Genomic DNA, 60,948 nt, shown 5'->3' on the forward strand with positions numbered 1-60,948 from the left:
TCATTTAGCAGACGCTCTTATCCAGAGCGACTTCCAATTAGTGAGTGCATACATTTTTCATACTGGCCTCCCGTGGATAGACAGAGAGAGAGAGAGAATATACAAGGTCTGAGGTCATCAAAGCCAAAGGAACTGCACAACATTAAGAAATGCTATAGATGGAAGGAAAGTAGTGTAGAAACCTACTAAAAAACCATTAGGCAACAACAAATTCAATCCTTATTAGAGAACTTCCTGGACAAACAATTTCACTGTAATAGTAAAGGTGTAAACTAGGCAGTAGAAACCCTAAACAGTATATTTGACCTCTCAGCTTCCCTATCAAATCTAAAAATGTCAAGCAGACAACCTAATAAAATTAACAACAGTGACAAATGGTTTGATGAAGAATGCAAAAACCTAAGAAAGAAATTGAGAAACCTATCCAACCAAAAACATGGAGACCCAGAAAACCTGAGTCTACGCCTTCACTATGGTGAATCACTACAACAATACAGAAATACACTACGGAAAAAGAAGGAACAGGCACGTCAGAAATCAGCTCAGTGGCTTGCGAAAGCATTCACCCACCTTGGCATTTTTCCTATTTTGTTGCCTTACAACCTGGAATTAAAAAAGATTTGGGGGTTTGTATCATTTGATTTACACAACATGCCACAACTCGCCCTAAACATCAGAGCCACAGGTATACAGTGGGGAAAAAAAGTATTTAGTCAGCCACCAATTGTGCAAGTTCTCCCACTTAAAAAGATGAGAGAGGCCTGTAATTTTCATCATAGGTACACGTCAACTATGACAGACAAAATGAGGAAAAAAATTCCAGAAAATCACATTGTAGGATTTTTAATGAATTTATTAGCAAATTATTGTGGAAAATAAGTATTTGGTCAATAACAAAAGTTTCTCAATACTTTGTTATATACCCTTTGTTGGCAATGAAACAGGTCAAACATTTTCTGTAAGTCTTCACAAGGTTTTCACACACTGTTGCTGGTATTTTGGCCCATTCCTCCATGCAGATCTCCTCTAGAGCAGTGATGTTTTGGGGCTGTTGCTGGGCAACACGGACTTTCAACTCCCTCCAAAGATTTTCTATGGGGTTGAGATCTGGAGACTGACTAGGCCACTCCAGGACCTTGAAATGCTTCTTACGAAGCCACTCCTTCGTTGCCCGGGCGGTGTGTTTGGGATCATTGTCATGCTGAAAGACCGAGCCACGTTTCATCTTCAATGCCCTTGCTGATGGAAGGAGGTTTTCACTAAAAATCTCACGATACATGGCCCCATTCATTCTTTCCTTTACACGGATCAGTCGTCCTGGTCCCTTTGCAGAAAAACAGCCCCAAAGCATGATGTTTCCACCCCCATGCTTCACAGTAGGTATGGTGTTCTCAGCATTCTTTGTCCTCCAAACACGACGAGTTGAGTTTTTACCAAAAAGTTCTATTTTGGTTTCATCTGACCATATGACATTCTCCCAATTCTCTTCTAGATCATCCAAATGCACTCTAGCAAACTTCAGACGGGCCTGGACATGTACTGGCTTAAGCAGGGGGACACGTCTTGCACTGCAGGATTTGAGTCCCTGGCGGCGTAGTGTGTTACTGATGGTAGGCTTTGTTACTTTGGTCCCAGCTCTCTGCAGGTCATTCACTAGGTCCCCCCCGTGTGGTTTTGGGATTTTGCTCACCGTTCTTGTGATCATTTTGACCCCACGGGGTGAGATCTTGCGTGGAGCCCCAGGTCGAGGGAGATTATCAGTGGTCTTGTATGTCTTCCATTTCCTAATAATTGCTCCCACAGTTGATTTCTTCAAACCAAGCTGCTTACCTATTGCAGATGCAGTCTTCCCAGCCTGGTGCAGGTCTATAATTTTGTTTCTGGTGTCCTTTGACAGCTCTTTGGTCTTGGCCATAGTGGAGTTTGGAGTGTGACTGTTTGAGGTTGTGGACAGGTGTCTTTTATACTGATAACAAGTTCAAACAGGTGCCATTAATACAGGTAACGAGTGGAGGACAGAGGAGCCTCTTAAATAAGAAGTTATAGGTCTGTGAGAGCCAGAAATCTTGCTTGTTTGTAGGTGACCAAATACTTATTTTCCACCATAATTTGCAAATAAATTCCTAAAAAATCCTACAATGTGTTTTCTGGATTTTTTTCCCTCAATTTGTCTGTCATAGTTGACGTGTACCTATGATGAAAATTACAGGCCTCTCTCATCTTTTTAAGTGGGAGAACTTGCACAATTGGTGGCTGACTAAATACTTTTTTTCCCCACTGTATGTGTATGTGTGTGTGTGCTTGCATGCGTGCGAGAGAGAGAGAGACTTCCACAAAGCTGTGAACGATCTGAGAGACAAGGCAAGAAGTGCCTTCTATGCCATCAAAAGGAACATAAAATTTGATATACCAATTAGGATCTGGCTAAAAATACTTGAATCAGTTATAGAACCCATTGCCCTTTATAATTGTGAGGTCTGGGGTCCACTCACCAACCAAGCATTCATAAAATGGGACGAACACCAAATTGAGACTCTGCATGCAGAATACCTGACCACTGTGACTGACCCAAAATTAAGGAACGCTTTGTCTATGTACAGACTCAGTGAGCATAGCCTTGCTATTGAGAAAGGCCGCCGTAGGCAGACCTGGCTCTCAAGAGAAGACAGGCTATGTGCACACTGCCCACAAAATGAGGTGGAAACTGCTTGCGAAAGTAATCACCCCCTTGGCATTTTTCCTATTTTGTTGCCTTACAACCTGGAATTAAAATTGATTTTGGGGGGGTTTGTATCATTTGATTTACACAACATACCTACCACTTTGAAGATGCAAAATATGTTTTGTGTGTGAAACAAACAAGAAATATCACAAAAAAACATAAAACTTGAGCGTGCATAACTATTCACCCCCCCCCCCAACATCAATACTTTGTAGAGCCACCTTTTGCAGCAATTACAGCTGCAAGTCTCTTGGGGTATGTCTCTATAAGCTTGGCACATCTAGCCACTGGGATTTTTGCCCATTCTTCAAGGCAAAACTGCTCCAGCTCCTTCAAGTTGGATGGGTTCCGCTGGTGTACAGCAATCTTTAAGTCATACCACAGATTCTCAATTTGATTGAGGTCTGAGCTTTGACTAGGCCATTCCAAGACATTTAAATGTTTCCTGTTAAACCACTCGAGTGTTGCTTTAGCAGTATGCTTAGGGTCATTGTCCTGCTGGAAGGTGAACCTCGGTCCCAGTCTCAAATCTCTGGAAGACTGAAACAGGTTTCCCTCAAGAATGTCCCTGTATTTAGCGCCATCCATCATTCCTTCAATTCTGACCAGTTTCCAAGTCCCTGCCGATGAATAACATCATCCCAACAGCATGATGCTGCCACCACCATGCTTCACTGTGCGGATGGTGTTCTCGGGGTGATGAGAGGTGTTGGGTTTGCGCCAGACATAGCGTTTTCCTTGATGGCCAAAAGCTCAATTTTAGTCTCATACTTTCTTCCATATGTTTGGGGAGTCTCCCACATGCCTTTTGGCGAACACCAAACGTGTTTGCTTATTTTTTTCTTTAAGCAATGGCTTTTTTCTGGCCGCTCTTCCGTAAAGCCCAACTCTGTGGAGTGTACGGCTTAAAGTGGTCCTACGGACAGATACTCCAATCTCCGCTGTGGAGCTTTGCAGCTCCTTCAGGGTTATCTTTGGTCTCTTTGTTACCTCTCTGATTAATGCCCTCCTTACCTGGTCCATGAGTTTTGGTGGGTGGCCCTCTCTTGGCAGGTTTGCCATATTCTTTAAATTTTTTAATAATGGATTTAATGGTGCTCCATGGGATGTTCAAAGTTTCTGATATTTTTTTATAACCCAACACAACTTTGTCCCTGACCTGTTTGGAGAGCTCCTTGGTCTTCATGGTGCCGCTTGCTTGGTGGTGCCCCTTGCTTAGTGGTGTTGCAGACTCTGGGGCCTTTCAGAGCAGGTGTATATATACTGAGATCATGTGACAGATCATGTGACACTTAGATTGCACACAGGTGGACTTTATTTAACTAATTATGTGACTTCTGAAGGTAATTGGTTGCACCAGATTAACACCAAATTGAGACTCTGCATGCAGAATACCTGACATTTAAATTTGTCATTTAGCAGACGCTCTTATCCAGAGCGACATTTTAATTTTAATTTTTTATACTAGGCAAGTCAGTTAAGAACAAATTCTTATTTACAATGACGGCCTACACCGGCCAAACCCGGACGACACTGGGCCAATTGTGCGCCGCCCTATGGGACTCCCAATCACGGCCGGTTGTGATACAGCCTGGAATCGAACCAGGGGGTCTGTAGTGATGCCTCAAGCACTGAGATGCAGTGCCTTAGACCGCTGCACCACTCGGGAGCCCCTGACCACTGTGACTGACCCAAAATTAAGGAACGCTTTGACTATGTACAGACTCAGTGAACATAGCCTTGCTATTGAGAAAGGCCGCTGTAGGCAGACCTGGCTCTCAAGAGAAGACAGGCTATGTGCACACTGCCCACAAAATGAGGTGGAAACTGATCTTCACTTCCGAACCTCCTGCAAAATGTATGACCATATTAAAGACACATATTTCCCTCAGATTACACAGACCCACAAACAATTCAAAAACAAACCCAATTTTGATACACTCCCATATCTATTGGGTGAAATACCACAGTGTGCAATCACAGCAGCAAGATGTGTGACCTGTTGCCACAAGAAAACGGCAACCAGTGAAGAACAAACACCATTATAAATACAACCCATATTTATGTTTTTTTATTTTCCCTTTTGTACTTTAACTACTTGCACATCATTACAACACTGTATATAGACAAATAGCTGTATTCTTTTGGACCTTTGTGAGTGTAATGTTTGCTGTTTATTTCCCTTTTGTTTATTATCTATTTCACTAAACGTGTTTCCCATGCCAATAAAGCCCTTTGAATTGAATTGAATTGAGAGAGAGAGAGAGAGAGAGAGAGAGAGAGAGAGAGAGAGAGAGAGAGAGAGAGAGAGAGAGAGAGAGAGAGAGAGAGAGAGAGAGAGAGAGAGAGAGAGAGAGAGAGAGAGAGAGAGAGAGAGAGAGAGAGAGAGAGAGAGAGAGAGAGAGAGAGAGAGAGAGAGAGAGAGAGAGAGAACCAAGGGAGGCGGAGAGGTAAGCGAGCTGAGGATAAATAAAGGAGGAGACACAGGAGAGAGGGAGAGGTGAAGAGAGAGGGATGAGGTGAGTTGGAGAGATGGTGAAAGGTTAAAAGGTTAAAGGTTGATAAAGGAGAGAGTAAATGGAATCCAGCCGCAGGTGTCACACGCATACAGAGAGCCGGTGATACCCTATATTCCAAGCAGACAGCCAGGTGTCACGTCTCAGTAGTGTCACATTCTGACCTGACGAGACAGAGGGATCCCTGGAACAAACATTCACTTGCATGCAATCACACACACACACACACTTTAGATAACATTTACATGATATTCAAAACTGAGCCCTCTCTTCCTGAAGGCTTTACGTAACATACAGGAGTATATCAGAGAGCTCTGTGTGAGGGGAGTGTGTGAGGGGAGGGTGTGTGGGGAGGGTGTGAGGGTAGTCTCAGTACAAAAATGAACATAAGTCTCAGTACGAATAATAAGGGTTCTGTTGGGACAGCCCACTAGTCTCAGTCAGTCTCCCAACAGACAGGAGACAACCAGCATGCTAGTCTGACTCAGTCTCCCAGCAGCCAAGAAGAAGAAGAAGAAGAAGAAGAAGAAGAAGAAGAAGAAGAAGAAGAAGAAGAAGAAGAAGATCCTCTGTGTTACTGACTCATTCCCATAATGCTGCTGCCTCTCTGGCCCACTTCCTGTTACATAACTGTCAATCAATTTATCATAGATTTTAAAAAGATTTTAAAGATTTTAAAGTTCTTTGTTTAGCAGTTCAAACACCATGGTAATTGTTTCTTACGCTTGCTGAGTTCTTTCAGGTCAACAATGGGGCACCAAGACGTTTTTTGGGCATTGGGATTTTACTGAGAAAACCCTGTGTATGTCCAGTAGATTGAATATCATGGTTGACAAGGCAACACTATATTAAGAAAGCAGTAGCGTCAGTGGGTATCTCCCTCTGTTGGTCTGAAGCATAGACTGGACAAAGGGTGCACCTACTGACAATTTGACAGAACTCAACACAAGCCTACACACACACACACACACACACACACTAGCAGAATGAGGGCTAGCTCATTAGAGTTTAATTCCTTGCGTAAGTCCTTCTGAAGGAGACAGAAAAAGTCAGAAAATCAGACAGACACACAATCAAACACTTGCACACACACTCACACACACTAAAACAGACACACACCTGCAACAATGATTAATCACAAGGACGGAGCAATCAATCCCATCTTGATGATTACCGAGGCACCACTCTGCATCGCTTCAGAGTGTCTGTCTCTACCGATTAAATGGTTATCTATTTTCTCCTTTGTTCATAAGGGAGATGTCAGCAACTCTCTGTAAACAAGGCTTTGTTTTAAAACCATCACAGGTGACTCCCTGAAACAAACAATGACATTAGCCCCAAAACTCATTTCTAATTGGATCATCCTGAGATCAGACTAAAGAGACACCTCCTAACTCTGGACAGGGACGTTTACATGTCTCTGATTTGAGCCGTTCACCTTCTTGCATAAATGTAGTGTTATACTGTCTTGACTGAGCCCAAAGTTTAATGTTACTCTGAGTGGACAATAAAGCTGTTTTAAAACATTGAAACAGAAACTGGAATAGGAGAGGATAGGGACAGGCCACAGAAAGGCACAGTGCAACGGGAAGCATGGTAGAGACAGAAAGGCACAGTGCACGGGAAGCATGGTAGAGACAGAAAGTCACAGTGCACCCGAAGCATGGTAGAGACAGAAAGTCACAGTGCACAGGAAGCATGGTAGAGACAGGAAGTCACAGTACACAGGAAGCATGGTAGAGACAGGAACTCACACTGCACAGGAAGCATGGTAGAGACAGAAAGTCACAGTGCACCCGAAGCATGGTAGAGACAGGAAGTCAGTGCACAGGAAGCATGGTAGAGACAAAAAGTCACAGTGCACAGGAAGCTTGGCAGACACAGAAAGTCACAGTGCACAGGAAGCATGGTAGAGACAGAAAGTCACAGTACACAGGAAGCATGGTAGAGACAGAAAGTCACAGTACACAGGAAGCATGGTAGAGACAAAAAGTCACAGTGCACAGGAAGCATGGTAGAGACAGGAAGTCACAGTACACAGGAAGCATGGTAGAGACAGAAACTCACAGTATACAGGAAGCATGGTAGAGACAGAAAGTCACAGTACACAGGAAGCATGGTAGAGACAGGAAGTCACAGTATACAGGAAGCATGGTAGAGACAGAAAGTCACAGTACACAGGAAGCATGGTAGAGACAGGAAGTCACAGTGCACAGGAAGCATGGCAGACACAGAAAGTCATAGTGCACAGGAAACATGGTAGAGACAGAAAGTCACAGTACACAGGAAACATGGTAGAGACAGAGAGTCACAGTACACAGGAAGCATGGTAGAGACAGCGATATGTTGTTGCATTACTTGCTTACTTAGTTCCTTAATCCTCTTTGTTGCTGGAGGAACATAGGCAGCCTGGTCTCATAGACCAGACGTAACATAGTAAATGTAAATCCGGGACACTGAAATTAATATGATATGTTACGTTTGTTATGGTTACATAAGACAGAAGGTTACTTAAGGCAAAAGCTAAAGTAGGGTGGTTGGTCGGGGTGGATGGGTGGGCATATAACGTTAACGTCCAGTAACCCAAAGGTTTCACGTTCAAATCTCATCACGGATATTTTAGCTAATTAGCAACTCTGCAACAACTAACTACTTTGTAGCTACTTTGAGACTACTTAGCATGTTAGCTAACCCTTTCCCTAATCCTTTAACCTAACTCTTAACCTAACCCTAACCTAACCCTAGCCCCTAGCCTAACTAACGTTAGCCACCTAGCTAACGTTAGCGTTAGCCACCTAGCTAAAGTTAGCGACAACAAATTGGAATTTGTAACATATCATACGTTTTATGGATGTCCATCATCCATTTCGTATATATTACTCATTACAATTCATATGATATGTTGCGAATTGCAATTCATACAATATGTTACGAATACCAATTCGTAACATATTGTATGACTTGCAATCCGTAACATATCATACAAATTGTAATTCGTATACATATACGAAATGGATGATGGACATCCACAAATGAATACATTCTATGCGAAATGTAACATATCATACTAACTGGAGTGTCCCGGAATTTATATTTACTGTGTTACGTCGAGCTTGACATAAAGACTGTACTAAAGATGTCCAATGCTGCCGGGCTACTTCTTTTGTTTCTGGCAGTGACAAAGTGGATGGTTTTGAGTTCTGCTGTCAGACATCTGCAGGAGACAAAACAGGACGTAAAACAAGACACATTAAGTCGCATGGTATTCTTTTACCCTGCAATCAATGGTCACTTTAATAATGGAACACTGGTCACTTTAATAATGGAACACTGGTCACTTTAATAATGGAACACTGGTCACTTTAATAATGGAACACTGGTCACTTTAATAATGGAACACTGGTCACTTTAATAATGGAACACTGGTCACTTTAATAATGGAACACTGGTCACTTTAATAATGGAACACTGGTCACTTTAATAATGGAACACTGGTCACTTTAATAATGGAACACGGGTCACTTTAATAATGGAACACTGGTCACTTTAATAATGGAACACTGGTCACTTTAATAATGGAACACGGGTCACTTTAATAATGGAACACTGGTCACTTTAATAATGGAACACTGGTCACTTTAATAATGGAACACTGGTCACTTTAATAATGGAACATTGGTCACTTTAATAATGGAACACTGGTCACTTGAATAATGGAACACTGGTCACTTTAATAATGGAACACTGGTCACTTTGATAATGGAACACTGGTCACTAATAATGGAACACTGGTCACTTTAATAATGGAACACTGGTCACTAATAATGGAACACTGGTCCCTTTAATAATGGAACACTGGTCACTTTAATAATGGAACACGGGTCACTTTAATAATGGAACACTGGTCACTTTAATAATGGAACACTGGTCACTTTAATAATGGAACACTGGTCACTTTGATAATGGAACACTGGTCACTTTAATAATGGAACACTGGTCACTTTAATAATGGAACACTGGTCACTTTAATAATGGAACACTGGTCACTTTAATAATGGAACACTGGTCACTTTGATAATGGAACACTGGTCACTTTAATAATGGAACACTGGTCACTTTAATAATGGAACACTGGTCACTTTAATAATGGAACACTGGTCACTTTGATAATGGAACACTGGTCACTTTAATAATGGAACACTGGTCACTTTGATAATGGAACACTGGTCACTTTAATAATGGAACACTGGTCACTTTAATAATGGAACACGGGTCACTTTAATAATGGAACACTGGCCACTTTAATAATGGAACACTGGTCACTTTATTAATGGAACATGGGTCACTTTAATAATGGAACACTGGTCACTTTAATAATGGAACACTGGTCACTTTAATAATGGAACACTGGTCACTTTAATAATGGAACACTGGTCACTTTGATAATGGAACACTGGTCACTTTGATAATGGAACACTGGTCACTTTGATAATGGAACACTGGTCACTTTAATAATGGAACACTGGTCACTTTAATAATGGAACACTGGTCACTTTAATAATGTTTACATACGGCTTTACTCATTTCATATGTATATACTGTATTTTACTGTATTTTAGTCAATGCCACTCAGACATTGCTCGTCCTAATAATTATATGTGTATACAATACGACCAATACAATTTTATTTGATGTGTGCAACTGGAACTGTGACACACAAACACACACAAAGCAAACCTTCGAGGTGTGATCTCACTGATGTGTGAGAGCGTGACTGCCAGCTTCACGCTCATTTTGAAAGCAGATACACACACACACACACACACACACACACACACACACACACACACACACACCTAAAAACACACACTCTAGCCTCTCAGCAGACCACAATGTCCCAGTCAGTGTCTGAGGAAGAATATTTATAACCCGTCAGTATTTATAACCCGTCAGTATTTATAACCCGTCAGCATGGGGAGCACTAAACATAGGACGATATTGCTAAGCTCAGATCAGCAATATCTTGGTCCAACAGACCAGAGAGATATGTTGGACAACCAGGTGTTAAATAAATAGTTCAACCCAAATTCAGAGTTTGTCTAAACTTTTTTATATGTCAAGACTAATCCTGAGTATGATGACCCTAAAAAACTGACTTAAGATCAGCTTTGCTTTTTAGCTATCTGTTTATAATAATTATTTGAGCACACACGCACACACACACGCACACACACACACACACACAATTGTATAACTAACCCTGTGGGGACACACAATTCACTCCCATTCAAAATCCTATTTTCCCTAACCCCAAACCTAACCCTGACCTTAACCCCGAAACCCAACCATAACCCTAACCCTAGCTCCTAACCCTAAACCCAGCTCCTAACCCTAAACCTAACACTAATTCTAACCTAAACCCCCTAGAAATAGCATTTGACCTTGTGGGGACCAACAAAATGTCCCCCCAGTCACACATACAGCCACACACACACGCACAGTTGTTGACTGTCAGAGGCAGGGCAGCGCGCAGGCTGACAACTTTCCACACGGAGTTCCTGAGAGTTGTGTGAAAGTTGTGACAGGTGCTGGGAGAGGAAGAGCGAGAGAGAGAGCGAGAAGAGGAGAGGAGAGAGGAATGAGAGGACAAGGATAGGGAGAGGAGCGACGAGGGGGAGAGAGGGAGGGGAGAGAGGGAGGCGAGAGAGGGAGAAGAGAGAGAGTGTAGGATGAAGAGCTGGGATCAGGAAGAGCTGTTTGTATCAGGAGACCTATTTTGCAGGTTGACAAAGTGTAGTCAACTTTGTTCTAAGAGCAGCAATAATCTGATTGGTTTAGGGCAGAACAAATCCGATTGGTTTCTAAAAGTTCAGAGCAAGCTAGATAGCTAAGCATTTAGCAATCTCTTAGCTACTCATGTTGAATTAAGAAATTGAGATAGCTAGCTAGCCAGCTAGGTTTCAAATATACAAGTACAGTGCCTTTGGAAAGTATCAGACCCCTTGACTTTTTCCACATTTTGTTATGTTACAGCCTTATTCTAAAATGGATTAAATAAATATAATTCCTCAGCAATCTACACACAATACCCCATAATGACAAAGCGAAAACAGGTTTTGAGAAATGTTTGTAAATGTATTAAATATAAAAAAACAGAAATACCTTATTTACATAAGTATTCAGACACTTTGCTATGAGACTCGAAATTGAGCTCAGGTCTCAGGCATCCTGTTTCCATTGATCATCCTTGAGATGTTTCTACAAGTTGATTGGAGTCCACCTGTGGTAAATTCATTTGATTCGACATGTCTCTATAAGGTCCCACAGTTGACAGTGAATTTCAGAGCAAAAACTAAGCATTGAGGTCGAAGGAATTGTTTGTAGAACTCAGAGACAGGATTGTTTCGAGGCACAGATCTGGAGAAGGGTACCAAAACATTTCTGCAGCATTGAAGGTCCCCAAGAACGCAGTGGCCTCCATCATTGTTAAATGGAAGAAGTTTGGAACCACCAAGACTCTTCCTGAGCAATCAGGATGAAAACCTGCTCCAGAGCACTCAGGACCTCAGACTGGGGCGAAGGTTCACCTTCCAACAGGACAATGACCTTAAGCAAACAGCCAAGACAACTCAGAAGTGGCTTCGGGACAAGTCTCTGAATGTCCTTGAGTGGCCCAGCCAGAGCCCGGACTTGAACCCCATCGAACATCTCTGGAGAGACCTAAAAATAGCTGTGCAGCAACGCTCCCCATCCAATCTGACAGAGCTTGAGAAGATCTGCAGAGAAGAATGAGAGAAACTCCCCAAATACAGGTGTGCCAAGCTTGTAGCGTCATACCCAAGAAGACTCAAGGCTGTAATCACTGCCAAAGGTGCTTCAACAAAGTACTGAGTAAACGGTCTGAATACTTATGTAAATGTGATATTTTCTTTTTTGGCAAAGATTTCTAAAAACCTGTTTTTGCTTTGTCATTCATGAGGTATTGTGTGTAGATTGATGAGGTGAAAAAACGATTTAATCAATTTTAGAATAACGCTGTAACGTAACAAAATGTGAAAAAAGTCAAGGGGTCTGAATACTTTCCAAATGCACTGTAAGTCAGCTAACGTTTGCTTTATTGAAATATGAACAAACAAAAAAATCAAGGATTAACAGTTATGCTGCCCCAATGTAAAATGCTAAGCTAAACAGAGCTAGTTGACTAGCAGATCTCTTACTAATGTTGAGTCATAGAATAGAGCTGGATAGCTAGCTAGGTCTAAAATATATCAGTAAATCAGCTCACACTTACTTTATCAAAATATTTTGTTGAATAAGCTATTTAAACTTACAAATTGGAATGGACTATGTTTCCCTTGGGGGCAGAAACTTAAAATGTAGCTTAGCTGAGCTACCTCCTATTAATGTTGAATTATAAAATAGAAATAGCTAGAAGTTAGGTCTCAAATCTGCCAGTAGGTCAGTTAACATTTGATTTATTAAAAGTTTAGTTGAATAAGCAATATAAACAAAACACATTGAACAGACTATATATGCTGCCCTGGGGTCAGAAATGTTAGTTTGGGTCAAGATCACTTGAGGCCATAAGGAAAGACTTCAAGCACAAAAGGTAATTTTAAAAAGTCAACTGCCCTCAGAGCAGGCATTTTTCCTCCATAGCCGTTGCTAAGTAATAATTGACATTTCCGCGTTATGCGGTTTAATAAAGCGGAGCCAGTTCAGAAGGGAAACCCAAGTGTGATCGCATCAGCGGATATTGCACCAATCATATTCACACTACTTACAAGTGGTCTATTTAAGATGACCAGTTCTACGTTTTCTCAATGCCGGATGTCACGCGCAGGCATGAGCTGGTGTCTCATGCTGCCATTTTATTTCTGCTGTAACTAGCTGTTACTCGCTATGCTTCCGGTTTTCTGATATCTAGGGCCCTATAAAATCTGTTTTATTTTTTGCTTGATTCCGTTTTTTCCCAAATTCTGTTTATCTGTTATTTCAGGTTTTTGCTCTCAAAATCACACTTTTTTAATAGAAAAACAACTAAATTGGATGTTCTAAGTCCACAACAATACTTAAACCAAAGGAGACCACATCACCAACATACTATCACAGTCCAAACACACCAAGACAGTCGTGAAGAGGGCACAACAAAGCCTATTCCCCCTCAGAAGACTGAAAAGATTTGGCATGGGTCCCCAGATCCTCAAAAGGTTATACAGCTGCACCATCGAGAGCATCCTGACTGGTATGGCAACAGCTCGGCCTCCGACCGCAAGGCACTACAGAGGGTAGTGCGTACGGCCCAGTACATCACTGGGGCCAAGCTTCTATACCAGTCGGTGTCAGAGGAAGGCCCTAAAAATTGTCAAAGACTCCAGCCACCCTAGACATAGACAGTTCTCTCTGCTACCGCACGGCAAGCGGTACCGGAGCGCCAAGTCTAGGTCCAAAAGGCTTCTTAACAGCTTCTACCCCCAAGCCATAAGACTCCTGAACAGCTAATCAAATAGCTACCCGGACTATTTGCATTGTACCCCCCTCTTTTACACTGCTGCTACTCTCTGTTTATTATTTATGCATAGTCACTAACTCTACCTACATGTACATATTACCTCAATTACCTCGACTAACCTGTGCCCCCGTACATTGACTCTGTACCGGTACCCCCCCTGTATATAGCCTCGCTACTGTTATTTTACTGCTGCTCTTTAATTATTATTATTATTATTATTATTATTATTATTTTAGGGTATTCTTTTTTTAAACTGCATTGTTGGTTAAGGGCTTGTAAGTAAGCATTTCACTGTATAACACCTGTTGTATATGGCACATGTGACAAATAACATTTTCTTTTATTTGACTTTTGAGGTTAAGGAAACATTTCAGAAATGTAGATTTTTGGGTGTAGTTATCCTTTAATTCAAGTGCAGAAACTGTTCTTTAGAGGTGGGGGGTTTTGCACACGTGATGGTAGAGTTTGCTAAACAAATACCCACTGGATTTATGCATATAATCATGACATCATTCTGCCAGGTAAGCATAGTAGACTTTGTAGTTAACATTTAATTGAGAAGGTTTTTGGGAAAGTTTTTCCATCTACCAAAATACTTTTCATCAGCATCATCACCAAGGGATGTGGTATCTGCGCGCAACGTACATACACACACAGACAGGGGGAATTATCGTTGCCTCTTCCCGAAAGTTGCAGGAAATACAAATCACTCATTCTGTTCAAGTCATGATAAACTTGGGCAATTTTTGTTTTTATACTGTTAAATTCCGTTTTCATGTCCGGATTCCTTGTTTCAAATCAAATCAAATGTTATTCGTCACATGCTTCGTAAACAACAGGTGTATACTTAACAGTGAAATGCTTCCTTACAGGCCCTTTCCAACAATACAGAGAGAAAGAAAATAGAGAAATAATAGCAAAATTATAATATGAGGAATAAATCCACAATGAGTAACGATAACATGGCTTTATGGGTCTTCCTATAAACTAGGCTACCAGCAGAGGTGTAGTCCAGGGTATACGCTGGTATACGGCGTATACCTACTTATTTTTCAGTCAGCATTGCGTATACCCACTTCTAAATCCCCCCTGATGCGCATCATTCAGTAATATCTGTGAGTCAGATTGCCTATTTTCTTCCTCGGGGATAGTGAAGCCATGACCCACCCTCCTCTGCCTCTAATTGGCTGGTACTCGCTGCTTTCACTGATTAGATTGGTTAACTTTAGGCATGAGGACTGATGAGCCAATCAGAGGCAGAGTAGGGCGGGTCATGCCGAGGAAAATATCGCTAATACCTCAGGTGCCAGTGAAAAAAAAAAAAACTCAGGTGCCGGTGCCACTTGACTACGATAACGGCAGCAGACCAAACAACGGATGAAGAAAGGACACAAGCGGCGGTGTGCCACCCCAGTTGATGGAAGACATCATTCTGAGGTAAGTTTTAAGGTGGTTTCCAAATGAATCATTATTTTAAACTACTGGCAAATTGCCAGTGACTGCACATTTAGAGGAGAAGAGATGTTGCCGCCAATAGTTAGTGCGAGTCGGCTAACGTTATGAAGCTAGCTACGGATTGGGATAATGTGGGGAAACCGGGGCATTGTTGGTTTTCAGTAAGTGTTTAATCAACCCAGTTCATAAGAATTTCATACCAGACTGATGAAACTGATTATCTCAATGTTTATGAAGCTTGTTTATTATTGTAAAGGTCTAAATTATAACGTTAGCCAAGTTACTAAGCCCTAAATTATAACATTAGCCAAGTTACTTAGCCCTAACTAACCTATATGATCTAGTTTAATTGCATAGTAGCTAAGCTGGTAGTTGATTTTTAAGTAAGTTAAAACACAAGAATGGGGACAAATAGTTTAAGATTCAGCCTAAAACAATATTGAGGTCTAATCAGGCTGTCTTATTTTGTATAGGGACAGGTAACCATGAAAAGGAAGGGAGATATTGCAGACTTTTTTGTAAAGAGGCACAAATCAGGCCCAGATCAGGCCCAGGCAGACCCCACCCCTAAAACCAGCAGCCCTGGCAGCTCTCAACCGGGGAGCTAGCCAGGCAAGTCAGTGTGAGCATAGAGAAGGATCCAGTTCTACCACCACCAGGTCAGAACACACAGGCAGTAAATTGCATCTCCAGTTTATTGAAAAGTGAAGCCTCACACTGTAACAAAAGGTGATTTTGACAGATTAAGCCTCATTTTGAATTTCTGTGTGATGTTATTTATTTTATTGCCCTTCTATTTATTTTGTCTGTATCCATGTTTGTTTTTTACAATGCTACTGTTATATAACATTTTGTGTTAAATTTGTTGTTTTTTTGTTAAATAAACTCTCCCAAGTATTTCACTCACTAATCTCCTGTATGCTTCAGCTTCACTTGCTGAAAATATTTCCACTTGGTTATGCAGATTGTTAATGTAAAGAGGGGGACCCATGTCTTGCTGATGACTATTGTGATCACAGTAGTGTGTGTGTGTGTGTGTGTGTGTGTGTGTAAGTGTGTGAGAGAGAGAGAGACAGGGAGATGCATAATTAGTTTTGTTGTTGTCTGTAGACATCAATAATGACTGGCCAGACCTGTGGAGTGCTAAACAAACAGAAGACTTCAAATCCAAGAACCCCTGGTTGGGATCCAAAAACAAAAAATTGGGTAAGTTTAGGTAGATTGCTAGTTTGGGTAACTTCTGAAACAGTGGGCACAGATAACTTTGTGTGTGTGTGTGTGTGTGTGTGTGTGAAAGGACCATGCACACGTACAGCTGTGGATACAGGAGTAGTTACATTGTTTGTTTATGCTTCGCAGGATGTCTGGTCTGTAGCAGTGTGAACTCCATTGGGATCGACAAGGAGCAAGGACAAGGTGTATCGCTCTCAAGAGAATGGATGAACTTTGAAATTCAAGTGTCTGGCCAGGGAAGTAGAACAACAAGTTTGTCAATCTTGAGAAATAAGGTGAGGAAACATGCGTTGTCCAAGGCCCACACTCAGGCTGTGAAGGTGGCAGAGCAACAGAAAGAAGCTGCCATTGAGAATGCAGTGGAGACTATGACTGAGTCCTACATGAAGGAAACTGAAGCTGTGTTTCGAACAGCCTACCATCTGGCCAAAAAGAACCGACCCTTTTCTGACCATGAGAGCCTCATTGAGCTGCAGGAACTGAATGGTGTAAAAATGGGCTCAATACTTCATTCACGTTACAGTGCAACACAAATAATACAACATGTTGCTAGTGAGATGCAGAGCAAAATCATCAGTAGCATTATAGCATCATCCAGTAAGTTAGCTGTCCTAATTGACGAGGCATCTTCTTTAAGTCACAAAGCTGTCATGACAGTTTCTATTAAAGCATCAATTCAAGAAGAAAGCCCTGAGTTCATATTCCTGGAACTTGTTGAACTGGAAAATCAGAGAGCAGATGGCATATTACAGGCGTTACTCACCTGTTTAACTAATGCTGGCTTTACAGAAGAGTGGCTTCATGAAAACTGGGTAACATTTGTATCTGATGGAGCCAGTGTCATGCTAGGAAAGAAGTCAGGAGTAGCAACCAGACTGACTTTGAGATTCCCAAAGCTTTTTGTATGGCACTGCATGAACCATAGACTTGAACTTGCTGTGTCAGATGCAGTTGATGAGGTAAACTCTGTCAATCACTTTAAAACTTTTATCCAGAAGCTATACTCTCTGTATAGTGTGTCAAACAAAAATGAACGTGAACTTGTTAATGCAGCAGCTGAAGTAGGCTCACAACTTCTTCGCATTGGCAGAATCTTGGATGTACGCTGGGTGGCCAGTAGCTTTCGGACTGTTCGTGCTGTTTGGACATCCCTGGGAGCTCTTGTGCAGCACTTTAAAAATGCTTGCAGTGATGAGATGAGGTCCACCAAAGAGAGGCAGATGTACAGAGGTTTGTTAGACCGTGTTCAAAGTCCAGAATTCATTTGTGACCTTGGCCTCATGTACGACACTCTCCATGAACTAAGTCTCCTGTCACAGGAGCTTCAGTCTCGTTCTATAACGCTCCTCAGAGCAGAGCATCTGCTGAAACGCTCAATCAGAGTGATCCAGTCATTCAAAGAGAGTCCAGGTGAGAAATATAGTGAGGCTTTAGAAGCAAAACAGACTGGGGAGTATCGGTCTATAGCCCTGAAAACAAATGCAAAGCTGAAGTCTATCAATCCAGGCCAGTTCTTACAAAGCCTTGTGAACAATCTGGAGAAACGCTTGTCTTTTTGAAGATGAGACCATCATGGACCTCAGCATCCTTGATCAGAGTAAGTGGCCATCAAAGCCCAGCATCCGCCATGGTGAAGAACAAGTTAAGCGACTGTGCAAGCGATTTAACTTGTGCACAGACCAAGCACTGAATGGGATGCGGGACCTACTGGAAGAGCCCAGTAGTGAGCCCAAGGACCTAAAACCACTTATGAACTGTATGAAAACATTCCCTGTCGGTACAGCAGAGTGTGAGAGGAATTTTAGCCTTATGAACAATATAAGCTCAGACAAGAGGGCTGTCCTTCTGATCTCAAACATATCAAACTTGATGATGATTAATATCAACGGCCCACCAACTTCCAAGTTTGATCCTAGAAAATATACAAGGACCTGGTTGAAGAGCCATCGTGCTGCCTCTTCGGTGCGTTCTAGACAGTGCAGTGTGAAAGCTCCTGCAGAAAGCAAATTTGTCTGGAATATACTGTAGTATGAGCAAGGTCAGAAACCCAGTGCTGGGTTGAGAGAGTATATCACTGTTGATGTGTTGTTAAATGCATATATTTTGTTAATTGTTAACTAAATATTGTTGTAACATATTTTGTTGAATGATTTACCGGTAAATGAACATGTTCAAAACAAAGCATATAGCAATATGAACAAGGATGCATTGTCACCTTCAGATTTGAAGTATTTTATTTAAATAAATGTGCAAAAAATAATCGAAACACCATTTCCTGTTTGCCTCATGATAAATACATTTTACATTCATCCAGGCTGCTCTTGTGACCAGTAGTAACTACAAACTGCTCCTAATCAAGTCATGATCATTTTATAATAGTGTGCAAGTAGAAATTACATATTTTTGGGTAAACTAAATCATAGTCTTACATGTCACTGTTTCTAAAACAGGGCTTTTTTCTGGACTACTTAAAAAAAAAAAAGGTGAATACTGAGAGTATACCCACTTCTCCAGGGACCACTACACCACTGGCTACCAGTGAGGATTTTCTACGCTTGATAACTTGTTACAGCTTTTGATAAATCATTGATAATAATTTGTAAATGTTGTTCATGTCATTAGCTATAGCTATATTCAATACAATTCACAAGTTGATTTAAAAATGTTTAACCCTTTATCATGGTTGGTGTCTTGAAGATCGTGTGACATAAAACAATACTTTTCTGTCCGTACATTTATGGCAGTGTAAGTTGTCGTTATTTCAAATATTAAGCATTAATCAGTTAAATTAGACATTGAACTTGAACCCTGAAGAATTCTGGATATTGCTGTCTGACAGTTTTTTGTATAGAGATCTCAGAAATTCAGTGTAACTACATAACGTTTCATGTCTCCTTATGTTACAGGGTGAAAACAGTTTTCATGGGCACACAAATCCAAAATAATAAATGTGATTGCAAAATCGAATGCATCTAACCAAAAGAGTCACCTTACCTTGATACTTAAAACCTAAATCGATACTCATTAACATGGTTCTTCAATAATTATGCATAATGCTTGTTGGAAGCACATTTGGTGTCCAGCTGATTAGTTAAGCTGTGATATATTTTCACACATCATCACATCTGATCCAGGAAGGAATTTTCTGAATGACAGTCAAGTGAAGAACAGCTGTGTATTTTCACACGTCTACATCTGATCCAGGAAGGAATTTTCTGAATGACAGTTAAGTGAGGGACAGCTGTTGTGATAGTGCATGCGATGCAACAAGTGCTGGAAAAACATGTTCGTGAGGAATGTCCAGAATATTTTGGGGTCTCATTCGTTACGCTGGTGAAGACAGTTGTGCCATGTTAGATCTAATATCCATAGCAGCGCAAAGTAGTTTGGGGGTGAGGGTGCTGCGATTTGCCGGGGGGTTGAACAAAAATAAATGGCCGCGCTATATCGGTCCGCTAATACAGGACTAGTAAAGGCCCAGTGCACTACTTTGTGAAAATTGTTTAACTAAATGTTTTTCTGTATAATTATCTGTACAAAACAGTTCCTCTGATAATACTTGTGGAATATAAAAACACTTGCTTTATATGTGTTCCAGTTTCTTGAAATACTTTGCAAATGCCACTTATTTCTATGTGAAAATTGAAACGGTCTGTTCATTCCTTTTCCATTTTAGTAGATGCTCTTACCCAGAGCAACATACAGTAGTGAGCGCATGTTTTTATTTTATTTTATATACTTTTTCATACTGGTCCCCCGTGGGAATCGAACCCACAACACTAGCATCGCAAGCACCATGCTCTACCAAACGTGCCACATCATCACATCATATCATCACAAACCACTTGATGTCTCAATGTACTCAATTACTGCATTGTGCATTGGAAAGTCTACAGGTGGAAAACCTAGATGACCAGCCTATGTACAATACAGTAATATACATTTACATTAAGTGGTTTGTAAGGATGGTAAATTAATACTACACAAAAAGTGGTTGATTTCCACGTTATTTGATCAAGAAAAATATTTAATTTGTTGTGGATGTTTTGTGTCTTTGCCCATAACTTTGCAGCTTTTGATGTAAATGTTTGAGGACAGGGTTTTGTTCTTTCTGGATTCCATTAGAATGGCAATCGTTGAGAAAGGGACAGGGCAACAACTCTTACAATTCCAACTATTGAATCTTGCAACATACTGTTCTTAATTATACAACTACTTATTTTGCCAAATGGAGATGCAGATCATTATTTATTTTTTATATTATATTATTATTTATGAATCATAAAAATAAAAATAAATCAGGTGATGCAGCACCCTCAGCATCCCTACTTCCCGCGGCTATGCTAATATCCCATGTTGGATCTAATATCCCTAGCATTATCTGTTGGTGTCTGCTTGATTTAACAGCAGGGGTTTTGATGCTTTCTCTGCTAAATGTAATAGGGTAATGTGTTCATGTTTTCATATGTATTTGTGCCTCGGATTGGACACCGAGTCTACTGTCGTGTGGGATAGATGCTGTTCTAATGAATGATTATGGACAGAATGACAACAAATGACAGCCTAGTGGGCTTATTCACAATATGACCTGGTAATGAAATAACGGGACAAATACATTTTGGTTTCCAGGTTACACCTGCAATGTTAGACAATACAACGGGCTTGAAGTAGCCTACTTGAACTTGGAGCTCAGAAATTCATGTACTGGAATAAGCCTACCTTGAACATCAGACATTTCCTCAATTCGGTGCTTGAAAAGTCCTTGTAATTATTGTAGCCAATTTAAAAGTTATCCTGCTCCCTTATAATTATCCATGATTTCATTTTCGATACGTTTTTTTTGTGAGAGATGTGGACACTTTCGTAAATTACCCGCCGCTTCAATTGAAGGGTGTTGCGCTACTCTGTTGAGGTAAAACAGTTATAATGAAGACGACAACGTCTAACGCAGACTTCAACTTGACATTCCAATCAAATCCTTCCATTCAAAAAGGAACCTGGTTTTCGGTCACTTACTCATGAGATTAATGCTACCGCTATTCATGGCTTTATTATGTGAGCCTGCGTCAGCCACACAGGCTACAGAAAAATGTCCACATTCTCACATATTTTAGAATATAATAATACTTTGAATATCAAATGCATTGGCAAGGCCTAAAAAACGTAATATTGTTAAAGTGGTAATGGCCTACTTTTTTTCTTTACACTTTTTGCATGCAAAAAGGGGGGGTTATATATTAGGCCCTATATGTCCAATTATATCAACTATACAATTGCATAACATTGAGGTCCTTAAATTACAATTAAGTGCTTGAAAAAGTCCCTGAAAGGCCTTAAATTTGTCTGTATGAACCCTGCTTAAAACGATGTTTACAGTGCATTTGGAATACCCAATAATGACGAAGCAAAAAACATTTAGACATTTTTGCAAGTATTTTATTTATATTTTACTAAATCTACATTTATGTAAGTATTCAAATTAGTTGAAGCACCTTTGGCAGCGATTACAGCCACGAGTCTTCTTGGGTATGACGCTACAAGCTTGGCACACCTGTATTTGGGGAGTTTCTCTCATTCTTCTCTGCAGATCTTCTCAAGCTCTGTCAGGTTGGATGGGGAGTGTTGCTGGGGTTCAAGTCCGGGCTCTGGCTGGGCCACTCAAGGACATTCAGAGACTTGTCCCGAAGCCACTCCTGCGTTGTCTTGGCTGTGTGCTTAGGGTAATTGTCCTGTTGGAAGGTGAACCGCCCCAGTCTGAGTCCTGAGTGCTCTGAGTGCTCTGCCACCACCATTCACCGTAGGGATGGTGCCAGGTTTCCTCCAGACGTGATGCTTGGCATTCAGGCCAAAGAGTTCGATCTTGATTTCATCAGACCAGAGAATCTTGTTTCTCATGTTCTGAGAGTCCTTTAGGTGCATTTTGGCAAACTCCAAGCGGGCTGTCATGTGCCTTTTACTGAGGAGTGGCTTCCGTCTGGCCACTCTACCATAAAGGTCTGATTGGTGGAGTGCTGCAGAGATGGTTGTCCTTCTGGAAGGTTCTCCCATCTCCATTTTACATTTTAGTCATTTAGCAGACGCTCTTATCCAGAGCGACTTACAGTTAAGTGAGTGCATACATTTTCATACTTTTTTCATACTGGCCCCCCGTGGGAAATGAACCCATAACCCTGGCCTTGCAAGCGCCATGCTCTACCAACTGAGCTACACAGGGCCCGTATGAGGTTTCCTCCACAGAGAAACAGAGTGACCATCGGGTTCTTGGTCACCTCCCTGACCAAGGCCCTTCTCCCCCGATTGCTCAGTTTGGCCGGGTGGCCAGCTCTAGGAAGAGTCTTGGTGGTTCAAAACTTATTCCATTTAAGAATGATGGAGGCTACTGAGTTCTTGGGAACCTTCAATGCTGCAGAATGTTTTTGGTACCCTTCCCCAGATCTGTGCCTAGACACAATCCTGTCTTGGAGCTCTACGGACAATTCCTTCGACCTCATGGCTTGGTTTTTGCTCTGACAAGCACTGTGATACACATTATGCCGAATGCTAATCAATAAAAACGTCTGTAGAATTCGCTGCTCTGTTTTGCTTGTTTACAACGGGTGCTTTCACGGGGAATTGTCGGAGGCACTCTCGTATTGTTACATCACAAACATTTTGAGAATAAATGTGCTAACCTCGACACAATCCTGTCTCGGAGCTCTATGGATAATTCCTTCAACCTCATGGCTTGGTTTTTGCTCTGACATGCACTGTTAACTGCGGGACCTTATATAGACGGGTGTGTGCCTTTCCAAATCATGTCCAATCAATTGAATTTACCACAGGTGGACTCCAATCAACTTGTAGAAACATCAAGGATGATGAATGCAAACAGGATGCACCTGAGCTCAATTTCGAGTCTCATAGCAAAGGGTCTGAATACATATGTAAATAAGGTATGTTTTTTTATTTGTAATACATTTGCAAACATTTCTAAAAACCTAGTTTCACTTCGTCATTATGGTGTATTGTGTATAGATTGAAGATTTTTATTTATTTAATACATTTTAGAATAAGGCCGTAACGTAACAAAATGTGGAAAAAGGGAAGGGGTCTGAATACTTTCCAAATGCACTGTATGTATATACCGATTTGGTAAAAGACCAAGTCCATATTATAGCAAGAACAGCTCAAATAAGCAAAGAGAAACAACAGTCCATCATTATTTTAAGACATGAAGGTCAGTCTATCCAGAAATTGTCAAGAACTTTGAAAGTTTCTTCAGGTGCAGTTGCAAAAACCATCAAGCGCTATGATGAAACTGGCTCTCATGAGGACCGCCACGGGAAAGGAAGACCCAGAGTTACCTCTGATGCAGAGGATAAGTTCATTAGAGTTACCAGCCTCAGAAATTGCAGCCCAAACAAATGTTTCACAGAGTTCAAGTAACAGACACATCTCAACATCAACTGTTCAGAGGTGACTGTGTGAATCAGGCCTTCATGGTCGAATTGCTGCAAAGAAACCACTACTAAAGGACACCAATAATAAGAAGAGACTTGCTTGGGCCAAGAAACACGAGCAATGGACATTAGACCGGTGGAAGTCTGTCCTTTGGTCTGATGAGTCCAAATTTGAGATTTTTGGTTCCAACCGGTGTTTCTTTGTGAGACGCAGAGTAGGTGAACGGATGATCTCCGCATGTGTGGTTCCCACCATGAAGCATGGAGGATGTGGTGTGATGGTGCCTTGCTGGTGACACTGTGATTTATTTATAATTCATGGCACACTTAACCAGCATGGCTACCACAGCATTCTGCTGCGATACACCATCCCATCTGGATTGCGCTTAGTTGGACTATCATTTGTTTTTCAACAGGACAATGACCCAACACACCTCCAGGCTGTGTAAGGGCTATTTGACCAAGGAGAGTGATGGAGTGCTGCCTGGCCTCCACAATCACCTGACCTCGACCCAATTGAGATTGTTTGGGATGAGTTGGACCGCAGAGTGAAGGAAAAGCAGCCAACAAGTGCTCAGCATATGTGGGAACTCCTTCAAGACTGTTGGAAAAGCATTCCAGGTGAAGCTGGTTGAGAGAATGCCAAGCGTGTGCAAAGCTGTCATCAAGGCAAAGGGTGGCTGCTTTGAAGATTCTCAAATATAACATATATTTTGATTTGTTGAACACTTTTTTTGGGTTACTACATGGTTCCATATGTGTAATTTCATAGTTCTGATGTCTTCACTATTATTCTAAAATGTAGAAATTAGTAAAAAATAAAATAAAAACCCTTGAATGAGTAGGTGTGTCCAAACTTTTGACTGGTACTAATATACACACACACACACACACACACACAGTTGAAGTCGGAAGTTTACACACACTAAGGTTGGAGTCATTAAAACTAGTTTTTCAACCACTCCACAAATTTCTTGTTAACAAACTATAGTTTTGGCAAGTCAGTTAGGACATCTACTTTGTGCAAGACACAAGTCATTTTTCCAACAATTGTTTACAGATGATTTCACTTATAATTCACTGTATCACAATTCCAGTGGGTCAGAAGTTTACATACACTAAGTTGACGTTGCCTTTAAACAGCTTGGTAAATTCCAGAAAATGATGTCATGGCTTTAGAAGCTTCTGATAGGATAATTGACATCATTTGTGTCAATTGGAGGTGTACCTGTGGATGTATTTCAAGGCCTACCTTCAAACTCAGTGCCTCTGTTTGACATCATGGGCAAATCAGAAGAAATCAGCCAAGACCTCAGAAAAACAATTGTAGACCTCCACAAGTCTGGTTCATCCTTGGGAGCAATTTCCAAACGCCTGAAGGTACCACGTTCATCTGTACAAACAACAGTACGCAAGTATAAACACCATGGGACCACGCAGCCGTCATACCGCTCAGGAAGGAGACGCGTTGTCTCCTAGAGATGAACGTACTTTGGTGCGAAAAGTGCAAATCAATCCCAGAACAACAGCAAAGGACCTTGTGAAGACACTGGAGGAAACGGGTACAAAAGTATCTATGTCCACAGTAAAACGAGTCCTATATCGACATATCCTGAAAGGCCGCTCAGCAAGGAAGAAGCCACTGCCCCAAAACCGCCATAAAAAAGCCAGACTACGGTTTGCAACTGCACATGGGGACAAAGATCGTACTTTTTGGAGAAATGTCCTCTGGTCTGATGAAACAAAAATAGAACTGTTTGGCCATAATGACCATCGTTATGTTTGGAGGAAAAAGGGGGTCGCTTGCAAGCCGAAGAACATCATCCCAACCGTGAAGCACGGGGGTGGCAGCGTCATGCTGTGGGGGTGCTTTGCTGCAGGAGGGACTGGTGCACTTCACAAAATAGATGGCATCATGAGGAAGGAAAATTGTGTGGATATATTGAAGCAACATCTCAAGACATCAGTCAGGAAGTTAAAGCTTGGTGTCAAATGGGTCTTCCAAATGGACAATGACCCCAAGCATACTTCCAAAGTTGTGGCAAAATGGCTTAAGGACAACAAAGTCAAGGTATTGGAGTGGCCGTCACAAAGCCCTGACCTCAATCCTATAGAAAATGTGTGGGCAGAACTGAAAAAGCGTGTGCGAGCAAGATGGCCTTCAAACCTGACTCAGTTACACCAGCTCTGTCAGGAGGAATGGGCCAAAATTCACCCAACTTATTGTGGGAAGCTTGTGGAAGGCTACCCGAAATGTTTGACCCAAGTTAAACAATTTAAAGGCAATGCTACCAAATACTAATTGAGTGTATGTAAACTTCTGTCCCACTGGGAATGTGATGAAATAAATAAAAGCTGAAATAAATAATTCTCTCTACTATTATTCTGACACTTCACATTCTTAAAATAAAGTGGTGAACCCAACTGACCTGAGACTCAGAATAATTTTTACTAGGATTAAATGTCAGGAATTGTGAAAAACTGAGTTTAAATGTATTTGGCGAAGGTGTATGTAAACTTCCGACTTCAACTGTAATATATATATATATATATATATTTCACAACATTAGTGAACTAGGCCTTATACTTGTCCTGTATGAGGGGAGGTAAATAGTCCATAAATCATTCCATTATCTTGTCCAGTGACATTTAGAAAGTTCAAATAGAAAATCGCCATGGTCCATGTCATGGTGAAACTTCCACTCCTGTAGATCTGAAATAATTGGATTATCAAACTTGCATCCTGCCGACCAGAAAAGCAAGTCGAAACAATTCTTGAAAGTCAGGACAAGGATCCTGCAAAGAAACATTTTTAGAGTTCAAGAACATATTTAGTAGGCAGTAGGCATTTAGAATTAAATGTGGAGTGGAGCTTCATAGTTACGTGTTTACATCAAGCACCCCTCATCATTTATTCGAAAAACATCATTTTGAATCATAATGTGTCGCAATAAAGTTAAGCAAAAGAAAAATCCACCCCTGTCAAACTGATAAAACTGTTGTAGAGCTTTACGTGTTTTTTTGTGACATTGCTTTTACATTTCAGTAATTTAGCAGACGCTCTTATCCAGAGCGACTTACAGTTAGTGAGTGCATACATTTTCATACTTTTTTGATACTTTTGTCAATTAAACCTTTGTCAATAGAAACCACAATGTTATTATAATATCAATTGTAGGCCAGGGGTAATCCATTCATAGACGCCAACTATGAACGGGGCGGCAGGTAGTTTAGTGGTTAAGAGCGTTGTGCCAGTAACCGAAAGGTCGCTGGTTCTAATCCCCGAGCCGACTAGGTGAAAAATCTGTCGACGTGCCCTTTAGCAAGGCATTTAACCCGAAGAGCGTCTGCTAAATGACGTAAATGCAAACTACCTTAAGAGCCCCGACGATAATATCTTCTGGCCGGGGGAGTTTTGTTAAGAGCCCCGACCCTAGTTCTGAACGTTAAAATGCTTGTGGTAGGTATCTTTCATGTCAGCTTTCATAATATTTCATAATTAGCTATTTGCGTTTCGAACACCTGTGTGTAAACGTGTTGTCCCTAAAAAAAAGTTACTGTCGGCTGCAACTGTGTTAAAACAGTGTGTATATAATTTTGCACTTGTGAAATTATTTTCATGTGATATGAAAGTAAAATGGATTTATGTTTCTTGAACCATACCACAAATGATAATTGATTCACGTTTAGATGGAGTATTTGGCTGTTTTGGCTTCTAGAGACAATTCACCTTTAAACAGAACAGGCAAGCTCCTCGGACTATGAAGGAACTTTAGGCTCCTTTAGTCAATTATTGGGCTAGACCAGGGGGTGCTCAAGTTCTATTTGAGAAGGTCCGGTCACTCAAATCTCCTAGATGGCCAAGGTCCAGATGAAGATTGTCATTTAATCGGCATAGTAACCAACCCCCTCCCACCTCGTAACCCCATGCGATTCCAAACTGTTAACACACCCCTCGTGCCTAGTTTAGGCATCTCATGTGAGTTATATATTTAGTATCAGGCAATACTGACCTCTACTGCATGACAAATATAGTTGCAGAAAGATTCCAAGAAGGATTTTAACTTGTCAGTCTCTTGGTGGAACAAGAAGGAATAATACATATCAACATGAATCATTATTAACACACACACACACATAATAGTCAGACAAAAACAGTTTGGCCTACTGAACACTATACGATTTTACAATCTTATTAGTACCTAGCAATAGTATACTAGTTCCTCTCATGTGACAGTCAACCCAAGTCAGACTGGAAGAAAATTATTTTATTGGCAAAAAAAATAATCAAATAAAGTATTTATATTTAGCATTCAACTTCCACATCTCCGGTCACTAAAACAATGGCACATTAAAACCAAGAAAAGTTGGCAATCGATTTTGACTGATAGTTAAGACAATAAGTAGGTTTTTACAACATTTAACAGTTTGTAGGCCTATCATATATTATCATGGAAAGACCTACAGCCTGAATATTTATTAAAATAAACCAATCAATCAATTAAATTAAATCTTCAAAAAAGGAATAAAAATACATCATATTGAAAACGTCTTGAGGGTGTCTGTGTGACACAATCCACTGTGAAAGTAACCACCCCTTTCCTTTCCCATCATGTCCCATGTGTATTGAATGGGCTTCAAGCTAATATCATCGAATTCATGAAAACACATTTAAGATCAATATAAAATGACATGTGTTTGTGGATGAATTTACTTCTACCAGATGCATTTTATTATGTTTTTTCGCTTGAAGACCACTGCGCTACGTTTTTGCACATTGAAGACCATTTAAAAAAATAAAACTACAAAAGTTGAAAAACTACAAGGCTGAGGGGGTCCTGTAGTCTTCCTGTATTCTTCCTGGTTACTATCACAGCGTATTCCCATGCTGCGTGGGTACGAACGCTGGCACCTATGTGTCTCCCCTTAATTTCATACCTGTCTCTGTCATTGAAAATCAATAAAATATTGCATGTCCACACTCATTTTAAAAAAAGAAATAAAATGTCTTACTCAAAGCTTGAACATACATATTGAACACATGTAAGCGAAGATGGGAGCTCACTTGGTCAGCTCCCAGTCTCTCATGTTAATTACTGATCACTTGGTCAGCTCCCAGTCTCTCATGTTAATTCAATACTGATGACTTGGTCAGTGGTGTCTCTGTCATTTCTCTTGTCTCCTGATCGAGCTGCTAAACACAGAAATAAAACCATGAGGAGGAACGATTGGTAGGTACCCAGATATGAAGTAGTAGTCTAGTGGTTAAGAGCGTTGCGCCAGTAACCGAAAGGTTGCTGGTTCGAATCCCTGAGCCAACTAGGTGAAAAATATGTTGATGTGCCCTTGTGCAAGGTATTTAACCCTAATTGCTCCTGTAAGTCGCTCTGGATAAGAGCGTCTGCTAAATGACTAAAATATAAATAATCAGTTCAATTTAACATAGTAACTAATAAAAATGTGATGTAGTTACTTTAGTTTTTAGACAACAATTGAAGCAGCAATCTACAGTAAGTGCCTGACTTGGAGTTGAGTGTCTGTGTGTACAGGGGTTGTCTCTATATACTGTACTGGTGTTCTTACCTCGAGCCCTACAGCGTTTCACCACCAGTACGACGGTCATCAGCAGGAAGATAGACACCACCAGTAAACTACACAGCAGAATGAGCAAAGAGATGGGCCACACTGTGTCTGCGGCTGGAGCTAGAGATATAGGTGGAGAGGAAGCGACGGATGGAGGAGAGGGAGATGGAGAGAAATTGAGATCTGCTGGTCATACAAACTGACACACACTGTGTACACAGAGAGACACACACACACACCTTAGAAATAGCATACAAACACTAAAAGGTGTCTTTACCTCTCACTGACACCCAGCTCCCATGTGATCCTCCCTGATCAGGGTGTTTACACCGGTACCATCCTTCATCTGACTGTGTTGCTGCAGGGATGGTCATCTCTCCTGTTAGCTCAGTCCTGATGAGGGATCCATTGTCCATCCATTTATGAAACTCAACACTGAGGTTTGATGGGGTCCCCTGATATCTGCAGCGTAGAGTCACAGAATCTCCCTGAGTCACAGGAAGGGCAGGGCTTTCCAGGGCCACACCCCCTGTACAGCACAGGACCAATCACATACAGTACAGTTACAGTCTATCATGCTGAAGAAACACAACTCATCACCATATCATGTGTGGATGCTGGGGTATAATTCATCTTATTAAAGGATTAGACTCACTGAGGGTCACTGTGATGTTGACGGCATCACTGTACTCTCCTGACCTAGACTCACACCAGTACACGCCAGTGTCTGACCAGACATCTGTAGTTGTGAAGGAGCATGTGGATCCTGTCACTGATCCCCAGTCAGTCGGACACTCTAACACTCTAGGCTCTTCCCATCGTAAGTACCTCTTCACTCTCCATCCAGTAGAGTTCCCCTGCACCGCACAGCCCAGCGAGACAGACTCATTATAAAAAAACTGAACTCTGTTGGGACTGACCGTCAGAGAGGCTGAAGGAGACAGACCTGAAACACACGAAAGAAAGAAAGAAAGAAAGAAAGAAAGAAAGAAAGAAAGAAAGAAAGAAAGAAAGAAAGAAAGAAAGAAAGAAAGAAAGAAAGAAAGAAAGAAAGAAAGAAAGAAAGAAAGAAAGAAAGAAAGAAAGAAAGAAAGAAAGAAAGAAAGAAAGAAAGAAAGAAAGAAAGAAAGAAAGAAAGAAAGTTGAGACTGAGGTCAGGGTGCAGACTGTGATACAGAGAAAGAGTGACTCACCTTCAACCCAGAGAAACTTGAGTTCACTGAAGTCTGTGTAATAGACTGGGTCTCCTCTCTCTGCTCTACATACATATCTCTCTCTGTGATTCAGACCAACCAGGCTGAGAGAGTAGGAGCCTCCAGCCCCACCATCACTGTCTGGTAGCAACACTGGAAAGAAGTCCTTGTCCGGATAAGAGGGTAACCCTTCTCTGTAGGGTACAGCCTTGTACCAGGAGAACCTCCAGCCTGTAGACGACTCTCCAACCTCACAGCTCAGCGTTACTGAATCTCCAGCATTCGCCCACCATGAGGGAGACACGGTCAGGTGAGGAGGAGGTATCCCTAAAGTGTAAGGGGAGATCATTTGTGGTGACAGTGATCCGTTGATACGGTTTAAATAATATTTTATACTTGAATAGTCACAAAATATTCATATTTACAGTCACTTATGAAGCCATACTTCAGTTCTAATATAACATTACTTCACCACTTCTGTCTCTCAACAAAGCAGACGTGTACACTCACATGACACAGTCAGTGTGACGTCTTCACTGATAGTGGAGTTCTGAGAGTTCCTCCCCCTTACTCCCATACAGCTGTAGACTCCATTGTGAGACTGTTCAACAGGACCGAGTCTGCATTCATTCTGACTAGAGGAGTAAACTAGGTTGTAGAGACCTCTGTACCATCGGTACTCCCAGTCAGTGATGCCTTCCTCCTGTATGTCACATCGGAGGGTGACAGTCTCTCCTTCGTATATCCCCGTCGGCGTCCAATTAGGCTGCAGAGTTAAAACGGCTCTGGGTGGCTCTGGACAAACACAACACAGAGAAAATAAGCACCAACGTAAAACAAATAGTCTTTACAACAACACAGTTGTTACCATTTATCAAACCATAAAAAACTAACTGAACACATTGAGTACCTGCATGATGTGAGCTCACAAATAAAATGCACTGAAATGTTATTTGTAGTTGATCGTTTTTATTGATCATGTCATGGTCAGATTGTATCCTGATAAAATCAAATTCAAAAAGTATTTTAGATGTCTTTTTAGTGACTAAATGTCTTTGTGTCTTCATGAAGAAAATAAATGTACCCTTTAAAAATAAACCATAAAAATGACCAGAAGAAGATGCTACTAGTCTCATGCTACATTTTGCCTACAGGGGTGAAGAGAAGGATGGAACTCACCTTGGGTTTGTCCACAGCAGGTGAGAGCACTCAGCACTAAAACACACACAGAGAAAACCCATTCACATCACACAATCGCATAACAACATTTCAACCTAACTGCAATTAAAAGGGGCAATCCGGGATTCGAAAAACATCAAAAACGGTCAACCCCACTTGTTTTAATAAACAGCTCAGGGATGAAGCTGGAGAAATGTAACCCCTCAAATTCATAGAGCCATGGACGCAAGGACTGACCATCCATGAGATCCAAATTATAGTTTTGTTAACTATGTTTTGAAGAGATCTGCTGTTTGATCTGACAATTAATCTTGATGGTTGTAGAGTCGTCTCAAATAAAACTGAAGGGCCTCGGCGTTACTCTGGACCCTGATCTCTCTTTTGACAAACGTATCAATAATATTTTAAGGGCAGCTTTTTTCCATCTTCATAACATTGCAAAAATCAGAAACTTTTTGTCCAAAGCTAATCCATGCTTTTGTCACTTCTAGATTAAACCACTGCAATGCTCTACTCTCCGGCTACCCAGACAAAGCACTAAATAAACTTCAGTTAGTGCTAAATGCGGCTGCTAGAATCTTGACTAGAGCCCAAAAAATATGGTCATATTTCTCCAGTGCTATGGCTGATATCAAGGTTTTACTGCTAACCTACAAAAGCATAACATGGGCTTGCTCCTACCCATCTCTCCGATTTGGTTCTGCCGTGCATACCTACACGTACGCTATGGTCACAAGACGCAGGCCTCATTGTCCCTAGAATTTCTAAGCAAACAGCTGAAAAGCCAACTGACATTTACCCCCGAGGTGCTGACCTGTTGCACCCTCTACAACCACTGTGATTATTATTTCACCCTGCTGGTCATCTATGAACGTCTGAACATCTTGAAGAACGATCTGGCCTTAATGGCCATGTACTCCTATAATTTCCACCCCGCACAGCCAGAAGAGGACTGGCCACCCCTCAGAGCCTGGTTCCTCTCTAGGTTTCTTCCTAGGTTCCTGCCTTTCTAGGGAGTTTTTCCTAGCCACCGTGCTTCTACATCTGCATTGCTTGCTGTTTGGGGTTTTAGGCTGAGTTTCTGTATAGCACTTTGTGACATCTGCTGATGTAAAAAGGTCTTTATAAATACATTTGATTGATTGATTGTTTACAATTACATTGTTTACAAACAATATTCTATTTTGGGTTCTGATGGGGTTCGACAGTTGAACTAAGCTCATGAGGCCATTATAAGTTATAGCCTATTCTTCAAGAATCATTGGCTAGCCTGTATATCATTACTTTAAAAGTCCAGAAAATGTATGTAGCAATCCCAGAGGACCCCTTTAAAACAACTGTTTGCACCAATATCAATAATTCAATTATTCAATTCTCCCTACCTTATTTTTTTCCCTCAAAGACACAATACAGCCATTGTAAGAGCCTGTCTGCCATGTAGGCTACATCTGAGTTACAGATCGGTCTCTATATTACGTTTAACTCACTTTCATGAAACAAAAAGAGCTGTCAACACTGTAATGGGTATTACATTGATTTAGATTTAATGGACACGTACACACGCAGTACTCACAAACAAGTCCCCAGAGTGAGGTGTGCTCCATGCTATCCTGCTCCACAGTGGAAGTGTTGTGAAAGGTCATGGCACTCTGACAGGATTCCCAATTGCTTCCAATTACCCCAGACCAAACCACCCCCCCTTCCCTCCACACCTGTTCCCACTCCCTAATCACTGTTCCCTTTATAAGCAGCACGCTCCTTCCTACACATTAGTATAGTCTTGTTCGGTGACACGCTATCCTGCCGGCGTGTGAGATGATGTAAGTGTGTACAATGCGCTGTATGTTGCTTCCCTGTAGCTAAAGCTTATGATACCCTTGTCCTCAGTTTGCCCCATTGTTTAGTCCTGGCAGCCTCAGTTTGTAGTTCTGTTTTTCACCTGGCACTACTTTCATGTCTGCACCTTTTTTTATGTTCCAAATGTTTCCCTTTTGTGTCTCCCTTCCAGACCACCACATCCTTGCAGTGTTGGAAAATAGTTTACCAAGCTACCAACTATTTCACACTGGATGACGTTAAGCTACCCTTAAGTAAAACCGTTCACTTAGTTACTTTTAAAAAGTAGTTCTGTACATCCAAACTACTTCATGAAGAAAGTGTAAATCTGAAATGTCATAAACCACAAATTGCGAGAACAGATTATTTTAGGGTCACATGTTAACAGAAAGTCTAATTTAGCCTATTAAACATGTTTATATGAGACTTGGGCAGGTCTGATGCCCAAAATGATTCCACATATATTAAATGATTTCCCAATAAACCGAAAAGGCGACGAGAGCGAGATGTATTTATATATATATTTATTTACAGTCAGGGAGGGAGGGAGACAGTCAGGGATGGAGGGAGTACAGGGAGGGAGGGAGTACAGTCAGGGAGGGAGGGAGGGAGTACAGGGAGGGAGTACAGTCAGGGAGGGAGACAGGACAGTCGGGTGGGAGGGAGACAGTCGGGGGGAGGGCGGGAGGGAGACAGTCAAGGAGTCAGTCAGGGAGGAGGGGGACAGTCAGGGAGTGGGGGAGGGGACAGTCAGGGAGTGGGGGGGGCAGTCGGGGAGTGGGGGGGCAGTCGGGGGAGTGGGGGGGCAGTCGGGGAGTGGGGGGGGCAGTCAGGGAGGGACACAGGGAGGGACACAGGGAGGGAGACAGTCAGGGAGGGAGGGAGACAGTCAGGGAGGGACACAGGGAGGGAGACAGTCAGTCAGGGAGGGAGGGAGTCAGTCAGTCAGTCAGTCAGTCAGTCAGTCAGGGAGGGAGTCAGTCAGGTAGGGAGGGAGGGACACAGGGAGGGAGACAGACAGACAGTCAGGGAGGGAGGGAGACAGACAGTCAAGGAGGGAGACAGTCAGGGAGGGAGGGAGACAGTCAGTCAGGGAGGGAGGGAGGGAGGGATACAGGGAGGCAGTCAGGGAGGGAGGGAGAGATACAGGGAAACAGTCAGGGAGGGAGGGAGGGAGGGAGGGAAGAAGGGAAACAGTCAGGGAGGGAGGGAGGGAGGGAGGGAAGAAGGGAAACAGTCAGGGAGGGAGGAAGGGAGGAAGGGAAACAGTCAGGGAGGGAGACAGTCAGGGAGGGAGGAAGGGAAACAGTCAGGGAGGGAGGGAGGAAGGGAGATAGTCAGGGAGAAGGGGGGAGGGAGGGAGACAGTCAGACAGAGGGGGGGAGGGAGGGAGACAGTCAGACAGAGGGGGAGGGAGGGAGGGAGACAGTCAGACAGAGAGGGAGACAGACAGAGGGAGGGAGGGAGACAGTCAGACAGAGAGGGAGGGAGAGAGACAGTCAGAGAGGTGGAGGGAGACAGTCAGACAGAGAGGGAGGGAGGGAGACAGTCAGGGAGGGAGTGAGGGAGAGAGACAGACGGGTAGTGAGGGAAGGAGAAAGTCAGACGGGGAGGGAGGGAGGGAGATAGACAGGGAGGGAGACAGTCAGACAGGGAGGGAGGGAGGCAGACAGTCAGACAGGGAGGGAGAGAGGGAGACAGTCAGACAGTCAGGGAGGGAGGGAGACAGTCAGGGAGGGAGGGAGAGAGGGAGACAGTCAGACAGAGAGGGAGGGAGGGAGACAGACAGACAGACAGACAGACAGACAGGGAGTCAGGGAGGGAGACAGTCAGGGAGGGAGACAGTCAGTCAGGGAGGGAGGGAGGGAGGCATTCAGGGAGGGAGGGATACAGGGAGCCAAGGAGGGAGACAGACATACAGGGAGGGAGACAGTCAGGGAGGGAGGAAGCCAGTCAGGGAGGGAGGGAGGGAGGGAGACAGTCAGACGGAGGGAGGGAGGGAGACAGTCAGACAGAGGGAGGGAGACAGACAGAGAGGGAGGGAGGGAGGGAGACAGTCAGACAGACAGAGAGGGAGGGAGGGAGTCAGTCAGACAGAGGGAGACAGTCAGACAGAGAGGGAGGGAGGGAGACAGTCAGGCAGGGAGTGAGGGAAGGAGACAGTCAGACGGGGAGGGAGGGAGGGAGGGAGACAGACAGACAGACAGACAGACAGGGAGGGAGGGAAACATTTCAGAAATGTAGATTTTTGGGTGTAGTTATCCTTTAATTCAAGTGCAGTGTGCAAGAAACTGTTCTTTAGAGGTGGGGGGTTCTGCACACGTGATGGTAGAGTTTGCTAAACAAATACCCACTGGATTTATGCATATACAGTGGGGGAAAAAAGTATTTAGTCAGCCACCAATTGTGCAAGTTCGCCCACTTAAAAAGATGAGAGAGGCCTGTAATTTTCATCATAGGTACACGTCAACTATGACAGACAAAATGAGAAAAGAAAATCACATTGTAGGATTTTTAATGAATTTATTTGCAAATTATGGTGGAAAATAAGTATTTGGTCAATAACAAAAGTTTCTCAATACTTTGTTATATACCCTTTGTTGGCAATGACACAGGTCAAACGTTTCTTCACAAGGTTTTCACACACTGTTGCTGGTATTTTGGCCCATTCCTCCATGCAGATCTCCTCTAGAGCAGTGATGTTTTGGGGCTGTCGCTGGGCAACACAGACTTTCAACTCCCTCCAATGATTTTCTATGGGGTTGAGATCTGGAGACTGGCTAGGCCACTCCAGGACCTTGAAATGCTTCTTACGAAGCCACTCCTTCGTTGCCCGGGTGGTGTGTTTGGGATCATTGTCATGCTGAAAGACCCAGCCACGTTTCATCTTCAATGCCCTTGCTGATGGAAGGAGGTTTTCACTCAAAATCTCACGATACATGGCCCCATTAATTCTTTCCTTTACACGGATCAGTTGTCCTGGTCCCTTTGCAGAAAAACAGCCCCAAAGCATGATGTTTCCACCCCCATGCTTCACAGTAGGTATGGTGTTCTTTGGATGCAACTCAGCATTCTTTGTCCTCCAAACACGACGAGTTGAGTTTTGACCAAAAAGTTCTATTTTGGTTTCATCTGACCATATGACATTCTCCCAATCCTCTTCTGGATCATCCAAATGCACTCTAGCAAACTTCAGACGGGCCTGGACATGTACTGGCTTAAGCAGGGGACACGTCTGGCACTGCAGGATTTGAGTCCCTGGCGGCGTAGTGTGTTACTGATGGTAGGCTTTGTTACTTTGGTCCCAGCTCTCTGCAGGTCATTCACTAGGTCCCCCCGTGTGGTTCTGGGATTTTTGCTCAACGTTCTTGTGATCATTTTGACCCCATGGGGTGAGATCTTGCGTGGAGCCCCAGATCGAGGGAGATTATCAGTGGTCTTGTATGTCTTCCATTTCCTAATAATTGCTCCCACAGTTGATTTCTTCAAACCAAGCTGCTTACCTATTGCAGATTCAGTCTTCCCAGCCTGGTACAGGTCTACAATTTTGTTTCTGGTGTCCTTTGACAGCTCTTTGGTCTTGGCCATAGTGGAGTTTGGAGTGTGACTGTTTGAGGTTGTGGACAGGTGTCTTTTATACTGATCACAAGTTCAAACAGGTGCCATTAATACAGGTAACGAGTGGAGGACAGAGGAGCCTCTTAAAGAAGAAGTTACAGGTCTGTGAGAGCCAGAAATCTTGCTTGTTTGTAGGTGACCAAATACTTAATTTCCACCATAATTTGCAAATAAATTCATTAAAAATCCTACAATGTGATTTTCTGGAGAAAAAAAATCTATGTCTGTCATAGTTGATGTGTACCTATGATGAAAATTACAGGCCTCTCTCATCTTTTTAAGTGGGAGAACTTGCACAATTGGTGGCTGACTAAATACTTTTTTCCCCCACTGTAAATGTCATATTTGCTCAAATTTATAAAAACCTGTTTTTGCTTTGTCATTATGGGGTCTTGTGTGTAGATTGAGGTAAAACAAAAATATTTAATCCATTTTAAAATAAGACTAATGTTATTTTTTTTTTGGAAAAAGTCAAGTGGTATGAATACTTTCCGAATGCACTGTACGTATAGTAAATTACATGTGAATGTTGGTCTATATTCATGTTAACAAACATAAAAGTGCCACAGGCTCCGATTTAATTGGCTGTAGCATGTGGCGACTTGCAGAGATGATGCGGATGAGCGCTCACCAGACATTGGCCTTAATGCTCAATAATAACCTGGGATGCTGTATCGTTTATTTCCGAAGCGTCCTCTGGGTCTCTCGCTGTTGTGAGTCTGAGCTTGTCGACACTTGTCCTTCAGTCATCCGGGAGAGAGGAAAGGAACACCTGAACCCCTGCCGTGGAGACACCCATGGGATAGGATCGCTGGCGGTGCTCGGTTTGACACTTAACTACTGAACGTTATTTAACCCAAATATACAATTTATTGTAATGAAACGCACACCATTACAATACATATTTCATGAAGTAGGCTGACATAAGCAGGGCATGTTTAGATTCAGTCTTCCCAGCCTGGTGCAGGTCTACAATTTTGTTTCTGGTGTCCTTTGACAGCTCTTTGGTCTTGGCCGTAGTGGAGTTTGGAGGGTAACTGTTTGAGGTTGTGGACAGGTGTCTTTTATACTAATAACAAGTTCAAACAGGTGCCATTAATACAGGTAAAGAGTGGAGGACAGAGGAGCCTCTTAAAGAAGAAGTTACAGGTCTGTGAGAGCCAGAAATCTTGCTTGTTTGTAGGTGACCAAATACTTATTTTCCACCATAATTTGCAAATAAATTCATTAAAAATCCTACAATGTGATTTTCTGGATATTTTTTTCTCATTTTGTCTGTCATAGTTGACGTGTACCTATGATGAAAATTACAGGCCTCTCTCATCTTTTTAAGTGGGAGAACTTGCACAGTTGGTCGCTGACTAAATACTTTTTTTCCCCACTGTATATATGGATGCAAAGGGAAGCCAGGCTTCCCCTAAAAAAATGACCAAGAATATTTTTTAAACATAAAATAAATGTTTCTTTCATCTCTCAGTTTCATAATTTCCCTTCAATTCGCAAGAGGCTGAATGTATCTCACAGCAGAAAGCATCTGAGCGAAAGAAACAGCGCCCCTCTGTCTCTCTACGTGTAGGCCATCTATCTGATGATGTCTGGTCCGAACGAGTATGGCATTGTTGCCGCCGTAGCATTGAAGGCAAGGGAAGCCAGCGAGCATTTGGCCTCCCTTGACAAAGAAAAAAGTACAAAAAAAATGAGCTCACTCAGTTTAGCTCAATGCTGGTTGACACAACTGTGAATGGTCCTGGCGCACCAAAAAAAAGTGTGAAGGGAAGCCAGCTTGGATTTGGCATCACTCTTATCAAATCCCATTGAGAGCATACATCATTGACAGAAAAACTTGAATTGTTGCATCTCGTTGTGTTGTCCTCCAGTGGCTGGCTAGCCAGCCAGCTAGCTAAAATTGGCCCTTTCCTAAATTAGCCATGGATGGAGATAGGGATTTGGACTTGTGGTTTTACTTAATTCTCCGTACTGGCCAATGATTATAACGACTATTCTGATCCAACAATTAATTCATACCTTGTGCCCCTGGCCTGAGAGGATGAAAGTTCAATATGTAGCTAGATGTAGAAGGCTAATGTTAACTAGCTAACATTGCCCATGAATGGAAGTTAGGCTAGTGAGCAAGCATTGTAGCCAGGTAGCCTAGGATAACAAAAAATAAAAGCGTGTACTATATTACAGAGTGATAGACCATTTCGTCAACATGAAAGAGAGGAGGATGGCATTGGCGTTTCTCTACAAGTAGGGTGAGTCAACATGTTTTTCTACTTGCACGAACGCACACACAAATCAGAACCATGGACAGCCACATCATATTTAGCTTACGTTGATTGGACTAAATTAGTTTTTGTTATCTTTTAGTTGTCGCTGTTTTAGACTAAGCAGAGGTGATTTCATGATGTTGAAATGTTGAATTTGAAATGGTGCTGGAATAGTGGAGGCAGCTCCTGTTTTCTTTGCGACTTGCGGTAACTATCTGTGGTTCTAAATAGGGCTGAACGATTAATTGCATTCGCGATAATATCGCGATTTGACTGAACGCGATTTTCTAATCGCAACGTGCGCGATTTGAGGTGGTCACGTGACGCGACTTTTCATGCTGTCCAGCGCAATGGCCTCTTGCTCGACGGAACAGTCAGAAACTGACACAGCTGATACTTTAATATCGAAGAGGAACAGCACGTCGGTGGTGTGGAACTATTTTGGTTTAAAAAAAGAAGATGCTGAGCAGCGTCAGGTGTTGTGCAGAGCATGCCGTGCTCCGATTGCTACTTCACGGGGTAACACTACAAACCTGTTTCAGCACTTAAAAAAATACCACAAATCAATGCATGACAGTTGTATGACCAAAATGCCGAGCATCAGTGCGCGAGACAAGCCAAATACCTCAAGACAGGGATCACTGACAGAAATGTTCGAAAGTGTCACTCCGTATGAACGTAATTCAAAACGGCACGGAGAAATCACTCGGACAATAACCGAGTTCATAGCCAAAGATATGATGCCTCTCAGCACGGTGACCAAGCCTGGGTTCATGGCATTAATACATACGCTTGATAAACGTTACAGTATACCCTCCCGCACATACTTCAGTCAGACTGCCATACCGGAGCTGTACAAAAAGTGCAAAGAGAAAGTCGCCGCGGAACTTAAAACGGTGGAGTTTTTTGCTAGCACTACTGATATGTGGTCAAGCCGCACAGCTGAGCCGTACCAGAGTCTTACAGTCCATTTTATTGATCAGAACTGTTGGATAAGTATGGCTGGCAGTGCCATACTCGTAGTGAACTTTAGTCTGTGTGGTGTGTTATTGTTGTGTACTTGAGATAAGTGAGGCTCATCTATTTTATATTATAATATTCAAATCGTTTATAAAAAATAGTTTGTCTAAATTAAAAGTGCATTTCTCATTTTTTATTTATAACTTTATTTACTTTGATTTTACAAAATATTTTCAAAGCAAATTCCTTGTTTCAGTTGTGTGAAATGTTACTGACTTGGGAGCAGTAAGATACATACAATTTAAAATTATTTTTTTCTTAAGACTGTACCTTTTGCACACAGTGTTTACAAAGTTCATGCCTTTGTTTAAATTATTTAAATGCACAGTGGCAAAGCCACAGATGTTTCTGTAATGAGCAGTTCAATAAAAATGTCATTTATTTCAAGTCATACATGTTTGAATTTAATTCTAACAAATAGACCCAGCCTATGGGAAAGAACATTTCACACTAAATGTATATACTATTGTGTTGGTCATATTTAAATCATTCATTATGTTTTGTAGGGGAAAAAGGATAAATAAATTAAATCGCATATTAAATCGCAATCGCAATATTGGGGGCAAAAAATCGCAATTAGATTATTTTCCAAAATCGTTCAGCCTTAGTTCTAAATCAAGTTGTTTCGTGGTCCGAAAATTTCAAAAACATGAACTTGCTTGACCATGCTGTAGGTCATGTAACTGTCTGTTACTGTACATGCAATATGCTTTGTGGACTTCACTGGACAGAGGTTGCTCTCTGGTTTTGTGATAAAACAAAGGTGTGGTTGAATTTATTCTGCCACTGTGTCTTCTTATTGTCTCGGGCCTTTAGGCCTATTTATTATTGTGGCAAGGCATACGAACTAACAGGTTATAGAGTAAACAATGCAGTTATCACAACACATAGGTTTGTCACTGGCTTCCCCAGTGATTTTACCCATGCACCACTACTGGTGATGATGTTCGATGCGAGACATCAAACCCAATAAGAGGTGCGCGTTCCAGGGGATATATGGTATTCTGCTACAACAGAATTTTAAAAAAGTATTGCGAAATACAAACATTAAAAACATCTGTTGGTTGTGAAAATGCACTATATACACACACACACAACAGTATGTGGACACCCCTTCAAATTAGAGGATTCGGCTATTTCAGCCACACCCGTTGCTGACAGATGTATAAAATCGAACACACAGCCATGCAATCTCCATAGACAAACATTGGCAGTAGAATGGCCTTACTGAAGAGCTCAGTGACTCAACGTGGCACCTTTCCAACAAGTCAGTTCCTCATATTTCTGCCTTGCTAGAGCTGCCCCGGTCAACTGTAAGTGCTGTTATTGTGATGTGGAAACCGCTAGGAGTTACAAATGGCTCAGCTGCGAAGTGGTAGGCCACACAAGCTCACAGAACGGGACCGCCGAGTGCTGAAGCGTGTAGCATGTAAACATAGTCTGTCCTCGGTTGTAACACTCACTACAGGAGTTCCAAACGGCCTCTGGAAGCAACGTCAGCACAATAACTGTTAGTTGGGAGCTTCATGAAATGGGTTTCCATGGCCGAGCAGCCGCACACAAGCCTAAGATCAACATGTGCAATGCCAAGCGTCTGCTGGAGTGGTGTAAAGCTTGCTGCCATTGGACTGTGGAGCAGTGGAAACGCATTCTCTGGAGTGATGAATCACACTTCACCATCTGGCAGTCCGACGGACGGATCTGGGTTTGGCAGATGCCAGGAGAACGCTACCTGCCCAAATGCATAGTGCCAACTGTAAAGTTTGGTGGAGGAGGAATAATGGTCTGGGGCTGTTTTTCATGGTTCGGGCTAGGCCCCTTTGTTCTAGTGAAGGGAAATCTTAATGCTACAGCATACAATGACATTCTAGACGATTCTGCGAGCCAGGCCTAATCGCCCAACATCAGTGACCGACCTCACTAATGCTCGTGGCTGAATGGAAGTAAGTCCCCGCAGCAATGATCCAACATCTAGTGTTATAGCAGCAAAGGGGGGGCCAACTCCATATTAATGCCAATGATTTTGGAATGAGATGTTCGACGAGCAGGTGTCCACATACGTTTGGTCATATAGTGTAAACATACACATTTTGATTAGTTGGTAAAGAGTTTGAGAAGATTCAATATGGACTTCTTTATTAAAGCTTGGTTTTTCATTATACAAATTTCATAGTTGAAACTGCATGCAGTGGCTTGGTTTGAGGCACGTTACTAAGGAAAAATGAGCATTGATCCATTTTAAACAAAAAAAAACAAAAAATTATATCAAACACAGAATTGCATAAATTTATCTTATTTCAATATTGCAGTAAAATCCAACTACAAAATTAAACTTCCATTAATTTTAAGCTGTTTTTGTTTTTCCAAGTAGACATATGTATTATAAAATACACAAGTAAAAGGCAACACAAAGGGAGAGACATTAAGAACAAGTTGCAATTAAGACAGTTAAGGAACAGATTCATTTTGCATTGGGGTATTTTGACCGTCGTAACTAAATAATATTGAAGGTGAGGGGTACAAAGTCAAACACAGAGGCATGTAAATCAGTACTATCGCACAGTAAAACATGACCTACAGGCTGCACATGGGGCAGACAGGGGTCCTTAAAAAGACTTGCTTCAGGCCCAGTAAAAACACAAGAGTCCTGTACTAACTGAGGACTATCTCAGTAAATGAGTGTTGAAAACATTGAGCTGACAGCCAGGTCACTGAGAATGCCTACTCGGGAGTCCTCTAGTAGATTAAATGTTCCAAGATGGCCACTGCCAGTCTTCAATTTGACCCTATAAAAAAAGGAGGGATGCTTTCGTGATTGTGTTTTAAAATCCATCAGCTGGGAGTACTATCCCTTCCCTACGCGTCAGGAAAGCACCAAGGCTTTACGTGCAGAAGTTGCTCCTACACCACTGTAGGAGGTGCCACGTGCCAGTATGGTGATAATGAAGATGACGTTCACACATCAATGGTTGTTTTGACTATTACTAACATCTTAATTCATTCTCAGTCCTCTTGTTTCTCTTAAAAAGCATATATTTGCAGCATGAAAAAAAAACAGTCAGGTCAAATAAAGAAGGAGCAGAAATGTAAAGAAAAACAGGCACAGAAAAGGACACACCGTCATTTTGGGGGCTTCCCACAGTTACACATCTCTGAAAATAAACTAATATTTTCTGTTGACCGCTGTTGGTAGCTTAACATCACAATTTTTAATTAAAGTGGATCGTCAACAAGAGCCAAGAACCCAGATCAAATTTCACCACATCTTATCTACATTTGGCAAAACATTTAATGACGTTGGACAGGCAGCCCGTCTGTCTCTTTGCACAGTATACAGTTGGATCGGAAATGGATGAGTAAAAATAATCTTGGGACAAAAATAACCGTCGTAAGTGGAACAAAAAAAAAGCCAAAACGCGATGGATAACTTTAAGCCACTGGCTGCTGTGCATTCTCCTTTATGTCATACAAGTATGTTCTTTTGTTTTCTTCTGTTGTTGGTCTCACGCTGCCATCTGAGGCACGCCGTGTACACAATCCACTTCCTGAACTCTCGGACTCTTAACCCTTGATCTCAACTGGCCGTTTCCAAACAGGAAGCAGCACTTACACCAAAGACGGAAAAATAATGCATTGTCACGCATGAAGAAACTGATCCAAAATGAAGGTTGAATAGTCATATCGATAATAACTATAATACAAACACCCCTCCCAAAAATTGAGAGGGGGGACAGAGTAGCGGCTTCAGGTGTGCGCTGGTCACAGTACTGCCTGCTTCCCATGGGAATGTTCTAGAGGGGGTGATCGGAAAGGTGGGGTGGGATGGGGGGGGTTGCAGGCCAGTGGAGTGTGGAGGTGTTAGGAGAAGGAATGAAAGGAGGAGGAGAAGAGGAGGAAGAGAGGAGCTCACCACTCCTCCCTTCTCTCGCTCTCCCCACAAGCTCTACTCCCACTCTGTGGTGCCGGGAGGTTTGGAGGTCAGGTCAAACATCACCCTGGAGATGCCAGGGATCTTCTTGATCTCATTCACCATCTTCAGCACTACCTGAGGAGACGTGAGAGATGGAGAGAAAAAGTGAAAAGGGTTGGAAAACGTGATTTACACATCTATACTGGGTGCAATAAAACAATGTCTGTCTGTCTGACTAATCCCCATCTCATGGCTAGCGGTAGTACCTCTTCAGGGATGTGGTTTCCGGGCGTGGCAGGTATCCCGGTCATGAAGTCGCTGGTGATAAAGGTTCTGACGACCACAGAGCGCCGGCAGGACGGCTGCCTCTGTGAGGAATCGCGGTCAAAGTGCAGAGGGGTCAGGATGACCGGCATCTGACTGATCTTACCAGAGTAACCTGGGAGAAAGAGGGTTACCACACCAGACAGGGTTAGCAATGAGCAGTTCATAAGGGAAGTGTGTTCTACCGGGCTGGGGGGTTAGAAATAATTTCACTATTCGAATAGCATCATGATTATTTTTTTTACGGATACACATGTTTTTGTTAAACGTAATGTTTTAACCTGAGCACTGCTGCGCGAGGGAGAGAGGCTGGCACTCTATTGCTGCAGCTGCGGAGGTGGTGTGTGAGAGATTGGAGTGAGCAGACGGAGGGTGAGAGAGAGAGAGAGACGCCAACGCAGCACTAGCTAACTTGTAGCAGCCACAACCGTATTCATCATCCCATTTAACAGTGCCTGTCTTGACTGGAGTAACCTAGAGAAGCTAGCTAGGGTAATTGAGGCTACATGCTGTGTTTTCTCCCCAACCCCATTAAGATAAAACAACAGCCTACCTGTTGGTTGCTCGCTGTAGCCTTCTCCTTCCGCTAACTTTTAATTCTGTAATTTTATTCCATCTTGCATTGCATTAGTGAACTCTCACACCATTTGCTCCAGATTGAGCCTCTTTGCTGCTTTGATTGGCCAACAAACAAGCTACCAGTCTTTTTATGGGGCGCACCGTGCACATCATAAAAACTTACCTTGAAGTGGGTTGTTTCAATACATTAATAATTTGAAATGTCATGGTATATCCTTGTATGTAACAAAGTCACATGGATATTTTAATTTAATTCAGAAAAAGCCTTTTCAGTGTTAAAATAGGCCTATAATTTCTCTCTCGCAAAAATGAATACTCTCACAAGTATTTGAATACTAACGTCCGTTTGGCTATTCTAATAAGCGTGCACCTCCCTAGAGTTCTATACATTGTAGTTCTATACATTGTAGTTCTATACATTGTAGTTCTATACATTGTAGTTCTATACTCTATTCCCCGCTCCACACTGAATCCAGCCATTCTGCTCCCCTCCTGAAGCAGGAAACCACTTACCAGACTCTCTGAGGATGGAGTGAGCCACGAAGTCTGCCTGTCTGAGTGTGCTGAGAACGCCTGTGGTAAGGAAGGTGGGGGTGATGTCTGTGGGAGGCTCCTTCACGTGGGACCCAAATACATACACAACTCTGGAGGGAGGCAGGAGAGAGCAAAGACACAGACAGTCCATATGGCATCCTGCTAGCAGTAAAGGTTTTACTTCATCTACTAACATGTACTGTGTTACCTGTTGATGGTGTGGCACATGCGAGGGATGAGTCTGGCCAGGAACATCAGTGATTCCCAGTGTGGAGCCTCTTTACTGGTGACCCCACACACATAACTATAGGACCGACAGTCACCCTACACACACAGAAACAGAAAGAGACAGAGAACAGGTTAGGAGCCTCTTTACTGGTGACCCCACACACATAGCTATAGGACCGACAGTCACCCTACACACACAGAGAACAGGTTAGGAGCCTCTTTACTGGTGACCCCACACACATAGCTATAGGACCGACAGTCACCCTACACACACAGAGACAGAGAACAGGTTAGGAGCCTCTTTACTGGTGACCCCCCACACACAGCTATAGGACCGACAGTCACCCTACACACACAGAGAGAGAGAAAACACACACTAGAGCTTTGGCTAGGACCACTGTTGTATGCTATAGTCGTTCTCTCTTGACCAACACTTCATTATTGTGATGATTAGTCAATAAAACGTGATCTATTGGGTTCCATCCTTCCCATTTAGACTTCATTAACAGACTGGGGGATTTGAGGCCTTTCTGTTAGTCATTTCCCTCTACTCTCAGCCAAACTCCACAGAGAATAATAAGCCCCTCTGTTTATACCCTCCTGTGGCTCTCCTGCCCCCCTTAACACACACAGACACACATTTAGTCTTTCTGGGGTAAATATATCCCTCTGTGGCTTTCAGCAGGAAGTGAGGAGGAGACACACACCACTGAATGGGCGGAGCCAGCTGTGTCACCATCCCATTACCCAGGCACTTGTCAACAAACACACATTGTGTAGCCACAGCCTGGGGCTGAAGGAAATGAATGGATGGAGCAGTAAATCTCCAAAATACCCATTGACTAGTGAGAGCAGCCAAACAGACATTGCCCCTAACCACAGATCTAGGATCAGATTACCCCTCCCCAATCCTAACTATTAGCAGGGTAGTGGGTTCGATCCCCGGGACCACCCATACGTAAAAAAAATATATGCACGCATGACTGTAAGTCGCTTTGGACAAAAGCGTCTGCTAAATGGCATATTATTATTATTATTATAAACAAATATATCTGACCCAGTATCGGCGATTAGAGGAGAGTTCTACCTACTCAGCACTGGCTGTAGCAGTGCCATCCTGTTATAGTGAGAGGGTGAAGGAGAACCAGGGAGATGGCTGCCAGGTGAAGGAGTAACAGGGAGATGGCTGCCGGGTGAAGGAGTAACTGGGAGATGGCTGCCGGGTGAGGGGGTAACGGGGAGATGGCTGCCGGGTGAAGGGGTAACGGGGAGATGGCTGCCGGGTGAAGGAGTAACGGGGAGATGGCTGCCGGGTGAGGGGGTAACGGGGAGATGGCTGCCGGGTGAAGGGGTAACGGGGAGATGGCTGCCGGGTGAAGGAGTAACGGGGAGGTGGCTGCCGGGTGAGGGAGTAACGGGGAGATGGCTGCCGGGTGAAGGGGTAACGGGGAGATGGCTGCCGGGTGAAGGAGTAACGGGGAGATGGCTGCCGGGTGAAGGAGTAACGGGGAGATGGCTGCCGGGTGAAGGAGTAAGGAGGGAGGCCGTAGGAGGGCAACAACCCAGCAGCAGGACCGCTACCTCCGCCTTTGTGCAAGGAGGAGCAGGAGGAGCACTGCCAGAGCCCTGCAAAATGACCTCCAGCAGGCCACAAATGTGCATGGGTCTGCTCAAACGGTCAGAAACAGACTCCATGAGGGTGGTATGAGGGCCCGACGTCCATAGGTGGGGGTTGTGCTTACAGCCCAACACCGTGCAGGACGTTTGGCATTTGCCAGAGAACACCAAGATTGGCAAATTCGCCACTGGCGCCCTGTGCTCTTCACAGATGAAAGCAGGTTCACACTGAGCACATGTGACAGACGTGACAGAGTCTGGAGATGCCGTGGAGAACGTTCTGCTGCCTGCAACATCCTCCAGCATGACCGGTTTGGCGGTGGGTCAGTCATGGTGTGGTGGGCATTTATTTGGGGAGATGGAGTAACGGGGAGATGGCTGCCGGGAGAAGGAGTAACGGGGAGATGGCTGCCGGGTGAGGGGGTAACGGGAGATGGCTGCCGGGTGAAGGAGTAACGGGGAGATGGCTGCCGGGTGAGGGAGTAACGGGGAGATGGCTGCCGGGTGAAGGAGTAACGGGGAGATGGCTGCCGGGTGAGGGAGTAACGGGGAGATGGCTGCCGGGTGAAGGAGTAACGGGGAGATGGCTGCCGGGTGAAGGAGTAACGGGGAGGTGGCTGCCGGGTGAAGGAGTAACTGGGAGATGGCTGCCGCGTGAAGGAGTAACTGGGAGATGGCTGCCGGGTGAAGGAGTAACTGGGAGATGGCTGCCGGGTGAAGGAGTAACTGGGAGATGGCTGCCGGGTGAAGGAGTAACAGGGAGAGATACTGTACACTACACTACTGGCCTACACCAGAGAGGCAAACAGAGACCTGTTTTCACTTCGTCATTATGGGGTATTGTGTGTAGATTGCTGAGGATTTGTATTCATTTAATCCATTTTAGAATAAGGCTGTATTGTAACAAAATGTGGAAAAAGTCAAGGGGTCTGAATACTTTCCGAATGCACTGCATGTATATATAGATATATATATATTTGTATTTATTATAGAAGTCAAAGGTCACATACAGACAGAGACCAGCCTCGTGGTGAGCAGTGCTTAGTGTGAGTATACTGTAAGAAGTGTTACCTGGACTCCAACAGTCTTGATTGGAAGCAGGAAGGCATTGAGTGAATGGAGACTGGTGATCTGCAGGAGTTTCTCCTCCTCCTCGTCTGATATACACGACTTCACTCTCTGCAGCAACGTGTGGGGCTGGAGGGACAGTAGGTTATGTTTATTATTATTAGCTAGTCAAATCAAATGTTATTTGCCACATGCGCCGAATACAACAGGTGTAGACCTTACAGTGAAATGCTTACTTACAAGCCCTTAACCAACAATGCAGTTTCAAGAAAATTAAATGTTAAGTAAAAAATAAAAAATAATTAAAGAGCATCAGTAAAATAAAATAACAGTAGCGAGGCTATATACAGGGGGGGTACCGGTACAGAGTCAATGTGCCGTGGCACAGGTTAGTCCAGGCAATTGAGGTAATATGTACATGTGGGTAGAGTTAAAATGACCTCACTCTCTGCAGCAACGTGTGGGGCTGGAGGGACAGTAGGTTATGTTTATTATTAGCTAGTCTGACATAAAGAGTTAGTTATCAGCATGTTGGTGCATAATGTTGGTGCATTTAGAAGGACAGTTGGGGTCAATTACATCAACAGTCCATTCTAGAGCTCTGTTATTAGCACTGTTTTCCCGTCATAGACTAGTGATGCTCTGCTCTCTGACCTTTTTGACCATGGCAGAGAAGTCTGTGATGATCTTGAGGATATTGTTGGTCTCAGCAAAGTCCTTACAGATGTAGGGCTCATCTGCACATATCACTCTGATGGCCAGGCCAGGCCCTACAGGAGAGGATGGGGTTAACATTACAGCCATACTGCAAAACATTCTGCTATTCTCCATGTTGGTTCCAAATGTTCCATGACTACATATAACATTCTATTGTGTGTGTGTGTGTACGGTGGGGTACTGACCAGGGAAAGGGTGTCGACAGACGATGTCCTCTGGCAGTCCCAGTTCTCTGCCAAGTGCCCGTACCTCATCCTTATGGAAGTCCTTCAGCGGCTCAATGACTTTTCCCTGGAGGGAGTGAGAGGAGACAGTTCAGACCAGAGGTGTGGACTCGAGTCACATGACTTGGACTTGTCTCAAGTCATGAAATTTGTGACTCTTGACTTGTTAGAAAATAAAATAATTACTAGCATAGGCCTACTCATCTTTTGGTATGTCAAAATTGCTTGAAATTGCTAATGTACTTATGAAGCTTGCATTTGGAATTTGTTGTCTGCAAACGTGCAGGTGAATAAGGGAATCTGACAACATTACTGTCGATGTCCAATGTTTACTTTACCCTCTGCATTTCATACATGATACAGCTTGTGTCACACTCAATGCGGTCCCCACACACCCCACTTATAGTCCATTAGTTCCTGGTGGAACACCCACCCATCTATATTGTCAAGATTAATTATTACTTCATCAAAATGTGTTGTAGACTAAATAATGAAAAGGGCCGTCTGGTAGCCTCAATAAATAGACAAAGATTTGTAGTTAAACAAGTCATTGCCTGTATAGATTTTTTTTTACTTGACTTGCTTTTAGACTGCACGACTTGGACTTGACCCGCTCAACTTGGGACTGGACTTGAGACTTGCTTGTGACTGGAATAATAGTGACTTGGTCCCACCTCTGGCTCAGACAGCTCTGATACGCGCTTTCAAGGTTGTGTTTGAAGTTTGTCTCAGTGTGTTTGTGTGTGTACCTCGTCTCTGAGCTTGCGGATGAGCTCTGTGTCGTTGTGGTGTGTTTTGATGACCTCTGCCTTGCCGCTGGCGAGGTGAGAAGCACTCTCTATGAGGTCTGGCCTCAGGGTGCCCTGGGCTAGGAACACCTCCTCCGGCTTCAGGTTCATCTCCCCTATCACCTCATTGGCCACCTACAGACACACACAAGAAGTTAATTCAATAGTCTTGATTTTTTTATTTTTTTTGAGAAGGACAGACAGAAAGAGACTTGCAGACAGACTCTCAGACAGACAACAGACTAAGATAAAGTTTAGGACAAGTCATGATTCCATGTGGAAGCTTTTCAAAAATAAACAGGTTCATGGGACCAGCGCCTTGCTAACTACCAGCACCGTTGCTAACTAGCATAGCTGGTCCATTGTTGCAAAGAGTTATGGGATATTAGAAATATCTCGACTTAACCCTTGTCATCTTCAACTTAGACAACAGACAGGCAAGACTGACAGTACCTTGACGAAGGTGTCTCCGATAATCTTCCTCTTCTCCTCAGGGTTGGTGGTCATGTTGAGGGTCTTGCTGATGCGTTTCCGTGGCGTCCGGTCCTCGTCGGAGATGGGCAGGGTCGTCGTGCCGTTATAGAAGGTGTGTGCTGCGTTCACCACTGGAGAGAGAGAGAGAGAAGTATAGTTCAGTCAGTGATAATGTTTTTATATACACATCCAGGCACATGTATGCTACATGAGTCCATTCTAGACAGGTATAGGACACCAGCTTGGCTTGACCTCTCACCTTTTGAGGACTCTCACCTTTTGAGGATGACGCCCAGCTTGGCTTGACCTCTCACCTTTTGAGGACTCTCACCTTTTGAGGTTGATGCCCAGCTTGGCCTCTCACCTTTTGAGGACTCTCACCTTTTGAGGATGACACCCAGCTTGGCTTGACCTCTCACCTTTGAGGTTGATGCCCAGTTTGGTGAGGGCCTCCTCAACGCTCTGGCTCTCTCTCTTCCTCATGAAGCCGTTGTCGATGTGCACCGCGATCACCTGCTCCTGGTTCAGAGCTTTGTTCAGCAGGGCCGTACACACCGTGGAGTCTACCCCGCCACTCAGCAGAACCTGGGGACAACATTGGACCAGACACGTCAAGCAACACAACGCCAGGACTAGAAAAACTCTTGCTCTCTCACACACACACACACACACACACACTTTCTGAGAGCAGAGGGAGTCGATCACATCGTTTCAGCAGAGAACACAGTTTAATTTCACTGTCTAATTGAGTGTTTAATAACTCAGATTAACTTACTACTACCATTCCCCCTCCCAGGGTCTCTATGTTCTATCCTATGGGGCACATGCTGTACACCCACAGACTGCATCTAACCACACTATAGATTCCTCACCAGCACTTTGGACTTGCCAACTTTCTCCTGAATCTCTGTGATACAGGACTGCTGGCGGTTCTGGACAGTGAAGTTGGAGGTGCAGCCGGCGATCTCAAACAGGAAGTTACGTAATATCTCTGTGCCCCGCTCTGTCAGGTCCACTTCCGGGTGAAACTGGGTCCCATACAGCTTCTTCTGCTCGTTGGCAATACCTGTCAGAGAACACCGGGGGGCAGTGGTGAGGTGTGGGTGGTCAAAGACAAGGGGAAAGAAGGGTTGGGAATGGAAGAAGGGCATGGAGGGCCAATGGGCTTCATGATCATATTGTGGAATTGACTGAACGCAGGGAAGTATGGCGGTAGACTAAATGAGTCTCAAATATAAATTATCCTCCAGGCCCAGGATCCTTTCCCAGAATGCTTACCTGCAATGATGCTCCCTGACTGGGCCACCACCTTGAAGCCATCGGCCACCTTGTCCACACTGTCCCCATGAGTCAACAGCACCAGCTCCTCCTTCTTCAGGCCCCTGACAACATCAAGTCACACACAGGGTCAAAAGGTCAGACAGGAAGTAAAAGCATCAAAACAAACAAGCATCAAAAGAACAAAAGCATCTCCCACTCCAAACGAGGAGAAGCTCCCAGCACGAATCTGCTCCTGTGGAAACAAGATATCGGCCAAGGACACCGGCTCGGTGTGCATCGCTTGCCTTGGGCTGCAACATGCCAGGGAAGCGTTAGCCTCCCCCAGCTCCTGTCCACACTGTGCCGAGTCTCCGTCGCAAGCTGGCACGCCAAGCTAGCCTGAGTCAACAGGACCCTAACATGGGGGATGGCGTCCCCAATGGCTCATCAGAGGCAATGGATATCCCCACGGGGAATCCTGGAGCGACCAGCTCGACGCCATTGACCCGACCTCGCGGCATCCCTGCCAGGCTTCCTGACTGGAGACGGCAACGACACCATGGGGTTTTCCGACAGCCTCCTTTTGAAATCATCGGACGGAGACGAAGACTCCTTCATCCCCTCAGGCCAGGCCACCAAGCCTCCTGCCGGGGAATCTGAAACCGGAGACGCAGGCCATCCCCACCAGCTCTCGGCATGGACCTGCAGTATGTGTGCAAACGCGCTGTAGATAAACTGGTGATTCCCTGGCCCAATGCAGTAACAGAGACCACCACGTCCCGCTGCGAAGGTAAGAGGCTACCCAAAGCCAAACGGGCAGCAAGGCAATTACTACCAGTCTTCCCAGAATGCCCGGAGGAGGTTACCAGTACCTGGAGTACACCTTTCTCCTCCAAGAACCCTGTCCAAAGTGGGTTGGTGTTAGACTGTGTTGACATGGAAGGGATTGGGCTTGCCGACATGCCTACCATCAAACCCCTGGTGGCTTCCCATCTACACCCCAGCCAGAAGTCCTCCATGACCTCGACTGGCCCCACCTTACCAAGTACGAGCGCTTCCAGTCCTCCGCGACAGAGAAGGTCTACAGGTCGGCCGCCACAGCGGTGCCTCCATGCTCTCGGCATACCAAGCTGACCTACAGGAGGAGATAATGGTCACACTGGAGCCGGGGGTGTTGGACGAGATCTGCATTGCCACAGACCTCAACCTGCGTCTGCTTAAAGCCGCCGTCCAGGCATAAGGAAGAGCGATGACGGCTCAAGATATCTCAGGAGAGGGCGCGATGGATCAATCTATCCACAGTGTCTGACAGTGAGAAGCTGAAGATCCTGGATGATCTGGGAGATCCTAAAGGCCTTTTCCACCGTCGAGATGATGCAGAAACGGTGCGAGGAGAAGAAGAGGGAGTGTGAAGCCCTCCAGCTCTCACTGCCCAGGAAGACACAGCCCAGTGCCTCGCCGCACTTTCTCTCAGGCTGCAACAGGTCGACCCCTCAACATTTAAGATCCCCAGATGTCCAGCCCCCCAGGCTGCGAGCCCAGGGCAGCAGAGAACCTTGGACCCTAAAGGCCCCTAAAACAGACAATTATATAGATAGGCACGCTGTATCTTGTCTGGTTTAGCATCCCAGATAAAGCTAAATATTTTCTTCTCCTATGATTTGATCAAATCAGGAGTAGGCAGCGCCATAAGTGAGTAAACTGAGATATGACTAAGGAGTTAATCAGTGCAATTTTTTCATAAATACAGGTAGTTACCTCTCCATGGTTGCAGGATCTTGTCTATTTTTTACTAGTGTTCTATTGAAATTCATTGTGGAGAGCTCATTTACATATTTTGTGATATGAATACCAAGTATGTCTACTTCACCGTCAGCCCATTTTATAGGTAAACTGCAGGGTAATGTAATATTGTCCACTTATCATAATTAGGTTTTAGTCCAGAGAGTCCAGAAAAAGTTATCTAGATCTTCAATGAAACATTGCAGGGATCTAGCTTGCGGACATAATATAAAACTTGAGTCATCGGCATACATGGACACATTTGTTTTTAAGCCTTGGATTTCAGGCCCCGTGTAGCTCAGTTGGTAGAGCATGGCGTTTGCAACGCCAGGGTTGTGGGTTCGATTCGCACGGGGGGGGGGCCAGTATGAAAATGTATGCACTCACTAACTGTAAGTCGCTCTGGATAAGAGCTTCTGATAAATGACTAAAATGTTTTTTTTTTTAAATGTTATTTGATCTGATTTTAATAGCTAGCATTTCGATGGCCAAAACGAATAGATATAGTGACAGCGGACACCCATATTTGATGTGTCTTCCCCTTGAGCTGGTAGCTTTTATCCCCCACTGTTTTCCTCTCCGGAACATATGTGGTTGCATTCATTGTGCCCACTATGTGCTCTGCGCATTTACATGGACAGGATTAAGTGGTTTAGAAAATGTGATCAGTTGTTCATTTCCTGGGCAAAACTTTACACGGGTAAAGCGCTCACTAAACACGCCTCTCCCACTGGAGAGTGGGGGCTATTGCTTTGCCCTACACAAGTATGGGTCTTCAGTCTCCTGCTGGCCTATGGCTCATTCCACTAGAGGAATGGCTATGTCCTGGGCTTTATTTAAGGGCATATCTATCCAAGATATTTGCTCAGCAGAGAGTTGGGCTTCGCCTCATACATTTGTGAAGTTTTATAGGCTTGATGTCTCTGCACTGACCCTGGCGCATACTGTTTTACCTTTAGGCCCATTTGTGTGATATATCGCACAGGGCAGTCGGTCGTCAGGATAAGCTTGTCTGGCAATACGAGAGTCGGTATATCCCATAAGTGAAATACCGAAACTAACACTTGAAAGAAAACCGCAGTATGTGACTGTTGAAATTTTCATCCAGATACACTTGTTTTGGCTCTTCGATCCCATCACCTCTTCTCTCTGAGTGGTTATGGTGAAACTGTCTGAAGAATCATTAGTTCTTCCAACCCACCTGAAGAGAGAGCAGGTGTTGTCCAGTCCGATGTTGAACACGCCATCCTCCCTCACACTCTTCCTGTGTACTGTGCCTCCAAAAACTTTATTCATCATCTGTGGACAGGACAATTGATCATTAGCCTCGTAAATCTGCATTTTGTATCGATTGAAAGATCTCCTTTCATTTGTATGTGATGTGTACATAGTGATTCTTAGTGGGTTGTATCCAATTGATCCGTCTAGACACACTGTTATTGAACTCTAGGTGGTGATGTCATGAACCCTGAGTTTTATGCTAAGATCTTCTGGAGGAAGGTTTCATGTATGTGCATTTCTCAGGGCCCTCTCCTACCTGCATTCCATAGCAGATACCCAGGACAGGCTTTCCAATGGTGAATATGGCAGGGTCAAACCAAGGGGCATCCTCAGCATACACAGAGTTAGGACCACCAGAGATGATGATCGCTCTGGAGAGAGAATGGGGGATGAAAGTAAAAAAAGGGATGAAGGAAGGAGGATAAATATTCAAAGAGACAAACAATCAACTTAACCTTACAACAGAGTAGTCATTTCAGACTAATAGCATACACATGAGCATACAGCTGTTTGAAAACCCTGCCTCTCTCTAGTGTGCTCACAGTGCAGACATTCTTTATTGGCTGTTCAAACTGAAGCATTCTTAAAAAGGTGTGTGTGTGTGCGCATCTATTCTGTAGGGGTGGAGTGATGATTTCGCAAGCTGTAATGGAAAAAATAATGTATCCCAAAAAGCCCCCCCTGCCCTCTCGCTCTATCCTCTCTGCAGAGAGATGGGGACCTCTCCTAAGCAGTAGAATTATGTGTGAACACACACTCCCTCCAAGGTCAGATAAGAGAAAATGTACAGTAATATTTCACATATTTACAAAAGACCTGCTTAGTCTAGCCACTGGTTTGTGTTCCTTTTGTATAGAACTCCAGGCTCTCTCCCAGGCTGTCCTGACAACGGTGTTCCTTTTGTATAGAACTCCAGGCTCTCTCCCAGGCTGTCCTGACAACGGTGTTCCTTTTGTATAGAACTCCAGGCTCTCTCTCAGGCTGTCCTGACAACGGTGTTCCTTTTGTATAGAACTCCAGGCTCTCTCTCAGGCTGTCCTGACAACGGTGTTCCTTTGTATAGAACTCCAGGCTCTCTCCCAGGCTGTCCTGACAACGGTGTTCCTTTGTATAGAACTCCAGGCTCTCTCTCTCAGGCTGTCCTGACAACGGTGTTCCTTTTGTATAGAACTCCAGCCTCTCTCTCAGGCTGTCCTGACAACGGTGTTCCTTTTGTATAGAACTCCAGGCTCTCTCTCAGGCTGTCCTGACAACGGTGTTCCTTTTTGTATAGAACTCCAGCCTCTCTCTCAGGCTGTCCTGACAACGGTGTTCCTTTTGTATAGAACTCCAGGCTCTCTCCCAGGCTGTCCTGACAACGGTGTTCCTTTTGTATAGAACTCCAGGCTCTCTCTCATGCTGTCCTGACAACGGTGTTCCTTTTGTATAGAACTCCAGCCTCTCTCTCAGGCTGTCCTGACAACGGTGTTCCTTTTGTCTAGAACTCCAGGCTCTCTCCCAGGCTGTCCTGACAACGGTGTTCCTTTTGTATAGAACTCCAGGCTCTCTCCCAGGCTGTCCTGACAACGGTGTTCCTTTTGTATAGAACTCCAGGCTCTCTCCCAGGCTGTCCTGACAACGGTGTTCCTTTTGTATAGAACTCCAGGCTTCTCTCTCTCAGGCTGTCCTGACAACGGTGTTCCTTTGTATAGAACTCCAGGCCTCTCTCAGGCTGTCCTGACAACGGTGTTCCTTTTGTATAGAACTCCAGGCTCTCTCCCAGGCTGTCCTGACAACGGTGTTCCTTTTGTATAGAACTTCAGGCTCTCTCCCAGGCTGTCCTGACAACGGTGTTCCTTTTGTATAGAACTCCAGGCTCTCTCCCAGGCTGTCCTGACAACGGTGTTCCTTTTGTATAGAACTCCAGGCTCTCTCCCAGGCTGTCCTGACAACGGTGTTCCTTTTGTATAGAACTCCAGGCTCTCTCTCAGGCTGTCCTGACAACGGTGTTCCTTTTGTATAGAACTCCAGGCTCTCTCTCAGGCTGTCCTGACAACGGTGTTCCTTTTGTATAGAACTCCAGGCTCTCTCCCAGGCTGTCCTGACAACGGTGTTCCTTTTGTATAGAACTTCAGGCTCTCTCCCAGGCTGTCCTGACAACGGTGTTCCTTTTGTATAGAACTCCAGGCTCTCTCCCAGGCTGTCCTGACAACGGTGTTCCTTTTGTATAGAACTTCAGGCTCTCTCCCAGGCTGTCCTGACAACGGTGTTCCTTTTGTATAGAACTACACTGCCCTACAAAGGCAAAACGCAGCAACTATGAATTTGGTCAAACATCTTTGATCGGTTGTAATGGCCAGGTATATTATCTGATTAATGTGGTATTTAGTTCTCTGACACAAGAACAAGCCAGTTGATCAGAATATATCATGGAGTATAAGAAATTGCTGTGTCTAGACAGAAAATTACTTTGAAATCATATTTTGCAGTAAAACAGCTACAGCGTTTTGCCTTTGTAGGGCAGTACAGGCTCTCTCACAGGCTGTCCTGCCAACTGTGTTCCTCCACAGACGATGGACAGATAAAGTGGAGATCTTGGGAATAATCACAGTGTCATTGTTCTGACAGGTTCTCTCTCTCACACTATTTGGTCCAGATTCGGTGACTTGTAAACGCCACCCAGGTGCAAGTTTGATGTCAGTCAGTCTCACCTGAAGCCTTGTTCTCTGATGGCGAAGGCTGGCGTCTCTAGTGGGAGGATCTCTGAGCGGACAAACAGCTCTCTGACCCGCCTGTCAATCACCTTGCCGTACTGAGCCCCAGCATCCAGGATGACCACCGCCCCCTCACATGAACCATTCTGAGGCTCAACGTTGCTGATGTTCAGCTGGGGGAGAAGGAACACACATCCACACACACTGTCATGACCACGTACGTACACTCAATCAGGATAACAACATAGGCCTACGTGTGGAATAGCCTTCAACCATGTACACGCATCAAGCATAGCATGGGGTGTTTTGAATGAAGACACAATAGCCTATTTCCCAACACAGTGGTTGAACCAGCGGGTGTTCAAAAAGCGTTGCAAAATGTTAAATTCAATCAACGACAGACAAACCATTTGCAATGGTGAATGACCGCCACTTTGCCAACCTCTAACCTCACCGGGAGGAACTGGGATTCATTAAGGCCAGAACACAACTTGAGACATGTGAGTCTCAGTACTGAGAAGAGGACATGCATGACAAGACGTTACACACTCATTCCCTCATCAGAATCAGGAGTCACACAGAAGCTAGGGGCCCGAGTAGGGACCAGCTAGAGGAAAAATCCAGCAGGGGATGCCAAACTTTTGGAGGCTTTAACCCGCCTTTTGAGGTTTCTATTGACCGGATAGATGCTTCGAGCCAGGAGGCACAAGCCAGTGGACCTTACTCTAGAATAGATATATCGAAACACGTTTTTTTTGCATTATTGATGTAGCCATTGATTAATTGATATGACCAGTCAACAGTGTTATCAAGGGAGATAGTGATTGCCTTAACAATCATTATGGTTACAAGATTAATATTCCTATCAAAACTGTACATTTCTCGTTCAATACATTGGGGCATTAGATATGGGCAAAACATTCAATGTACCGCTCTTGTAGTAAATTGTGAAATTGAGTAGCGTGTCCCCACGTGGTTTCTGACACGCCGTACTTCCGTCAATGAAAAACAACAGGCATTCGCTCGTATCAAACACTGCAAGTTACACCATAAAAACTGCCAACAACAATTTGCATATAAAACCGCGTCGATACTGGCCGTGTTGTTGTTATACTGGGCCTGCTTTCCTGGGGAAAGTAAAATTGAGTACTTATGGATATAAAAAATAAGACGATGGTTGGCCTATGCTGCAGCTGGCACAACTGTGTGGTGGGTGGACAGACTGGAGACCGGGCGCTAGCTGGCAAGTCATAGTTAGCCATCAACCCGATGTATGTTTCTGTTAGTTAAATGACCAAAAAAAGATGCATGTTCGTAACACGAAATCTCGTACTATTGCTACAAAGTTTAAATATTATATAAAGTCCACGACAATCTAACTACACTGCTAGCTATTATGCTAGTGAGCTAACTATATATCGGGCTATTGCTAACGTTAGCTAGCTAACTACTGTAGTCGATATTCAGCTGTGCGGCTACGGTGTGGCTGCAGCTAGCTAGGCTAAATTACACGCGGCTTCAATTAGCAATGTCTACACCATGAAAAATACAACAGTGGCATAAAGGTTACATTCACTATCTGCTGGATGTTTATAAAACCCTCCAAAACATACATTTAAAAGACGAGGCAACAGGCATGAAGACATTCATCCCCGGCGGGGGAGCACGCACCGGCGCAAGTTTGCTGGAAACACGACATAGGCCGTAGCTAACCGGGGACTCTCCCAGCGCCCATGTCACGCAGCCGACAACCACCGACAGACAGCCGAAATACACTGAACGAGAAACGGGATATGTTGCTTCCTTGGCGGAACATAGGCCGTTGTTTGACTGACCTTGGTATCTCCGTTGCACAGAGCCATTGATGACTGTAGCGGAATGAACTCTCGTCCTCGGTCTTCCAGATATTGTACGCAACAGAGAGAGACTAGTGGTTGCTCGCTGAGTTGGTGCGCCGACCGCTGACGAAAATGTGTGCTAACTAGCGCTTCCGTAGCTACAGTACCCGCTAGCTGGATGGCTTTCTATGACCGTGCACTGTCCGACCACTTCACTCAATGCCTGTCTCTGTCCCCTCCCCTCTTGGAGAGTACTAGTGACTGCCTGCGTGGGAATTTGGGCTTCTAGGGAGGAGTTAGTCCTGGAGAATTCAGTGGAAAAGTTTATTATGGAAAAGCTGCTGCAGTTTACAAGCTGAATAATTTGCCCTATATGTCTATATCACGTGAATCATTTAAATAGTATATGTAATTGCTAGCGGACTAACGCCACTCCATGGAGAAAGACGTTTCTGGTGGACTCCATCACCGTGGAGTTTAGTCCGCTAGTTATTTAATTGCTAGATTTATGTTATCCTAGGGTACATAGGCCTAAATCAACTCAGCACCTTCAAACCAGAACATCCAATGTGCAGGTGCACCGGCCAATCACTTTAATAATTCTACCTACATGTACAGTTGAAGTTGGAAGTTTACATACACCTTAGCCAAATACATTTAAACTCAGTTTTTCACAATTCCTGACATTTAATCCTAGTAAAAATGCCCTGTGTTAGGTCAGTTAGGATCACCACTTTATTTTAAGAATGTGAAATGTCAGAATAATAGTAGAGAGTGATTTATTTAAGCTTTTATTTCTTTCATCACATTCCCAGTGGGTCAGAAGTTTACATACACTCTAGTATTTGGTAGCATTGCCTTTAAATTGTTTAACTTGGGTCAAACGTTTCAGGTAGCCTTCCACAAGCTTCCCACAATAAGTTGGGTGAATTTTGGCCAATTCCTCCTGACAGAGCTGGTGTAACTGAGTCAGATTTGTAGGCCTCCATGCTCGCACACGCTTTTTCAGTTCTGCCCACAAATGTTCTATAGGATTGAGGTCAGGGCTTTGTGAT

At 43.6% G+C, this 60,948-nt stretch overlaps 3 protein-coding genes across 4 annotated transcripts; 1 reads left to right on the forward strand and 2 right to left on the reverse strand.

Moving 5' to 3' along the window:
* Positions 1 to 15,068: 15,068 nt before the first annotated feature.
* On the forward strand, positions 15,069 to 18,468 carry LOC123481246 (E3 SUMO-protein ligase KIAA1586-like). Of its 2 annotated transcripts, none has more exons than XM_045214950.1 (3): positions 15,069 to 15,187; positions 16,316 to 16,411; positions 16,565 to 18,468. In XM_045214950.1, the coding sequence occupies exon 3, from the start codon at positions 16,645 to 16,647 to the stop codon at positions 17,995 to 17,997; it is 1,353 nt and encodes a 450-aa protein (XP_045070885.1). In that variant the 5' UTR covers positions 15,069 to 15,187; positions 16,316 to 16,411; positions 16,565 to 16,644; the 3' UTR covers positions 17,998 to 18,468. The 2 variants fall into 2 exon arrangements, with proteins under 2 accessions (XP_045070885.1, XP_045070886.1); XM_045214951.1 differs by lacking the exon at positions 15,069 to 15,187 and adding an exon at positions 15,855 to 15,934.
* Positions 18,469 to 28,124: 9,656 nt separating this feature from the next.
* On the reverse strand, positions 28,125 to 33,464 carry LOC121567204 (basement membrane proteoglycan). Its single transcript, XM_041877134.2, has 8 exons — positions 33,406 to 33,464; positions 31,833 to 31,868; positions 31,164 to 31,448; positions 30,654 to 30,980; positions 30,116 to 30,406; positions 29,738 to 29,989; positions 29,461 to 29,580; positions 28,125 to 29,071 (listed from the first exon to the last, which is right to left on the reverse strand). Exons 1-8 carry the CDS (start codon positions 33,434 to 33,436, stop codon positions 29,001 to 29,003), a joined length of 1,413 nt encoding a protein of 470 aa, XP_041733068.1. The 5' UTR covers positions 33,437 to 33,464; the 3' UTR covers positions 28,125 to 29,000.
* Positions 33,465 to 44,407: 10,943 nt separating this feature from the next.
* LOC121566945 (GMP synthase [glutamine-hydrolyzing]) lies at positions 44,408 to 60,118 on the reverse strand. Its single transcript, XM_041876888.2, has 16 exons — positions 59,891 to 60,118; positions 58,053 to 58,228; positions 55,619 to 55,733; positions 55,283 to 55,380; positions 52,318 to 52,421; positions 51,912 to 52,105; positions 51,459 to 51,624; positions 51,019 to 51,170; positions 50,527 to 50,700; positions 49,739 to 49,844; positions 49,491 to 49,606; positions 48,840 to 48,965; positions 46,132 to 46,247; positions 45,903 to 46,033; positions 44,753 to 44,925; positions 44,408 to 44,621 (listed from the first exon to the last, which is right to left on the reverse strand). The coding sequence occupies exons 1-16, from the start codon at positions 59,915 to 59,917 to the stop codon at positions 44,520 to 44,522; spliced, it is 2,076 nt and encodes a 691-aa protein (XP_041732822.2). The 5' UTR covers positions 59,918 to 60,118; the 3' UTR covers positions 44,408 to 44,519.
* Between the last annotated feature and the right edge of the window lie 830 nt (positions 60,119 to 60,948).

This window comes from Coregonus clupeaformis, unplaced genomic scaffold, assembly GCF_020615455.1.
Source record: "Coregonus clupeaformis isolate EN_2021a unplaced genomic scaffold, ASM2061545v1 scaf0343, whole genome shotgun sequence".
In the NCBI taxonomy this organism is placed as follows: domain Eukaryota; kingdom Metazoa; phylum Chordata; class Actinopteri; order Salmoniformes; family Salmonidae; genus Coregonus; species Coregonus clupeaformis.

Coding starts and splice junctions, on each gene's coding strand:
- LOC123481246 (XM_045214950.1), top strand. CDS start 16,645: ATGAACTTTGAAATTCAAGTGTCTGGCCAGGGAAGTAGAACAACAAGT.
- LOC121566945 (XM_041876888.2), bottom strand. CDS start 59,917: ATGGCTCTGTGCAACGGAGATACCAAG. Junction 49,607..49,738: donor CTGTCGACACCCTTTCCCTG/GTCAGTACCCCA, acceptor CCTCTCCTGTAG/GGCCTGGCCTGGCCATCAGA. Junction 46,034..46,131: donor ATGTGCCACACCATCAACAG/GTAACACAGTAC, acceptor GCCTCCCTCCAG/AGTTGTGTATGTATTTGGGT.
- LOC121567204 (XM_041877134.2), bottom strand. CDS start 33,436: ATGGAGCACACCTCACTCTGGGGACTTGTTT. Junction 31,449..31,832: donor CTGCTGTGGACAAACCCAAG/GTGAGTTCCATC, acceptor GTGTTTGTCCAG/AGCCACCCAGAGCCGTTTTA. Junction 30,407..30,653: donor CAAGTTTCTCTGGGTTGAAG/GTGAGTCACTCT, acceptor CGTGTGTTTCAG/GTCTGTCTCCTTCAGCCTCT.